Here is a 72,089-nt window from a genome sequence, read left to right on the forward strand (position 1 = left end):
CATATTGCAGAGACTTCAGCCTCTGTCAGTAGCTCCTGGGAACAGAGAAAACTAAAGTGCCTTCTTTTTTATGTTGATATTTCATGTATGCAGATGTCACAGTTTCTTTCCATTTCTGGGCAATAATTTTTGAAAAAAAGTTATGTTGGGGAAAGGGGTGTGAGAGAGTGTCCTTGGAAGGACTAGAAGAAGTCAAATTCCCTGGAGCTGGAGTTAGAGGCAGTTGTGAGCCTCCTGATGAGGGTTCTGGGAGCCTAAATAAAAATGTATTATACTAATTATGACTATGGAAAATGCTGGAAGGAAAAATGAATTATTTTAAATATGCATAGGAAAATACACAAAAAAAACCCACATTTCTATAATGTGGTGTTTTTTCCATTAAAAATTAAATTTCTATTTCTATGAAACAGAACAAAGCCCCACTAGAGACTTAAAAATCAATGTAAACCCTTTCCTAAAGAGATCACCTCTCATTACAAAGAAATATCAGGAGATTGTTATTATTTTACATGATTTATTTTGCAACCGACCTTCCACGCCCCCATCCTGGAGTTTTGGGGATTGAACCTAGGACCTTGTGTGTACTAGGGAAGTACTCTGCCACTGAGCTACACAATTCCCAATTCCAGGATATGTTTGCCATTTTAAGAACTGCCTAGTGTTTGAGTGTGCATCAAAGAATAGTTAAAAGTATTATGAATTGAATTGCTGTTTATATGTTCACTTCCTTGGTTTTTTATAAGCTTTATTTTGCTCATCGTTACTGTATGTGTTCATGTATTCACGTTCCACAGCGCCAGTGATGGAGGCCAGAGAGCAACTCTGCAATCAGGCCCCTCCTACCTGCAGGAGGAAGATGACCTTGAACTTCTGATCTCAGGGTTGTGTAGCAAGTGTTTCATCCATTGGGCCAGCTCCACGGCTTGATTTTCGTTCTATGTGGAGCATTCTCCTTTTCTTAAAGCTTAACAGCATCGGCATTAAGTAAACTTTAAGGCACTTCACGGGCGATCTTATAAAGCCACTCTTGACGCAGAACCCTAGTCTCAGTCAGAACTCTCATCCACTGGCCCCTGCAACAAGACCTGTGTCTATCTATTTCCTGCCTATGTAGAACTAACAGGACTTCCAGTCATCTGAACATCAATAGTTTTTGAGTAGCTGTGGCAATAGTCATTCATGTACACTACCCAGACAACCTGGGAGTCAGAAAATATTATCTTTGATCAATTTCCCCTCCTTTTTCCCTCCTCCAGTTCACGGCACACACACACGAAAGAAGGTGCTGAGGAGTGTCAGCATCTCTAGGCAATCACTGAAATAGTTGCTGATTCACTCTGACTAATCCAGGGAACACAGAGGGGCTGGGTACCACTTGTCCCTTTTTCTCCAATTAGAAACCCTGAGACAAAACCCGATTTCCTCTTTTTCCTTTTTGGTGGCTGACATAAACATCAGGCATCTCTCGTAACATGTCATTCGAAGCTTGCCATTGACCATTTTGTTGCTGAGCACTCCCTTCTAGTTTATCGAATGTGGGGAAGCAAAGTGTGTAGGTATTTGCAAGCAAGCTGGATATTTGCATCTCTGGCCTCCTTGCTCAGGCGGGTCTAGTGGGGAGCTCAGATGTTTGTTTCCCTGTGGTGAGAAATTCTTGGCTGTGATGTTGGGGAGGGGTTTGCTCTAATAAATATAAAACACTCTAGACACTACTTCATAAATACTAATTGTCTTTTTCTAAGTGGCACAAACTTAAGATCCTTTACTGAACTTCTTTATTTCTCTGCATGATACCATGTGCCTGAATCAGCAGATGGATATGCTGTGTTTCACAAAGACCGAAGTGTGTAGTGGAAGCAGAACTTGGAAACAACCATTATTGAAAATGGTCTCTTTCTGTACCATATTACACCAGCTAGCCCAACTACCATAGTACCCTCTGGGGAAGAAATTAACCGAGTAAATAAAAATATACAGGCTACAGAGAATGCATTAAAACCGCAGTGTCTCCAAACGACAGATAAAGAATGCTTTTTATCTCTAGCTTAATCTGCTCTGATGAATGACCTGAGAGTTTGTTCCCTCAAAAGCTTGTAACTGGTCTGACATCAGTTCTTTGCAGATGGAGGCAAAGGGGGCTGTTGTGAAGAAGAATCCTTTGTCCAAATATTCCTGATGATGTCCTGGAAGAAAAAAAAACCTCCCAAGGAAGATTTTTGTTCAGACAGCTCCGATTTTTCATGACAATATCTGATGTTTATATTATTAGCATTGTTGGCTTGGATAGCTTCTGGTTATAGAAACAACCAATAATTTCTTCAACACCATTTTTGTAACTATGGGTCTAAGCTGTTTCCCTTCCTCACGCTCTGTTTCTATCTCCAATCTTGAATCCCCCAAATTAAAACGATACAGTGTAAATACAACCTTATACGCAAAAATAGGAAATGTTGAGAAGTCCCAGTGTATCTAGAAATAGGAGCTGGAGAAATACCTCAGTGTTGAGTACTTGTTGCTCTTGCAGAGGACTGGGTTCAATTCTCAGCACCCACATCACGGCTTATAATCATCCCTAACTCCTGGGTACTCACATGGTACAAATTCATACACACAAAAAAAATCTTAAAAAAAAAAAAAAAGTCAGGATGCAACAGAAAATCCTCAAGATGGGATTTCATAATTCAATTTGCCAAAACTGGCTCATTTCTTTGTTATTCCACAGAGGAAGCTGCCACGGTTCCCATCTGTAGGAGGAGGTCTTATACTCATTGGAAGCCCTGTATGATATGGAGATATGTAACGTTCACCAAAACAAAAAACGTCAGCCTTGGGAATCAGTCACAGGACAAAAGCAACCCTGCAGGACTTCTTCAGCTACCCCAATATAGACCATTCCATGACAAGATCAAAATGAGTCCTGATTTGGAAATTCTAACCAAGGATTAGCATCTTCTCTCTAGACTTTAACATGGTATATTGATGAATCATGACAGTGAGCAAATTGGGTAGCCAGCAGGGAGGGAGAGGAGGGAGTGGGAGGGGGAGAAGGGGAGGAGGGAGGGGAGGAGGGTGGAGAGGAGGGGGCAGATATTCACTGAATGAAGGAAACTTGGTGGCTCACATGTGAGGCTCTGGTCTCGGAAAACAAACTGTTTGTGTAACCCAGCCTGGGGATGCGTGTGATGTTGTGGTGTTTATATTGATGTAGACAAAGATTTGCTAAACCCAAACTTACTATCTCAGAGCTGAGTGTCAACTGATAGCCAGGAGTTAGTTCCCTGGGAATCTCCACAGCCCTCCCCCTCTCACTCTTTCCCCTCCCCCACGGTTTTTTCTTTTTTTTTCAGCAGCCCCAAGATGCCTGCTGCATCTCTGCACTGTAGTGCAAACAGATCCCTGCAAAGAGAGAGGAAGATAAAATGAATTTAAATTCCAAAGGGGTTCCAGGCCCCGTTTCCTAGTCCCCAAGTCAGCAATGTATTTGTGAAAATTCAGCCTTTTTGTCTCCCAGTAAAAGGAGCTAAGTCTACAGCGGTGGCCCAGTCTCGCTTGCTATTCTTTGCATTTTCTATTCGAGTGAATGAGACTGAATGAAGTGGCCGGGACCCTTCATTTGATCTACTCAATTGCATAAAGTGACAGAATTCTAATATATTTGTTTAATGCTCTTCAATGGGCTTTCACTTTTTTTTTTTTGGCTTGCAAATGAAGCATCCGTGGGCAAAGTTTCGTCCCCCTTTTAGCACGGGGACATATTTCATAATTCAAGCCATGGTTTGAAGTGATCTGGAGAGGAGTTTTAGACTCAAAAAGTGGAAAATAAAGAGACAGATGTGCTGTTATTGTAAATTCCTGGAGTGGGCTCTGGGGCTATTGTGCCCCCACGGCAGGAGGTCCTGGGGCTGTCCCTTTCACACTGTAATTGAAACATATTAATTAGATAATTTGTTGTTAGTTTAGACGAAACAAATGCTTTCCCTTTGAGGCTTCACAGCCGGTGGGTGGGGCTGTTTTGGTTTAGGTTTTGTTTGGGTGTCTCTGCACTTACTTGGCTTTTAGAAGGAAAAGATATTAATTGGCATTTATATTAAGAATTTAGGAGGGGATCCCGCTCTATTCCGACTCTCAGCTGAATTCGCCTGACAAAGGCAGTTCCCATTTGTAAAAGTCTGACCCGGGCCTCAGCCCTGCAGTCTCATTGCAGCCGCAACCGGGTAAGACAGAGTCAAACCTACAGTTCAGAATTCCTGCATGGACCTTCTTTGCTCACACCAAGTAACTTTGCGTCCCGCTTCTAAGACACCCAGTATTCTTAACAATTGGAAGAAATGAAAGTCACTGGTTTAGAATTTACATCACTGGGGACTGTATCTTGGGGTTCCTTCAGTCTTCATCTTCCCAAAGTCCCCCTGTCAGTGAGGAACAGCAAGAAACTCTTGCAGCTTCCCTCCAGAGGAAGCAGAAGAAATCCATCTTTTGTGCAAACCGTGATGAAACCATGGGGAAAGCAGTTAAAAACTATAGCTAAATACAAAACCTGAAAGAACTTCAAAGAAACAAAATAGCTAAGTTTCCAAAGAAAGAAAACAGCTAAGTTTTCAAATAGAAAACCAATGTGAGAAAATCAACACTGCTTGGCGTTGGCACAGTAGAAAAGAATACAGCTTATCTTAGCACACACTTTGCACACACCTTTCCACTGCAGGCTGGGTGCTGTCCCATCCAACTCCATTTTAAAGCTATGGGTCTCCACTTTGGATGTCAGCCGAGTGAGTAACTCACGCGACAGAGAAGAGAACCATCTAAGCCAGCAGTCAAGGTGTTCCTTGTTTGTGAGGCACTTCGGCTAAATCCACACAAGTTTCCAAGCTGAGGTAATGGCTGGTGTAGACCTGGGTAAGGCATGCCTGTTTGAGTGGACTCTAAATTTCTGGTCAAAGTCAAAATATCATCAAAGTTGTGTACCTCTCTTTGCTTATTCGATTTTGACTTGCGGGGGGGGGGGGGGAATGCCTGCGACCTGAAAGGACTCATAATGGCCTAGTTATTTCATTCTTCTCAATACACTAAGACAAACTTATTAACTTATTAGCTGGGAATAATTGCATTTTCAGATACTGAGTTCAAAATCTCTCTTTTTGGCAGAGACGAGGTCTATACTATACCTCACTGCCTTCGGTATTGGATATGAGTATCCACATGCCACTTTTCTACAAGACCAGCCACCAGAGGCCCAACAGTCTACCTGGCTAAGTCTCTTAGATGTCACAGGCCTGTGTGAGCCCTTCATTAGCCTCATCCCCAGCCTCCAGATTTAACAGAGTGGATGAGATCTGATTCTTCCAGAGGCTGCTTTAATTTTATTTTTCAGGACACTGAAAATGTACTTAGCTTTCTTTTTAAAATGATTTCTTGTTGAGAACTAAGTTTCCTAACCGAGGGTGGCTACGTTTTCCAGGCTTGCTCTGGCTGATCTTGTTGATATAATTGTGAATTAGGTTTGATGAATGAGTTCAGTTGTCCGCTGTCTGACTGGCTTTAGAAGCTTCATGCATTTTAATCAGCCCAGTGATTCATTTATTTTCTACTTGTTTGTGTGTGTGTGTGTGTGTGTGTGTGTGTGTGTGTGTGTGTTCGTGTGTGCTGGGTGTGATCCTTCCCTTTCAAAAATAGAATAGTCACAACAGGATTCATTATGCTTTGCATTAATCCTAAATATTTTTCCAGGTAGCCCACTAATTAGGTGGTGACAGGTGTTGAGGGGTCTCCTTATGGAGCACTTCAGCATGGCTTCGATGTGTCTTTAGGGCCTTTCTCTGTGTTTCACAAGGCTCCCTTGTTTAATCATTTACACAGCAAAGTGTTAATCACCTTTTAAGTTTCCCTTTGTCTTGTAACTTCTTCAGTTGAATACACCTCTTACTCTGGAAATATTGTGACCCCCTGCAGCCGAGTGTCAATCAGCCTTGAACCATATATTCTTGGCAAGTTTTAATTCTTGGCAAAAAAAAAAAAAAAAAAAAAAAAAGAAAAGAAAAAAAGAAAGAAAGAAAGAAAGAAAACATGTAGAGGCAGGCATTTGAAGACACTTCATTCACAACTTGAAAATAAATGCATCCAGTTACCCCTCCCCCCCCCCCCTACACACAGGAAAGGCTAGAAGAAATCTACTCAATGCAAAGGTTTCTTGACCTGGACAGTGAACCTCAGGTGATTTCTGAAAGAAAGGGAATGTCAACAACTATAATGATTTAAAGGAATAAAGAAAGGGTTCCTCCGGGTGGGCCAGAAGCATCAGGTTAAGGGCTGGGTACCCTAGTCTGGGAGTACTTTGTAAATTCCACACCAGTCTTTGGTGTCTGTAAGATGATGCCACAGAAAGCGTGTTGAAGACAGATAAAAACACACAGGAAGTACTGCAGTTGTTCTGGGTCATCCCTTCAATGCTGTGCCTGGGCCGGGGCTTTGCATCTGAAATGCTTGGCCTCACTCTTCCCCCTGTGCGCAAATGTCTTCCACGACCCCCTTAGAATAATGTCCCCTCACCTGCAACTGTGTTTTCACGTGATTTGAAAATGACAACCCCCCCCCACAACGTGTTTGCAGAGGCTGATGCTACCATCCATCTATTGTCCCCCGTAGCACGTCTTCAAGAACACACAAAACTTAACAAAATTTGAATTTACATATTTTAATGAGAAAATATTATTTAGACTAGGTCATAATTTAATGTAGACACCTTTTTAAAACTCTGTCTTAAAATGGGCATGCTGGGAACAAGGACATCGATATTTAAAATGCCATGCGAATTCTGTGCAGGGAGGAAGAAAAATAAAGATGGGAATTTTTTTTTTTCACAGCTTGGACAACACTACAGTTTCTTTTTTTAAATTAAGCAGGTCACACCAGAACAAGTGTTGGGTTGTTTTTTGTTTTTGTTTTTCAGTCAATTACCTAAGAAGCTAAAAGGAACATACCAAACCAAAGTGCATTTTACACAGTGTAAATCATTCCTATTTACAACTCTTTGCGGCCCTTGACCTTCACGGAAAAGTTCTTCTAACAGAAAGATCTGTCCAGGCGACATCTCTGTTGACACCCCCCTTCACGTTCCCAGTCGGTTTATCTACATTCTCCCCCTCTTGCCCCAGGTGCTTTCTTAATTGGGCTTAGTTCACGTTTCATTTCTCTTTTTCTTTTCCTTTCTTTCTTCATCAAAATAAATAGCTAAAAAGGTCTCTAAATAGTAAGAAAGTTACCATCCCAATTAACTTCCCTATTCCCCCCTACACCCCCACCCCGCCCACCAAAAGCTGGCCAGAAGAGTAAACATTCACATTACAACAGGTAATTGTAAAGAGGACTCTGCCCCCTAGCCCGCCTAGCCAGGCAGATGCTCAAGTTCACTGTTTACATTTTTTTTTTTAAACCGCGCGCTTTGTAAACAATAACGGTGACTTCTAGCTGTGTTTTGCATTTGCGAAGGACAAGCGTCCTCCCTAGTTTAGCAGCCTTCTCTCCTCCCTCCAAGCTAAGAGAGCCTCTGGCCGGAAACAAAACCCAGAAGCAAAGAAAAATAATCTTCCTTAGAAGCCCGGGAGGCTGGGCCGCAGCCTGGGGAAGCAGCGTCCCGCCCATGCCGGCCTGATGGGCGGAGGCGAGCCTGTCGGAGGATTAGTGGGTCCGTGGCCACAGATTTTCAGGACCTAAGATCTGGCCCTCGCTGTGCGGCTGCAGCCTTGGCGGGCTTCACACCCGGGCAGTGTCTCTGGTCTTGAAATTGCGCAGAGTCCGGAAGATGCTTTTTTCCCCCCTTTCTGTTTGCGTTTTCTCCGAGCAGGAGGGAGTCGGGGTGTCCTGCCTATTGGATGGGAGTGCATTTCTGGGACTCTGGAGGGGTCGCTTGGCTTGGGTTAGTCCCTGTGTTCTCTGGTGCCCTGAAGGGGCGAAGACAACTTTCGCGCGCCTTCTAGCAAGTTTGTGGTTTGTCTTCCGGGTCCAAAACCAAAAGTTCTCCTAGGAGAGAGGACTGAAGGAAGAAGGTGGAATGGGCAAGTCAGGGTGATGGTTCTAGGTCGGAGAGGGCTGGACCCGGAGCCGGGGAAGTGGTGAGAGGGGTGATGTAGAAGTGACTAGAGGGAGCCCCAGCTTCTGTGGGTCAGTGCACCGCCACCGAGTGCAAGGCGGAGGCCGGGCTGGTGAGTGTCTCGCTAGGGGTAGCAGGGCTGCTTTGGCTGGTGGCTGTCTGCGAGGAAGTGGGGCTGAGCGAAGGCGGCGAGTTCGAGAGCAGGGTGGGGATGGGCGCGGGCAGCGCGGGCAGCGCGGGCACTGCGGCCGGCGTGGGCTTGATGGGCACCGGGATGGCGGGCAGCGTCTGGCCCGCGGCGTGGCACAGGGGCTTCAGCGGCACTCCATAGGCGCTGTAGTCGCCACTCGCCATGGAGATGGGGGTGGCCGAGTCGATCATACCCGCGGAACCGTACACATGTGGCCAGCCTGTGCCCAGAGAGCTGCCCATGGTAGTCAACTGGTTAGGGAGCGGGTAGGCAGCGGGAACTGGCTGCATGGCCGAGAAGGCCAGTCCCCCAGGCATCTTGTACTCCCTCGCGATGATGTTCTCGATGGCGAAGGGATGCTTGAAGCCGGAGGGCTGCGCCACACCGCCCAGGTTGTAGGCAGCGGCCGGCATCTGCGGCAGATGCGTGCCAGAGGCGGCCAGCGCGCTGAGCCGCAGCTTAGCCTGCTGCTGGAGGTACTGTGCCGCGTCCGCTGGCTTGCTAGGAGCCAGGTGGTCAGACTTGAGCACCTTGAAGCGCTTGCGGCGCCGCAGGAAGCTGCCGTTCTCGAACATGTCCCCGCAGCTGGGATGCAGAGCCCAGAAGCTGCCCTTCCCGGGCTGGTCCGGCCGCCGAGGGATCTTGATGAAGCAGTCGTTGAAGGAGAGGTTGTGGCGCAGGCTGTTCTGCCAGCGCTGCGTGTTCTCCCGGTAGTAGGGGAAGCGGTCCATGATGAACTTGTAGATCTCGCTGAGCGGCAGCATCTTCTCCGGAGAGCTCTGGATGGCCATGGCGGTCAGCGAGATGTAGGAGTAGGGAGGCTTCTGGTCGCTGTACGTGTTGCGGCCCGGCCGAGGCATCTTCTCGCTTACCCACTGGCTCGGAGTCCGCGCGGCGGGGAGGACTGGTCGGATCTGAGAAAGGAGGAGGTGGTGAAGGAGAAGGGCAGCATGGGTGCAGAGACACTCGCGAGGTCACTCAGGCCGAGTCATAGATATCGGGGGTTGGGGGCGGGGGATTCGGGTGCCAGCAACTTTGCGCACCAAACTGGATGGACCCAGCCAGCGGACGTGGAGAGGGGAGGACCGCGGGGGTGGGGTGGGGGTGGGGGGCGAGGGTTGCGGGAAAGTAAGTAGAACCTGGATTCAGGGGAAGGGACAGATAGATAGATGCTCACCTTAAAGTTGTTTCAAGTTGCGGGTCCGCATCCGGGACGGTGCAGCTGGTGGCCGAGTCCCTCCCCTCCGGCGATCAGAGCTCAGCGTCGGAGACCGGTGAGACTAGCTGCGAGCCTGGCTTGGGCTCAGCCTGGGAGGGAGAGCTCCGCGGCGCTTCTGGGTGGTGAGTCCTGCCCGGGAGACCGAGCTGGGCTGCCGGGTGCTGGAGCGGACCGAGGCAGCCTCCGCCGCCGCCTCGGGGATCCAGAGGACGCTGCTGTGTCGTACGCGGCTCCGCTGAGCTAGGTGGCTGCCTCCATGTCCACCCTCGAAACATCTGATAGTTTTAAGCGGTGACAGGAGCAGAAAAGACCCCTGTAGCGGCGCTTCATTAATGTGCCACTTCTTAGCTATCGTATGACAATCGCCTTGGGAGGAGGAAGAGGAGGGGGGCAGCGGGGGCTGCAGAGGGAGGGGACTGAGGAAGAGGGGAGAGAGCCTGGCCAGCGCTGGTTTCTTTCACACCTATTTACATGGACACCTTGGCCAATAGGAATCACTTCCAGCAGAAGACCGGGCGACCCGGGAAGAGCCTCTGCCGCCCGCGGGGAGCGGGCAGCGCCTGCCGGTGTGCGCGTTGGGAAGGTATGAGCGGACCGGCGCGCCGAGCCCGGGAACCAGGCGACCATTCACGCTCTGAGCTAGCTGCCGCGCCGACGGTGTTTGACATGGAAATGGCTCGGCTGGGGTGTTGTTTCCTCCGCATTGATCGGGTTTGTATTGTTAGCTAACTTCTAGCACAGGCTTTCTCTTGAAGGGCGACCCTTTTACTTTACTTGGCACTGCCCGGGGTTGGTTGGATGGGTTTTAGAATGGAAATATACACCTCCCCCTCCCCACACACCACCCCCGAGCCCTGCAAGAGGCAGGTCGAAGTTTGATTTGGCCTCTTGGAGGCTTCAAAGCTGCACACTAGAGTATGTCGCTTTAAAAAGGTGATAAGGTTAATAGACAGACACATAGGGACATAAATATTCGGACAGCTGGGTAGAAGAGTCTGTTTTGAATGTAGACGTGTTAGGTAAGTTTTTTATATTTTTGGTTGTGAGCCTAGCCTTTAACGGCCGAGCCATCTCTCCAGGCCAAGGTATCAGTTTGTTTTTTGTTTGTTTTAAAAGGAAAAGAAAAGAATGGACGAAGGTACTAGGTTTTTCCTTTATCAATCTTTTAGCAATTTGATGGGCACAAGGAGGCTCAGGGGACGTTGAGGCAGGCAGCGTTCAAACCTGGGGAGGGCCTGAGTTTGTCTAAGATACGTTATCGCCTGGGGATCTCCTCCTTTCTCCAGGTGCTTGGGAAGCCTGGCGGTTCCTGGGAGTTAGCGGGTCAGCATTTTATAGTCCTCTTTCCCTCCTTTAACGTGGGAATAGTTTCTTTAGAGTTTAGAACGCCCTGAAAAGACAGTGCCTGCTGAGACTTGTGAAGGACCGGCGAGTTTTTCGGGGTGGGGGTGGGGACGTGGCTCCGATCTTTGGGCCTGGTGAGGGTAGCGGGCTCCTTTGAGTTCGGATTTGCCTTGTGAGGATTCCATGAATCATGATTATCATTATCATCATCTTCGTCGTCATCATCATCAAACTGCTATGAAATAAACAGTGAGTCAGTCCGTAGGCATGCACGCAATGAGTACCAGCCATGAGCTGCCACGCTTTTCAGCGCTTTCCCTGGCCTTTGTGGTTTTAAAAAGAACCCCATGCCATCATGTTAAATACGAAATACCTACAGTTTACGTAGAACCATCTTTAAAGTTCGGAAGCCTCTTTCCTTTTTCTCCACCCCCCCCCCCACCGCGCCCCCTCTCCGGAACCCCAGGAGGAGATAGAGAGTTCTGGTGTGAAGTTTGTTACACATTGAGTGACAGCAGAGCATCAGTCTGTGGGTATCATTTTTAAGAAGACCTTTCAGCTTGCGAACGCGCGCGCGCGCGCACGCACCCGCCCACCCACTCACATAACTTCATTAACCACAGTTTCGAAGCTGGTCAATAACTCACCAAAACGTAACTTAAACACGACGAATTTAGGAGATTAAACAATTTCATTAATATTGAAATGGCTCTGGCGCCTGGGCTGCCGCGCTTTAGATGCAAGCGCACGTTTTTCAATATTAACAGAGTGCTTGAAGGAAAGACTCAAGTCACCTTCTTAATTCGGGGGAAAAAAATAACCAGGAGGAGGAGGTGGGAGCAGGGAGGTGGGGGTGGGGGCGTTGACCTATCTCTGGGGGCAAGGCTAGAGCAGGGCAGATATGTGGATTTCTTTTCTCCAAAGATTAAATCAGTCGGACCCTAGGCCCAGTTGGGCCAGAGGCAGTCCTGATGGCCTGAGCTGCGCGCGCGGCCGCGGCTAACAGACTGAGGTTTGGGGTTTTTCTGCGCGTGCCCGGGTTAGGATCTAGGGCCTGCGGTGGGAGGAGCTGGGAGCGCTAAGGGGTGGGGAACCCGAGGGATGTTTGGAGACAGGTGGAAGGCTGGTCCACGTCTTGCTTGCTCCAGCTCCAGCTGGCTTTGTAGGCACTAAAGCAAGAGTTGCTTTAAAGGAAGCAGGATTGCTCCGGGGTGGAAAAGTACCAGCGTGGAAGCCCCTGAGTGTTTTAAAGATCCTTTCTTGGCAAACATGTGCATGGGTTCATGCTGAAATGCAAACATAGGTGTTTATGGTGGTTGCATTCGATATGTTAAAAGACCGTCGCTCTTCCCCCAGTGACAACCAGCAAGATGCTTTCCAGTCTTGTAAGGTTGTGTGTTAATAGTGAGGAATGGGGAGCGAGCAATGTTTTCTTATTTTACAAACTGGCATGTCGTTGTCCCGCAAAGGGGGCCCTTGTGTGGCTGTCGAAATCACTGTTCAGAGCAAATGGAAGATAAACCAAATTCTAAAAGTGGAAACCTTCACGTAGAAAAAAAAACACAAAAAACAAAACTAACTTGGAATAAATCTTTGTTCATCTTCCTGGGGGAAACTGTCACCACCGAGTTCTTGCAATAATAATGTAGGAGCTGGTGTTTGAGGAACATTCAAAGTCTGGTTACAATCGAGAACGGAGCTGAGGCACATCGCCTATGTTCAGGGTTGGTCAAGTAAACAGAGCTTAATCTCCTAAATTTGTCTTGCGAGGGGAAAGGAGCTGTGAGAGGCGCATTTAACTCGTGGGCATTGCTACAAGTTCTACCTCAGTTGCTGTCGGAGGTCTTCAAAGCCTGGAGGGGGGTATGCGGGGGGGGGGGGAGAGCAGTTGCAAGCGGTTTACAGCATTTCAAGGCTGGTATTATAAAGAGAAGGAGTGCTTTCCAGAAATCTTGAAAAAGTGCGTCGGAGTCTATTGTACAGAACCCAAAGCCAACAGAAGCTGGGTGGAGGTGGGAGGGGGCAACATCCGACCCGGGGGCTTAAAGGGTTGTTGGGAAAACTGTATAAAACACACACAAGTCAATTATACCCCATGTGCCAACCAAATGGAAATCCCCTCCAGCTAGGACCGTTCATCACCTCGTCAAGCCCACCGCCCACCACCTTCCTCCACTGAAAGTTTGCTGGAGCCCTTTTTCCCACAAGCTGGACCACACACGGCTGCAGATTTTGCAATAATTTATGCTAATTTCCCTCCATAAATCCACAATTCGCTTCAGTGGCACCCGAGTTGCTGAGGGAGTAAAAAGGAGACCGAGGGGTGACAAAAACAATATTGATTTTTGATTCCTTGTGTTGTTAAGCAGGTGTGTGTGTGTGTGTGAGGTGGGGCTGGCTTGTGGGGGAGGAGAGGGCTCCAGGAGAGGAGGACCCTCCCCTAGCCATCTCCTCCCGCCAACCCACCAAACACACTCCAGAAAATAACCGCGCCCCAGTTTGTTAATATTTACCAAACCGGATGGGAGGTGGAAGGAACGTACTCAGCAGCTCTGAAGGTTTCCCGGGCGCTAAAAACAATACCCGCCGCCCCTACTGGGAACGCGAACTGTTCTGTTCTCAGCCGGCAGCGACGAGGCTGAGCCCGGCTTGGCCCTCGCGCTCCTCTTCCTGAGCTCCTGCGATCGGAGTTTCTTTCCACTCATCCCTTCGCTCTCCGTTCTCTCTCTTCTCTCTTGCACAACGCCCGCTCATCAGCGACCTGGGCTGGTGATAGTGGGGCAGCCGAGACGACTGAGGACTGGCTTGCAGCGGGTGCTGAAGTTTGAGGGTCTTATGGGTCTCCTGTGGCCCGCCCCACCATTCCTGGTCGCCTCGGGTAGTTGCTGCTGCAGCAGCCAGCGCTCTGAGAAACCCGCGCTAGCGCACCGCGCCTCTTTGTCCCATCAGTCATTCTTGACCAAATCTGCACTTTGGTGGCGTGAAACGACTTAGCTCTCCTTTCAAAAGGATTTTGTTCCTAGGGTATTCAGTACTAAACAAACTTCTTCAGCTTGTCAGTGGACAATTAAAAAAAAAATATGCCGTTCTGAGTGTCTCAGGCTGTTTGTCCTGGGCGTCTGTGACCACCCCCGCACCCCCAACACACCCCATCCCACCCCGGCGCGACTTTGCATTGCTTTCCTGTTCTGGACCGCAGGAACACAGTGGGCCGGCTTAGTTGCTTGTCGGGTCTCCAGAACACTAGCAGGTCCTAGGGCCTCAGAGACTCGCACCTAGCTGGGGCGTGATACAGGAAGCATCCACCCTCGCTTTTCGCTATGGACTTCCTCGGGATTTTGAGCCTGGGCTTTCCCAGCCATTCGGCCCTAGCCTGGCTGGAAATAAAACTGCCCCACGAAGGAAGCCTGGGGAGGAGACACACACATTTCGTTCTTGTGCCAACTGTCACTCTGGTATTAAATGCCAGTCTACCATCTCTGCCAGCGGCCCCGGGGCCCTGCTACCAAAGGAGCACACTTTTACCAAGTAGCGGGGGGAGGGGGGGGGAATGCCTGACAGGGAATTTGGGAACCATTTCATCGGTTAATGACTGCCACGTGGGTGTAGAACCTTAATTCAAAACAGGGAGGTTGAATTCAAACTTTTGATAAGTATTCTTATCCTAAATGCCTAAAATCACGCTCATCCCATCTGCCGGTTCAATCCCGCTAGTTCCTAGAATATACTTCCATCCCAACAGGGAAGGTCAACTTCAGGGTGTCTCTCCTGCCCCTTAGTGCTCACCAGGAAAACTTTCCTCTCGGGGAAACTGAGGCCTCTGGCTGTAGCACTTTTTCTATTTGGGCCAGGAGGGGGAAAATGAGCTGAGCAACCACGCCCTGGACATTTTACCCACTTATGCCCAGTAGCTGTTGCAAGGTGGAGGGTACCGGGGAGGCCTTCCTTTCAACTCTAAGCGTGAAACAATTGGTAGCTAAAGTTGGATGCTCCTCGTGCTCCGTCCCCACTCCCAGCGACAACCGCCCTTCACAGGGAGCAGGCAGCTTCAATGCCAGTGAAAACAGCTCTTTTCCCTGCTCAGTACAATACCCTCTCTTTCAGTCAGTTTACTAAATACCATTTGGTGTTTGCTCTGCTTGCGGCTTGCTCGGAGACCTCGTGGCTTAGAATCTTAAGTTTCCAAATCACATCTCTCCTTTGCACAAACAACTGCACAGAATTCGCCTGAGCTTTACCAAGCCTGACAGTGTGTGTCTAAGAAGCATTTGCCAAATACCCCTGGAAGAATTTCGGCTAACCCCCCCCCCCACCTTAAGTTTTGCTCCGCGCTGTGTGAAATTGAAGGCGGAACTCCAAGCTATTATTTTTATTGGAGGGAATATTGCTAAAGCTACCTTGGTATTGAAGGGATTAACTTGCTTTTTCTCCCAGCCCCTAACTCTGGGGTTAAGACAGCAGTAGATCAACTGTATAATGTGTGCACTGTTCGCTCATTTGTACAAGCAGAACAAAGGTTGGACTAAACCAAATTGCATTGCACTTGTGAACCGAGTCCCGATGTGAAGTATCTTTTACAGCGGGAGGAAAGAGAACAATTTCGTGTATGTCTAAAAGGGAGTAACAAAGCCACTTTCTCCCGCAGCTCAAAGTGAAGTATCGAGGCGTGACATTCCCAGGGTGAGGGGGGACAAAAGCAGGGTCAGGGGGATGAAAAAGAGAATCAAACAGGCACTTTCACATGCGTGCCCTCAACTGCTGCACCTCTCCATAATAGGAAACAAATGTTGTAAAAGCCGGGATTGCTTCCATTCATTCAAAATAGCAAATGATAGCTAAACAACATTGTCAAAACCGAATCAACTTCTGTGCAGTACCACCCAGAAAAAGGTATTGTGCTTTGTTTAATAGCGGGGTGGAGCGAACGGTCTTTTTCTTTTTCTTTTTTTTAAGAGGGAAGGGGAGAAAAATCACCCTCTTTTCAAATCAACTTCTTTGTTAGGAATTATTTGTTTGCTTAGATTTTTTTTTTTTAAAACCAGGCTGTCCGGGTAGGCACTTCATTCTTAAAATATTATGGGGGGGAGGGATTTGCAAAAGTAGATTTTGTTTTTACTTTCAGGAAATTCACCAGCTGTTAATAAACAGATAGATACTTTTCAACTTTCTTTGGCTGTGTTATGGGAGGGAGGGTTGGCTGCAATACTTTTAAAGTTGAATAAAATTGATTCAGGGAAGTGCAGACTTTTGAAATGAGGACTCTTTTGCACCCATCATATTTTATTTTGATCGAAACCCACCACGCCCACCTTCTTTAATTTGTTTTGAAAACTGGCAACCTGTGGGTCGGCAGCCTTAAACCCCAGCTTTGTTTTGTTTATTCAGGCTGGGGCGGGGGTGGGGGGTGGGGGGTGGGAGAGGCTTAGGCGGGGTGGCCGTGTGCGGTATGGGTTTTCTTAATAGCAGAAACGGGTTTCTCTGAAAACCCCCACAGCTTTCAGATGGAGTAACTCTCGGTGTTCCTGGGAAGGTTAAAACTATTTATTCTCTCTCTCTCTCTCTCTCTCTCTCTCTCTCTCTCTCTCTCTCTCTCTCTCTCTCTCTCTCTCTCTCTCTCCACCCCCTCTTTGTGTGTGTGTGTGTGTGTGTGTGTGTGTGTGTGTGTGTGTGTGTGCACGTATTCCCCACTGAGCTGCCACCCACAAAGAGAGTTGAAAAAGAAAAGGGGAGAATGGGAAGCCGCTGATCCTCCTCCCTCCAGCTAAGAATGGCTGGGGGCGGGGCTTGGAGAGGCCAGCCAAGCCTTTGGAGGCTGGCAACCCCGGGGGCAGCCCGAGTCCTTCCGCTCCGTTGAGGCTCACCTGGGAGCTGAAGGTCCGGGAGCGGCACCCTCTGGGATCCCATGGCCTTGCACCTCTTCTGGGCGCCCCAACCGCGCTAGGGCTCAGTGGTTGGTCACAGTGGGGGATCCAGCTACCCTGCGTGTGCGGGTCCTCTGCGTACTTCCCCTTTTTCTTTTTTCCTTTCTACCTTCCTCTCTTCCCCACCCCCCGACCCCCACCCCAGGCCAGCTTCCATTTCCCTACCAAACTGTCCTCCATTCCCAGGAACGCAGCCCTGGGGGCATTCTCTAAGGTACCTAGCAGGCCTAATACAAAAAAAAAAAAAAAAAAGAAAGAAAAAAGAAAAGAAAAGAAAAAAAGAAAAAGAAAGAAGGAAGGAAGGAAGGAAGGAAGGAAGGAAGGAAGGAAGGAAGGAAGGAAGGAAGGAAGGAAGGAAGGAAGGAAGGAAGGGGGATGACGGCAGGTAACAAAAAGTGCAAACCTCCCTCCCGGACTCTCTCACCTCAACACTAGCACACCTCAGCAGCAAGCTAAGCCGTAGGCCGCAGCAGGTAGGTGGGCAGTGCCATGTAAATCACCAGTCAGTTCGTTGTAGGAGACATCGGCCCTTCGATTTTGGCTGTCATCGGGCCCTGCAACTCAAGTAAGCAAACTGCCTAGACACACGTCTTTGTATTTAGTTTTATTTTCACCTAACTTTAAAAAAAAAAAATTGGGAAAGAATTTTGAAAATAAATATTAGTACCACGGCTGTCATTTTCCTCAACAAGTACCCTCTCCATTCTCTAGATAAATCTAGAACCACGGAGCGTTCTATAACCCCAAAGAGGTGATTTTCTTTGGAGCGACAACCATTTGTTTATGGAGGCCACCGCGATTTGATTGGTGGAGTGGATGGCGTCCCTTTGCTTAGGTAGGCTGACTCTTCGTCGCGTGCCTCTCGCTTCACCCTGAAAGCAGTTTGGGTCCCTCACCTTTAACAGACACTTCCGAATAACCAGAGCTTGGGGAGTTTACCCGACTCCTTTCTGGCCCCTGTCCTTTATGTACCGATTTTTTTTCTTAATTGCAAAGAAAAGGATAGGTACACACAAAGGGAGTAAAACAGACGAGCCAGGAGTTGTCCTTCATGTCCTACACCGTTCACTAAAAGGATCTCACCAGCTCCATACACCTCTGGCCACGGTTAGCAAACTGTTTTCCTTGGAGCAAGTCCGCTCGCGCGCGACCTGTTGATGACTCGGAGTAGCAGTGCGCGGAGCTCCGTGGAGAAGCCGGCTAAGTAAACTGCTTGTGTATTTCACATTATCATCGCGCTATCTGGAGGCAATGTAGATTTTCTAAAGATCTAATGAATAAACAACCAGCAACTGCTGGCGGTGTAATTTACATTGTTAATGCCTACATATGTATAATAAATACGCATTTGTATGCTCTCAAACAAACTCTTTAGTTTTAAACCTGTGGTGATTTTTTTTTTTCCAAAAAGAAGGGGTGGGGGTGGGGGGAGGCCCGTCTTTTCAAGAACGCTTTCCTTTTCACTTCGCTGATCTAAAAAAAAAAAAAATGGCTGTGATTTGGAGCCTAGAAACCGGTCAGCAATCTGGTTGTCCCTCCTACCCGACGAGGAAGCAAGATCTTCAGGAATGTGACTCTCGCTGGACTCAAGCAAGAAAAAGAGTACACCCAGTAGCTTGTAGCTTCGCGGTTAGTGGTGGCCAGAGCGCTTCCTCGCGGCGTGGAACCCGAGAGAGAGAGGCCGAAGACAATGCCATCCCTACCATCAGGACATCTTTTCCCCTAGCTGTCGCCTTCCCCCAAAGAGAAGTGCCGGCGACCCCATTCACATCCTAACCTGAATTGAGAGAATTGGGGTCGCTGACGCGTTGACAAACCCCTGGAAAATCAAGTTTCTCCCGGAATTTCCGGACTGCTGTTTCCCCGCGTGCCTCCAGAGAGCTTCTGGGACCAGCCTGGGAAAGGCAGGGGGAAAGCAGAGGGAACCGGGGACTGGGGTCCTAGACCACCGCATTGGGCTAGTCCTCCCCTAGAGGGCAATGGGCAGCAGGAGCAAGGACACACCTAGGAGCCACGCCTCCTCCTCCGCAGGTTCGGACCCAGCACTCAGCTCTTGCTTTCTGATGCTGCAGACCTTCCCTAAACGTCCCAAGCCACTTAGGTCAGGCCAGGCGTGGCCTTTTGATATCTCTCCCCTCCACCATCCAGGTGCCACTTCCTTAGCGCGCCCCAAGGCAAATGTCTTGTCTTGTCCTGGATCTGGAATACATTATTTTAATTAAGTCTTTGGCGGTTTACTTTCCTCTGAGATCTGTTCCACGGTGCAATTAGGAACGTATTGGTGCTAGCTCGTATGAATATTCAGGAGCGTGTCAATTAATTAGCAGACAGAGGAATCTCATTATGGTGCTCAAAACCCTTTTAGTGTTAAGCAGAATTAAGGGGTATTCGGCAATGCGCTGGATTAGTGAATATTTTACTGTGCACTCATTTAACTTCATTATCGCCGCACTTACACTACTCTCTGATTTTATTAATTAAATTGCTCATTAATTTGGCCAAAAAGGATAAAAGTTTTAATGCGCTACCCAATAACTTGGAAAGTAAACTTTGGCCCGGCCGGCCTGGACTCCGCTTCCAGGGAGGGCCCACGGCAACTTTCACGGACTTGCAGCTTGCTTCTTTCCACCCAGCAGCTTTGGGCGTTCAGGCTCACGGGCTCTGGACACCAGAGGTGTGTTAAGATGTCCGGGGATAAAAAGCCACGGCTGCCGCACTTCATTCACCCTCGGTCTCCCTGGATTGGCCAGGAAGTCTGTGTTGTCCTTAGATATTAAAATAAACGCGTTAGTAAATAAATAAGCCTCTTCCTCGGGGGGATTGACGAGGGGAGGCGTGATTTGACCAGATGTCCCCCTGAAAATGCCTGGGAAGCAGTGGTCAGTAGGCTCAGGAACCTCCGTGCCCCAAGCTAAGACCACTGATTTTGTCAAGGACAGCACAGAATGCATCTCTGCTTGAGATCAGAGACAGCAACGGCCCCTAAGAAGGGCAATCTTAGCCTCTGCTGTCTGCAGCTGCTCGGGGCTTCCACCAGAGCCCTGCCCCAAGTCCGGGGGCCACCTTCAGGCACCATCGGGATCCTCCAGGTGCTCCTCACATCACCTGCACCTCCCTCACCCTACCCCGAAAGGTTAGAAACACAAATATTAAAATTACTTGCACAAAGGGAACCGCTAAAGAGATCTCAAATTAATATGCATGTAAAATTAATTAGCTGCATTTCGTGACATCAAAATAAGTACCTGGGAAACAGAACACCTTCTGGGCATTGGGAACATATGCTGGAATTAGAGTTAATTGACTAATTACATAAATTAGGCATTAATTTTGCAACACATCAAGTATAAAAGATATCTCAATTAATTGTGCATAAATTACCAGGTGAAACCGGGCAATAGTCGGTCCATGGTCCGGTTCTCAGATCTCTTTGCTCCTTAGGGTGCCAAAGCCAGGCTGTGTGGCATGCGCATTGGCTGCGACAGGGTGGTGGGCTGTGGGAGCGAGATTAGCACCTGAAGCAGCCTCCTGCTCAGGCTGGTGACCTCGGGGCAAAGATCCCTCCCATACCTCATTAAAACCAATTACATGCTGTTAGATTGATCAGATTTTGTCATGAAGAGGGGCACTGAAGACCGCCCTACCAATTCACCTTCTTCTCCGTTTATGCATAGCACGAGTCCGGTCCTTTGGTCCCCTCCTGAAGGACATCAGTGTTTTCTGGTTTGACATTGGTCTTGGGTCACTGTAGCTCCATCTGGCCTCCTGCCAACGGATGCCTAACCCGGGGTTTCTCCCATGGAGTGTATCTCGGAGTCCCCATCAGTTTAATTCTTCACCCAGGAATCCATCCTCCCTGGAGGGATGCTAAGTGACCTGAGTCTCTTCAGTTTGGGAATGAGTGTAAATTAAAGCCGGAGAGGACATACCTTAGAAACCCATGTTTATTCCTTTGGGACTGGTTTGTAGATTCTCTTGGCGTCACACACACACACACACACACACACACACACACACACACACACACACCTATGTGCCATGTATAATCTCTTCCTTTCTTAGGGCTCAATGCATGGAACTGGTATAGCATGGATACTCAACTCGGTTTTCTATGGACTCCAAGAAGGCTTCAAGGAACAGACTAGTAAACCCTCCTACAACAAACCACTAAATGTAACCTTTATTTTGCCTCTACGACAATTATCTTGTTGAGAAAATATTAATGAACTTGGCATCCTCCATTTTAAATGGAGAAGAGTTATCCTAAGGGGAAAGGCCTTTGGGAGTGAGGAAAGTCAAGCAAGTTGAAACCTAGTGAAAGGAACGAAGTTTACTTTCGTAAGTAATAAAAGTTTCCAGTGGTCACCAACTGCACAGGGCTTGGTTCTCTTGATCTCATGGGATGGGGACATTACTAAAGGAAAGACAGATTTCTCAGTAACCTCTAGAATTGTCACCATGTCCTTGGTAGTTTACAAAAGCTAGTTTTATTTAGATGCTCCTCCCTCTACCTTGCTCGCCCTCAACTCCCTTCTCCAAAGGTCTCAGGTCGGAATCTGTTTTTATTCTGGTGCAAAGAGAGGGAGAAAGATACCTTGAGAGAGCTGTTTTCTCTCTCTAATGATGTAGGCTCACCAAGGTACTTAGGTAAGAGTCCTCAAAACGTAATCCCGACTGCTGATGAGCCAAAGAGAGGGATGAAACCCCGAGTTTACTGAACCACACATTCATCTTGATGGAGAGGGCTCCCTCGGAGCCAGATGAGCCAGATGCAGAAGGTACTTGAGGGAGATGTTGACAAGCGGTTAATTGTCAGCAGAACTAAAACAGACACTTTGTTTACAGTGGAGCGTGATTAATGGAGAGTAAATAAAACAACAGCACTCTTTATAAAGTCACCATCCATGTGAAGGGGGGAAAAGCTGGATGTCTCTAGGAATGAAAGAAGTGGGCATCCCGCTCAAGGGGGGATTTGTCAGACCCTTGAAGCAACAGCTGGTAGTAGTGTACATGGCAGGGAGGCAAGCTTTCCAGATGGCCTGCTTCTTTAAAAAAAAAAAAAAATCCCCACATTTATAGAGCTGGACTAGAAACATTTTTCTCCCAGTTATCTGAATTTCTCTTATTTAGGCATGACTCTTCCCCCACCCCATTATTTGTTTCTTAAGAGGTAACTCATTTAATGTGGAATGATTTTCAAAAGAAGCCAGACAATGCCGCTGGGGTGCTTTCATTTGCAGGAAGACGTTTCTGTCTCCTGGGACTCTAATAAATTGCAGAGCCTACACTCTAGTAAATAGCTTGTAAATAGCTTATGATGGGCTGCATTCCGCAAAACAGGAAATGTATCCTTAAATTTTTTTAATTTTAATAATTATTATCATGGTGTGTGTATGAGGAACATGAAGGGGCACACGCCACTGTGCAGGTCAGAGGACAATTTTCAGGAGGAATCAGTTCTTTTCTACCATACAGGCTAGGGATACCAGGGCTAGCACTCAAGTGGCCAGGCTTGGGCAGCAAGTGCTTTTATACACTGAGCTATTTCCCCAGCCTTCACTTTTCTTTCAAGGCATGGTGTGTGTGTGTGTGTGTGTGTGTGTGTGTGTGTGTGTGTGTGTGTGTGTGTGTGTGTGTTTCCCTGCCTCTATCCTGTTGGAATGGAGGTTGACCAGGCTAATACCTTCCTAGTAGATGCCAGTTACATCCATGCCAATGTGCCCATCCTCTGCCTTGGCTTCACTGTCACTAGAAAAATGTAGAGCAGCTTATGAAAAATGGACATTCTTGGTATTTAACACAAAGCCCAGTGAGGTTCAAAATGGTGATTCTAAGGCTCAAAGTTCAATCCCAGCCGTAGGGAGGCAGAGGCAGGAGGATTTCTGTGAGTTCCAAGTTAGCCTGGTCTACATAATGAGGAGACCCTGTCTCAACAAACAAACAAAAAGACAAAGAAAAAAGCAGGAAGAAAGAATGGAAGGAAGAATGAGCGAATGACAGACAGACTTTTGGGTCACCAATACTTCAATTAGATTTTGACCAACCGTGCTATCACATGGATACATACAGAAACGCAAAGCGGGAATAGTATGCAAGACTTGTCTAAGCTGCTGGAAAATTACCTTCCTTCCTCCCCCTCCCATCTCTCTCTTAAGACAAGTTAAGAGTTTATTGAGAAAGAATTTAAATATAGTTTCAACATGAGCATTAATAGAGGGAAAGAGAGACAGGGGGTGGGTGGGGGTGGGGGTGGTGTTAGCACCCCACCCCACCCCAAGGTGGGCACGGAGAGAAAGAGCCTCCTTTGGGGACTTCTGCTGTCTAGAACTGTTTCTAGGAGCATCTGAAACAAAGAAAATCAGAATCTATCCAGGGGAGAGGGAGAGAGAGGGGGGCCCGAGGAGAAGAGCAGGGCAAGAGGAAGAAGCAGAGGGAGAGAGGGGAAGCGGGGAGGGAAGAGAAGAAACTTATCTTTTAACATGTGAGACCTGGACTTTTCTACAAGCTGATATTTTTCTTTTGCCTTGAGCTTGTTTGGGCTAAGTCCTGAAGGGGTCATGCTAATGCCCCCTTTCTCCTTTGAGGCACCCAGTGTAACCTTCACAGGGAAGTTGGCCGAAGTCACTCATTCATGAAAAGTCAGCCATGCTGGGGCTCTGGGTTCCAAGACAAGGAACTGCCTTCTGAGACTGATGCTATACTTTGTTTTGATGGTTATCACCTCTGAGGGTATCTTTCAGGGAGCCCAAAGCCTGGAATTCACGGGATAAAGGCTTTCAGGAAACCTCAGGACTGGGGCAGCTTGCTAGTCCTCCACTCCTCCCCTTATTTTTCTCTTTCTTACAGAAGCATTTCTGGGGGCCAACTCAGCTCCACCGTTAAGTACTAAACATGTGCTCCAGTGAAATCATTTCAGGATTTTAAACCTCAATTGGTGAAAGAAAGGACCTAAGAATAGCTACCAGCTCCTTGGACTGGAATCTTTCATGCTGTTAAATTTTGAGATTAAAAAAGAAAAGATATATTTGCTTTTTATTTCATGTGTATAAGTGTTTTGCCTGTGTGTGCATAGGAACATCATGTGTGTGCAGTACACTCAGAGGCCAGAAGAGGGTATCAGATCCTCAGAAGTGGAGTTACAGATGGTTGGGAGACACTATGTAGGTGCTGGGAACGGAATCAAGTTCTCTGCCAGAGCAGCAAGTACCTTTAACAATTGAATCATCTCTCCAGTACAAGCTTTGAGATCTTAAAGACACCCTGGTTCCACACTCACAAATTCAAGCAATTCTGGATGGGATATATACAGAAAGGGGTTATCACTGTTCCCTAAACAATACAGAGTAAGGACTATTCATATCTTGTTTACATAATCGTAAGGAAGCTGGGACAACAAAGCACCCAGGAGGGTGTAAATAGGCTGTATGCAAGCATGTTTCCATTTTTTTCTTTTTAAAAAACATTAATTATTTTTAAAATTATGTGTATGCATGTATATCTTTCTGTGTGTATGCTCTCATGTGTATGGGTGCTACAGGAGGTTGAGGGGTGTCTAACATGGGTACTGGGAAACTACCCCAGGTTCTCTGCAAGAGTAGCATGCCCTTAACCATGGAGCCATCTCTCCAGCCCAACCTCACTTGACTTACTTATTTATAGACAGGGTCTCTACATAGTCCCGGCTGTCTCGGAGCTCACTGTGGAGACCAGGCTGGCCTCAAAGTCACTGAGATTCTCCTGACTCTGCCTCCCCACTGCTGATGTTAAAGGTGTGCTCCACCATGCTAGGATTGGATTTTATTTTAAACTTGAGCACCTGCAGATTCTGATGTCCTTGGGGATCTGGAGATCCAGTCTTCACCAAGAATACAGAGGGGTGACCAGTACAATAACCCATAGAGGGTGGAATCGATGAAGAAAAATGACTTCCAGCCATGGAGCTTTCTGGAAGTGCAGTTCTGGGACCTCGGTGTTCTCTGAGAGTCACCACAGGCTCTGTAAGGTCAAAGCTGTTCCCATCATATTTTCTTTTTAATATTGTTAGCTTTTTCTCTACTCATCTTTTACTCATGTTCAGTTGAGTGTTCCAGAAGTTTCATAATATAATTTAATACAAAAACAGATATGAGAATCCATTCTCCCCTGTTGGGCCATTTGCAGGGCTGTAAAATAGAGGCATTCTTCTCAGTAAAGGTTTTGTTCTGGAAAACGTTCATCTTTCATTAAGACAAATTATTTACAATGATGTTAGGTGAGATTATTATTATTATTTTAAAGTAAATTAAGGTGTATAAATTTAAAATATTTTTTGAGACAAGCTCTCACTATATAGCCCTAGGTGGCCTGGAATCCACCAAGTAAACCAGGCTAGCCTTGGACTTACAGAGAGCTGCCTACTTCTGCCTCCTGAGTGATAGAATTAAAGGTGGGCTACCACAGTGGCCCTATATTTAAGGTTTTTTTAAGGCCGGGGATGAGCTCAGTTGGCAAAGTGCTTACCTAGCATGACAAAGCCGCGGATATTTTATTCCATTTTATCTCTGCCATCCCCACCAGCTGTCCTGGTTTTCTTTCTTTTCCCCCATCTTTTATCCTTTTGTAGCACTAGGATTTGCAATAGCTGATTTTAGCTTATTGAAGCCAACTTCCAAACGACATTGAGTTACTTGTGTGTGTCTTTTGAAGTATTGTTAAAACATTGTAACTCTCCGCACACTCTGAACTCTTCAAGACTGTGCCATGATCTTTACTAAAAGTAGCCAATTATTTCAAAAGATTTACAGATGAAAACAAATGCCCTTCATTTACACCAGTGTATACAGTCTGTACTGCTCTTTGTTCCTTTGTGTGGATACAAATCTCTACCAGGAGCCATGTTCTTCGACCTTGGAGAAAAAAAAAATGCCTTTGAAATACCTTTAATACATCTAGCCAGGCAGTGGTGGCACATGCCTTTAATCCCAGCACTTGGGAGGCAGAGCCAGGCGGATCTCTGTGAGTTCAAGGCCAGCCTGGTCTACAGAGCGAGAGCCAGGACAGGCACCAAAACTACACAGAGAAACCCTGTCTTGAAAAAACAAAAACAAAAACAAAAACAAAAACAAAAACAAACAAACAAAAAGAAAGAAATACCTTTAACACATCTCTTAGTGCAGATCATCCAACCATGGAATCTCTCAACTTCTGCTTGTCTGAGAAAATGTTTCTGTTTACGTGAAGTTTGAGTGACCTTTTCCCTTAGTGTCGAATTCTAGATGGCCTTTTTCTCTCTCTCAGCACTTTGAAGTCCGTGCTCCATTGTCGTCCAGGTTGCATAGTTTCTTACGAGAAGTCCTCGTCATTCTTACTTTTGTTCCTTTCTACCCATGCACACCTTTCTTTTGGCTGTTTATAAGATTCTTCGGTTTAGATATTTTTGCATCTATAAATTACTCCCTCTCTCCCTTTCTTTCATCTATCTAACTATAATCTATCTGTCTGTCTGTCTGTCTGTGTGTACACATGCTATGGCTCATAAGTGGAGGTTGGAAGACAACTTGTGAAAGTCAGTTCTCTCTTTTCTCCATGTGGACTGGGGATTGAACTCAGCTCATCAGGCTTGGAGGCAAGTGCCTTTTCCTGCTGAGCCATATGGCCGCACCTAAGATTTCTCTTGACCTCTGTCTGCTTCAAGTAGTGTGGCTGTTGTGTGCTGAGTTTCATGCTTGTCCTGACTGAGGTCCACTGAGCTCCTTGACTCAATCTATGGACCACATTTTTCATAAAATTAGAAAAAAATGGCTATTATTAATTTTTCTGACTTCCCCTTCCTTTTGGAAATCCAGTTACTTATGTGTTAGGCTGATGTGTGTTGTCCACAGATTTTCTCATGTCATCAGCCATCTTTTCCATTCTCTTCCTACATCTCCACTTTTCTGGTCATTTCTTCTGCAGCTTTTAAAAATTATTTATTTATTTATTTTGTTATTTATTATCCTGCAGAGTTATTTACTCATTGCTAATTCTAGTATATCTTCCTAATATGTTTTCCATGTCCAGAAGCTTCATTTGGGTCTTTTGGTCTGATATATGTTAATTAATCACTTTTCATTTTCTAGACCTGTTCTATTGAGTGATTTTTTTTTTTCTCCCAATGGTAGGCCATATCTTTCTTTCTTTGCATGTTTTAATAGTTACTCTACTTGTTGTCATGACAACAGAATATCTGACAAAGCAACTTAAGGAAGGAAGGAAGGAAAAAGGGGGTTATCTCAATTCACAGTTGGGCTTTATTCTGACATGAAGTTAAGTTAGTTGAATTTTTATAGCTAGTTCACAGCACTATTTTAGCATTACTTTGAAGATGTGACTCTTCCAAAAACACAGCCCGATGCCCTGAGCATCAGAAGTCTCTCTTCTGGTTACAAAAAATGAAACTGTTCCTAACTGTGGATGCATTCCAGAACTCATTCTGCTGTCCCCTTCCCACTGGATCTTCCCCTGACCTCACTAGCAGAGGTCTGGCCTACCTCTTGGATATCCTCTGCAGATCTCCATCAATTTATCTGTGAATTATGGATGCCTAATTCTTCCTAAACTCCTGTCTGATCTCAGCTCCATGATACCACTGTACTTGGTTATGATTCTTTCTTCTTGCCTCTAATCGACCTCAAAGCAGTCCCCTAGAGCAATTGTAAGATGTGGCTCATTTGATGGCAGTGCTCAGGGACCACAATCCTCCTCTGCCTGGAAGAGTTTTAAAATGTATTTCACATGGATTTCTGGTAGTTTGTAGTGGAAAGGCAATTCCTACAGCAGGTAATTTTTCATGGGTATATTAGTCAGGGTTCCCAAAAAGAACAGAACTGATAGAATACACACACACACACACACACACACACACACACACACACACACACACAATTTAATGATTCAGTTGACACTGAAATAGTAATAACAGTTGAATCACACCTAAGAGGCTAAAACTCCAATAGTTGCTAAGTCCATGAGGCTGAGTGCCTGAGCATTGTCAATCATCTGGCAATTCCTGGCAAGCACTGTCACTCTGGCAGCTCCTGGCAAGCTCTGGTCCTCAGTCAGTGATGGAAACTTGGAAACTCTGGTTTTGATACCAGTCAAGGAACTGTCAGCAACAGTGTTAACTAACTCTGTGGCAAGAAGGAAGACCATGCCCCTTTGTATCTAGGCTACTACCTGAAGGTGTTGCCCACATTTAGAGTGGGTCTTACCACATCAATTAAAGCACTTTGGGATAATTCCTCTGTTGTGGCTCCCAACTGAGGCAATTCTAATTTATAGCAAGGTGACATTTGTTGGGTAGTATTATTTTAAGGTATAATACTTTTGTTTATGCTGCATTTGTTTAATTCTGTGAAGCTGTGTTATTTTGCCTCTCTAAAACACCTGATGGTTTAATAAAGAGCTGAATGGCCAATAGCAAGACAGGAGAAAGGATTAGCGGGGGCTGGCAGGCAGAAAGAATATATAGAAGGAGAAATCTGGGAGATGGAGAAGAAGGAACAAGGGAGAACGAGAGGAGGACTTCAGGGGCCAGCCACCCAGCTACACAGCAAGCCACAGAGTAAAAAACAAAGAAAGGTATATAGGAATAGAGAAGGATAAAAACCTGGAGGCAAACGGCAAAAGATGGGTTCATTTAAAGTTAAGGAAAGCTGGCTAGAGATAAGCCAAGCTAAGTCTGGGCATTTATAATTAAGAATAAACCTCCGTGTATGATTTATTTGGGAACTGAGTGGTGGGCCCCTCAAAAGAGTAAAAACAATCAAAATAATTTTGTCACCCAACATGGGGCTCAAACCCACGATGCTGAGATTCTCAAAAATTTCTTGGGGATTCTTAAAATTGGGGAGATGTCTTCACCCACAGACAGCAGGAAGCAGTATGCAGAAAACTATGTCCAAGAGTTGGGAGTTGTGGGTGGCTTTTGGTTGTTTGGTGAGATATGGATGTTTGTCATCATTTAGGGGAATATAAAATATTAATATAAATTTAAAGTTATTTTTGTTACTCTGTATGTATCTACTCTTATTTAAAGGATTTTTGTATATTGATAAATATTTAAGGTTATTTTTGTTACAACATATTGTATGTATGTTTCTATTTTTGTTTGAGGTATCATGCTTATGCAGTTCATTTGGAAATGTAGGGTGAAGTTCTAGTTTTTGAAAGTTATTATTATAAACTGTGTAGATAATTAGGAAACATAGGTTAGTGGTTAGTCATTTAAAACAATCAAAGTTGTAGATATGTTAGGTATGCTTTCCAGATCATATAGAGATATATTTTAGATAGAAAGATGGTCTTAAAACCTTTCAAAGACCTACAGAATATGGCATTTAAAATGTTTTGTTAACTTAGCACTTCTCATGACAATGAGACACATCTATTCCTGTTAGCACCAATTTACTTCAGAGATGATGGGCATGGGGTTTGCTTTCAATGTGGCAAGGCTAGCCATTTGGGCAAGAAACTGTTCTTGCCTGGACTAATTGACAGTATGTTGTATAAACTGGACATGCAGGACCCACAGGAAAGTGACTGGTGAACTTTGCCAATATAGGCAGGACAGTCTTTCAAATTTCCAGCTTCATTGAAAAAATCTGCCAGATACTATGGACCTGTAGGCTGAAGATGGATGCCCCAACATTGCAGAGGAACTTTGGGTGACTGTTCAGGCAGCCAAATGTCTCTGTCATTTCTAGAGTTTTTGGAAGTTGTTTACAATGCACCTTTTGTCTACTTAAATAATATTATATCTGTCTGGGGACTTTGATGGACTTGAAGACTAGACAGTTGCAGTTTTGTTTTCCCTAGTTATGATAGAAAGTAAGTTACATGTAAAACTTTGCATTCACTAAGATAGGATAGATGATGCATTATTTTCTCTGAATTTCCTAAATACAAATGGACTGAATATTATAAATTAATTCTTACTTGATAACTGTTTTTGTTGCATATAGGTTTACTATGTTAAAATTAAAACCTTGCATTTTTGTTTAGAAAAAAAGGGGAGAATGTTGGGAAATATGATTTTAAAGTGTGTTATTTTTATGTTGCATTTGTTAAACTCTGTGAAGCTGAGTTACTTTGCCTGTCTAAAACACCTGATGGTCTAATAGAGAAATGAATGGTCAATAGCGACACAGGAGAAAGGATAGGCAGGGCTGGCAGGCAGACAGAATAAATAGAGGGAGAAGAAGGAATAAGAGAGAATGAGAGGAGGACTTCAGAGGCCAGCCACCCAGCCACCCAGCTACATAGCCAGACATGGAGTAAGAAATAATGAAAGGTATATAGAACCAGAGAAAGGTAAAAGCCCAAAGGCAAAAACTAGATAGGATAATTTAAATAAAGCTGGCAAGAAACAAGTCAAGCTAAGGCCATACATTTATAATTAAGGATAGCCTCCATGTGTGATTTATTTGGGAGCTGGGTGGCGGTCCCGCCAAAAGAGCAAAAACAACCAACAACAGACATTACAACCAGACATTGCAATGGACAAAAGCCGAAGTCTATCTGTGAATCTAATTTATTTTGCAAGAGCATTTCTGGGCAAAATAATTGCTTTCTAGGCAGTTAATCCAAAAATCTTCATGTCTCTATTTTGATGTGGCACAGGCCTCTGCAAATTTAAGATGAATGAAGTGCTCAGTTCTTAACACTTGGAACAACAGGAAAGTTGTCACTATTTCCTTCCTCTCACGGGGGTCACTTTCCGCAGAGTAAACCATGTTTTTTAAGCAAGCAAACAAACAAAAAACTTATACATTGCTTGGACTGGAAAGACCAGTCATTAAGAGCATTGGCTGCTCTTTCAAAGGATTCAGGTTCATTTCCCAGCACCCACAGGACAGCTCACAGCTGTCTGTAACTCCAGTCCCAGGTGAGCCAACACCCTCCTCTGCCAGCCAATCTCTATCCCTGGAATCCTGGAAATGACCTTTTTGGCATTCCTCCACTGCTCTCCACTTAATGTACCAAGACAGGGTATCTTTCTGAAGCCAGAACTCACAACCTTGGATAGTGTAGCTCAGCAGCTTGCCCCAGAGAAATCTCCTGTCTGCTCCGGGAACAGAGGTTACAGGCAGGCCGTCATATCTGCCCAGCTTTTTAATGTGGGTCATGGGGCTCTGAACTCAGGTTCTCATGCTTGCTCGTCAAGTGTTTTATCCACTGAGCCATCTTGTAAAGTATGTGCAGCTCCTTTATAAGGATCAAAGCAGCAATCCTGAGAATAAGAAATACTTCCATGTGGCCAGTGTTAGAATGAACACCTCCCACTTCAGTGGAGAACATTCCGTACCTCTTAGAAATTACATTCTAGTCTCTTATTTCTCCCCAAACAGGTGGTAAATATTTGTGATTTTCCTTCTTTGAATTAGTCCAATCTGTTGTAATAAATTGAGTTTCAATGTTTTGTAGAGCTTTTGAAGACTAATTGGAGAGGTGAGGGTTTGCGGAATTAGAAACATATTAAGTTAAATGTACTCAAATATTTCTTTCCACTATAAGTACTTATTCAAAATAATTACTTTCATTCTCTGTTGCCAGGGAGAGAAACTTTTCCTTTATGCACTTCATTGTCCTTGAATAGAAATAGGCTTTCCTAGAATAGCTACCATGCCCTGCTATCATGTCTCTGTCTTTAGAGAAATATATATTTGGATATGTCATTACTGGGTAAAGCCTCCATTATGTTGTGTTTAAAAAATATCCTAATAATGAAGACTGATGCAACCAGTCCAGATTGGCCATGACTGTGAACTTGTAAGGCAGCTACAGGGAAGGGAAGTTAGGCTCCTTACATCTATATAATCCCTCACAGCTTTATTCTGTCTTCTGAAATTTTTTTTTCTGGTTGCCACCATGCTTGAGGCCACTAAAATGCCCATTGTGGAATCTGGTGAGATGGTTCAGTGACTAAAGGTACTTGCTGCCAAGCTTGACAACCTGAGTTCAATCCTGGGTCATACATGGTAGAAGGATCGAGCCAAGTCTGTCAGTTTTCCCTAACCTCCACACGTGTACCGTATGCATGCACAATGTGCTCCGTGCACTCGGGCACACACACACACACACACACACACACACACACACACACACAAATGCGAGCGCGATAAATGAAATATGGAAATAAATGGACCTTTTTTGTGTTCCCATTTTTCTTAATTGTCAAAATGAGACTGACTATCCACACAAGATACTGAACTTGAAAAAAATATCATAGCTTTCAGTTTTCTTTTTGTTTATATCCTATTTAGGCTATAGAAAGGTGTACTTTAGGTTTATAGACCACATAGGGTGGTAAGTGCAGAGTTTGTTCCTCTTGTTCGTATAATTAAGAACAAAAGGCAAATCATATATCATAGTTGCAGCCTCCTCCTGTTCTTTGTTAAGCATTAAAAAATAAAGTGGATTTCCAGTTTCCAGGTTCCTTAGTGATTTATTTTGAAAAGCAACCTAAATTTTTATATTTTATATATTATATTATTTATATGTTGCCTGAATGTAAGTCTGTGTACTCATGTGTGTGCCTGGTGCCTGAGGAGGCCAGAAGAGGGTGTCAGATCTCCTGGAACTGGAGTTACAGATGGTTGTGAGCTGCTCCTTGGGTACTTGGAGACAGATCCTGGTCCTCCGGAAGAGCAGCCAATGTTCTTAACCCTGGAGCCTTTTCTCTAGTTCCAAACACTCCACTTTGAGCTTCATGTCAAAGGCTCCCGATGTTCATAGGGTGGATATCAAGATGGTAAATGAAAATGAAAGCGATTTCCTTCGAGGTTCTCTGGAGAAGGATTGAGCCGTCCACCTTGGGACACAGGGAGGAGGAGTCTGTTTTCAGTAAGGTGCTTTGCTATTGATGCCTTCTGCTGGCTGAATTTGTGCTCTTTGTCAGCTTTCGATGGCGTGCATCTTTTTATCTGCAAATTCACCTCTAGAAACATCACCTTTCTGAGCTGACCGCAGGTGCCGCGTGGCACCGTCTCATCACAGGCCTGATGCTGAGCATTTATTGGCTCTTGCTTTAGGAGACGAAATGACTCCGAGCATATCTTTCTCAAAGAATTACTTGAAATGCAGTCCTTAAACGTGATCAGCTGCCGGCACAGCAGGACACTTGTAAAAAGATTACTCAGTATTGCTTTGCTCACAGTCTTCGCTGAGATGAATATGGTTGATGTAATTATTCATCTACCAGACAGCTCAGGATTCTAATCATCCCTATTAAAAATTGCCTTTTAAACCAATCTGCCACACCAAAGGCTTTGTTTCACTTTCTTAGGAATTGTGCTTTGTGTACATGTCTACAAATGAAATTGTATGGAGGTCTTATAACGATTAAGCCCATAAGTTTTATTGCACAGAAGAAATTTGACTCTTCCAACATTTCCAGAAAGGATGTAATTATGAAAGTAAAATTTGGAATTCTGTATGGGTATGGTCGTACACGCCTTTAATGCCTGTGCTCTCGAGGCAGAGGCAAGTGGATCTCTGTGAGTTCCAGGCCACCTCGTCTACATAATGAGTCATGGGCCAGTCAGAGTTAAATAATGAGACTCTGTCTCAAGAACTAAGCCAAATGAAATGACACAAAACAATATTTGAATCCCTTAATCAGGAATAAGACAATCTGGGGACACTTTATGAGTACCTCAGTTTTCTTTGTGTGTGTGTGTGTAATGTGGATGTGTGGTGTGTATGCATGTGTGTGTGTGCATGCATGTGCTCAACTGTGCCTGTGTGTGCATGAAGGCCAGAGACAGGACTCGGGTGTCCTGCTCCATTACTGTCTGCCCCATTCTTTGGAGACAGTGTCTCTCACTGGATCCATAGTGAGGTTGACAGCCAGGGAGTCCAGCTGCCTGCCTGTCTCCACTCCTCACCTCGCAGGGTTATAGGCACACAGTCAATATTCAGCTTTTTCTGTGGGTGCTGAGTTGAAATTTGGGTCCTCACACATGCACAAGTGCTCTTACCTAGTTAGCAACCATGCAGCGCCTCAGTTTACCTTTTAAACAGCGATGGAATCTCCGAGTGTTGTGGATTTAGTAAACTACATCAGAGAAGACTTAGAGATAAGTGGTGACCAAAGTGAATACCTGCTACTGTTGCAGAAAGTTACTCCACACCGGAAATGGACACAATACGTAAGTATAGCATCCTGAGTTTAAATACAGAGCCCATCGATGTCAAGGGAGCTGTGCATATCCGTGTGAGTAGAATTTGATGCTAAACCTCTCCAGTTGGCTCAGCAATTTAGGTTTTTAGCTATATTTATGTGCCACTCTCTCCACCAAATAGCTCCTAGAATGAAAGTGTTTTATGTCTTGAATCATCAGGCCTATTAAAACTGCTCTTTCATTTTTCTACATAAATATTCCTATGTAGCTGGCTGAGTACAAAAACTACTGGCTATCCAGAAAACCTCTAATCTGAAGCTTATTAATTTGTCTTGCCTCTGATAGATGACTTTAAACTGGGGAAGGTTCTTTTTAAAAGTCCATTGTTCCCCAAACATGAGTCTAAGGAAGAGAAGGTGAGAAGACCATATAGCAAGGTAGAGAGAGATTGAGGAAGACACCCAATGTCAACCTGGTTATAACACACACACACACACACACACACACACACACTCACAGAGACAGAGAGACAGAGAGAGACAGAGAAGTCTACTATCAACTTGTGCTCACTTCAACAACACATATACTAAAATTAGAGTAATACTGAAAAATATGAGCATAGCCCTGAGCAAGTATAAGACAAATTCATGATGTAATACAAACACTGTCATCAAAATAGGAGTTAAGCTGAGCTTCAGGCTTAGAAGACAGTTGAAAAGGAAGTCATAATGCTTCAGGTTAACCATTTCGTGTGTGTGTGTGTGTGTGTGTGTGTGTGTGTGTGTGTGTGTGTGTGTGTGTGTTCATGCAAGCATTTGAGACAGGGTCTCATATAGCCCCTAGCTAGCCTCCAACTTGCTGTATAGTCTGTACTGGCCTGGACTTCTATATTGTCCATGTTACTGAACCTAGAGTTTGAGGCTATAGAGCAAGGCCTCTTTCCACAGAGAAATTGTTTAGTGCAACAATTCACTATCATTATTTATCTTCTAAGTTATAAGTCAGAGGTTACTCATTTTTACTCACAATAAATTCCAAGTCTAGCAGAATGTTCATAGTTGGTGCCCAGCACTATTTGACTAGATGAACATTGGCTGCCTCTGCCATCTTCTGTGGCCAGGCCTTTGTGAGATCCAGACATCCTGTGGTTGTACCTACCTTCTGTTCTGAAAGAAACACCCGTAGGGATCTACAGGGCAAAGGAAATACTCTACCTAATCAGAGGAAGTAGTGCAGACAGCTGGCCGTGCACGAGTCACAGATGAGAAAGGCCCAAGGAAAAGGGGGCAGCTCTGAGATTGGGAGCAGTAGGAAGACACCCCCAGACAGAAGGGGCCAAAGGAAGGAGAGGCTGGCAGTCCCGATGGAATCTGACACCATGGAAGAGCTGGATGGTAGACACCAATGCCCGGGAGATTGTGGGGAAGGGGCGGTGGTAAGGCAGAGAAGGAAGGGAAGGATGCTCAGGCTTCTCTCTCCCTTCTGCCTCCTGGCCTTCTGCTGACTGAACCCTGATGACACGAAGGCATAGGGAGGGCAGCCTGTGTCCCTCCTCTGCTCCTCCGCTCCACCCAAGACCCAGCAGAGTGGAGAAGATCTGAGAGCAAAGGAGTGTCGGACAGGCTGAATCAGTGCTCAAAGCAGACACCTTGGGACGTGGTAGGTTCTTTTCTTTCTCATACGTCCCTGACATTTACCCCCAGTAACTCCTTCCCCAGTGTGGACACTTTATCAGCATCCCTTGATACTAGAGAACCTTTCCTGGGGCACCTGATACCTTAGGGTTGGGCTGCCCTGTGTTTTACATGTTGTTTGTCCAGCTCAGTACACACGGCACAGCCAATGGGACCTGCTCAACCACCAGCCTCAAAGATGATTATAATCCCAAGAGCCCACAAATGATCCACTCGGGTTCTAGATGGAGGCAGGCATAGGATCTTGTAACCCAGGGTACTTCCCAAGCATTTGTTTTTTCAATTTTTGTGTGGGTTCAGGTATGTATGGTTTTGTGTGTGTGTGTGTGTGTGTGTGTGTGTGTGTGTGTGTGTGTAAGTGTGTGTAAGATATGTGCACACATACATTTGTGTGTGCAAGCATAGGTACACAGGTGCCGTGGTGCGTGGGTGAAGGTCAGAGGATAGCTTGGGTGTTGGTACCTGCCTTCTATCTTGAGACAGCGTTTCTTCTTCACAGATGCCTATGTCAGGCTAACTTTCCAGCATGCTCCTGGGGATTTTTCTGTCTCTGACTTTCACTTTCCCATATGAATGGTGGGATTACAGACTCCCTGCTACCGTACATGACTTTACGTGGCTTCTGGGGATCTGAATTCAGGTCTTCATGCTTGCTTGGCAAGTGTGTTCCCCATTGGGCCATCTTCCCTGTCCCACATCTGAGCTTTCGTTGGTGTGGTTTGGAGTGCATCTCCATCCACACAGTTCCAGGCTTACTCTTTCCACTGAGGGGTTCTCCCCACCCCTCCACTGCTGTTTCATATTCATTGGTGAGAGTTTCATTTGTGTTGAAAAATCAACACAACCTACAACTCAACACATGCTATTGCTCCTGTTCCTAGACTCTTTCGCTGGGGTATTTGCTTTGATCTTGACAGTAACTCAAAGCCATTGAGGCAAGGGCGCAGTGCTATCGTCATTGGTCCAGTCATATTAGAAATTGCAGTGAGAATGTTGACTTTCATGACTTGGAAGTTACAGAATGTTTTCCTAGGACTAGATGTTTGGAGCAGTCTCAGGGCTGGCTGTGAACTTGGCTTCTCAAGGAAAACAACACTCACTCTTGGTTCTCTATCTGGCTTCGATGAATAATGGAGTGCTTTTCATTCCTCCCCTACATTTTAAACCTTTGGTTTCTTCAGGATAACAACACCTGAGTTTCCCTCACCACATCTGTCTGCTTGCTAATGTGCATGTTTTCCCTTCCATCAGCACTTGGATGCCAGATGAAGTTTAGATAAATGGACGCCAGACTACTTCCAGTTGCTGCCTGGTGGGCTTTGGACGGCACAGTGCAGCAGACACCCCCAACGAGGAGAGGCCCGAGCTCTCTGCAGTTCATTGGTCCCATATGGATCCGAGCAGCTGGGAGGATGGATGTGCTACCTGAGGCCAGCTACTGTGTCGCCAACCGTGACTCTCACTTGCTGACCCTCGTATAATGCATTGCACCGGAAGGGATGTTGGTCGCGCCTTCCCATTTGTGATGGATGGTGGTGTTTAAAACTGATGGTCTTGTAAACCATCGTTGAGTTTCCGTGGCTCACAGATGTGAGCAAGGTAGATAGTCAATAAATAATGCCGTGTTCTTCGGGGATGCACGCTGCTCTCCACCTTGTGAACCAGATTGTCCTGCCAACAGACAGGTGTGTGATTTGCTTGGACTGGGAAAGAAATGGCTTCCAGAAAAACAATGTTTCTGACTAGGAATATTTCAGGCAAAAATATTTCTTTTTACATTTTATTACTTATTTATCATTAATGAATGTGTGTGTGGGGGGAGGGGAGTGTGGTATGCAGATGCATGGGTGTGCATGCCTTAGCACATATGTGGAAGTCAGGACACTTTTCAGGAATCAGTTCTTACCTTTGGCCTTGTTTTTGAGGCAGCGTCCCTCTTCTGTTTCTGCCCCGTTGCACTGCATACTCCAGGTGGTCTGGTCCGTGAGGATTCCCAGCTGTTGTCCTAGCTCTCCTCCCATCCCACTGGAGGGGTGGAAGAGTGCCCGCGTTACAGAGGTACACCATTGCGTCTGGGTTTCTACGTGGGCTCCAGGCATCATGCTCAGGTCATCAGACTTGGGCAGCAGCAAGTGCTTCCTTGCTGAGCCATTTCACCAGCTCCACAGATGTGTTGCTTAGTGGTGATGTGGTTAGAAATGGTTTTGCATGGAATGTGTGATATCCCAGGTGGGCTCTTGGAAGAAGCATCGGCACTCCTTACCTGCTAACCTGTCAGTAGCAGGGTGATGGTGAGGCTTGGGGGGGGGTGATAGATGCTCTACTGATTTGGATGCAGTACTCAGACTCTGCTGGGGGGCGGTCTACTTTACAAAAGGTGAGGTTTCTTCTTGTGCAAGATTAGGTGGACCATCGTACAGTTGCATAGAATGACCGTCATGACTGACACTATCCAACTCCTAGACCAACCACGTAAACTCTCAAGCCCTGAATCTGTGCTGCCTGAGCAACCTCTGACTTCAACTTGACTTTCACTCTGGAGTAGCTATCCCATCCTTTTTTTCCCCCCTAAGATTTATTTATTTATTATGTATACAGTGTTCTGTCTGCATGTATCTATCCCTGCACGCCAGAAGAGGGCACTAGATCTCATTACCCATGGTCGTGAGCCACCATGTGGTAGCTGGGAATTGAACTCAGGACCTCTAGAAGAACAGCCAGTGCTCTGAACTGCTGAGGCATCTCTCCAGCCCACTATTCCATCTTTTAAGGCAGGAGAAAATGTATATCTTAGTCACACCCTGGGCGGTTCATAGGAAGGATATTCTCTGGTCTCCTCTCCTCAAATAAATGTCAACTTTCCTGTGGGTGGAGCCACATTTTTCCTGAATATTTTTAAATATTCTGAAGTACAGTGTTAGAGATATATTTAACACTATTTCTTTCCAGGTGACTCCAGGACACTGATTCACTCAATTACAGAAGCACCTAGAAAGCCATGGAGCAGTGCGTTTTGAGTACAGTGGATCACGTGTGTAAACAGTTGGCCCCCAGCTGGTGGCTCTGTTTTAGAAGATTGTGGGTCCTTTAGGAGGTAGAGCTCACTAGGGGTGAGCCTTGGGGTTCTATAGTCCCACACCACTTCCTGTTCATTTTCTGCCTGCTTCCTAACTGTGGATACATTTATGGTTGGCTATCTTCAGCTGCTGGCCTTCCCTTCCATGATAGACTGTCATCCATCAGACTGTGAATAAGCATAAACCTTCAACTAGTACAATGATTAAATCGTAACTTTCTCCAGGATGTGTTCATGTGTTACAGTTTCCCCATCTCCAATGTATCTGAGGGTAGGCATTAGGCACGTTCTCCATATTAGGGAAATACACGCTTGCCTGTATCGACTTCTTCTGATCCCTCTCCTTCCCACACTATGATTAGCTGGATCTTGTATTTTGCTGTGATATTTGACTCAGAGCTGTTACCTATGGTGACTGGTTTGTCTTTAAAATTTTTGTCCATTGTCACTTTGTATTGGTTTTGGGGGAAATGCCTCAATTCAGCCAGCCGGCTTTGGTCACCAGGATTTGGCATTTCTGATTTCTGATATAGCCTTCTCTGTACAGGTGTCTTATTTTGGTTTTTATATTCTTAATTTCCAGGAACTCCAAACACTTCTATTTTTTCTTCATTGATGTTTGTTTGTTTGTTCGAGACAGAGGCCAACCTGACTTTGAACTTGCAATCCTCCTGTCTCAGTCTTCTGAGCACTGGGATAACAGCACGCACCACTACGCCCATAGTTTTATGTCTCTGATGTCTTGAATCTCCCTGAAGTTGTAAACTATTTTTTAAATTTTTTCTCCTTCCTTTTTATGCATTAATCTTTTCCTCTGACTGGAGCATTATACAGAAATAAATTGGGTTCACGCTGCACTATTACCAAGCCATATGATAAGAACCTCTCTGTGAGTCCCACTCTTAATTACACTAAGCGCCACCCCTGGGGAGACATGTTCACCTCAGGTGAATGTAGCTGTCCAATTGCTCTGAAATATAATGACTCCGAGATTACTCACTGTTTTTTAATAGAAAAAAAAGAACATCGAAATGGGCAATTTTGAACCTACTGAGAGCTGATCTATCCCTGTAGGATGTAAGTTTTTTGAAGGTTGACAGTCATGTTTTCTCCCATGATGTATCTGCAGCACTTGGCCCATAATTGCTACCTAACTAATAATATTCATTAAATAAAAGAATGAACTGAGGTTTGCAATTCCAGATTTGGCGTAGATTGCCACTTGATTTGTATCGAAGGCAGAATCCAAAGGAAACTATAATGTTCCAGTCGAGAAAGAACATTTTTATCCTATTTTTCATTATTTATTACCTCATATAGAGATGAATTTGAGGGAAAGAGCCAGAGGACATGTCTGACACAGTGGGATCCTGGGTACTTTAGATGGCCAGAGACAGCAGAGCCCTTTTCTCTGTCTATTCTGGAGATGGGGGGGGGTGCTTCAGTGCCTCGGTATGAACTACTTTCCTTGTTAATGCAATTACACACATGGCTAAAGCAACTTCACGGAGGAAGGGATTTATCTAGGTTCGTGGCTTAAGGGCATGCAGTCCTTCATGGAAGAGGAAACGTGGACAGGTGGCTCCATGGCAGCAGGAAGCGTGAAGCCAGGGCTCCCTAAGCCGAGAGAAGGGAATGTCAGTGCTCAGTTCAGCCTTCACCTTTTACCTTTTGTGTTTGCTCAGTCTGGAACCCCAGCTCATGGATGGTGCCACCCACACTCAGGGTGGGTCCCCCTTTTCAGTTAATTCACTTGTGAAACCCTCCAGAAGTTTTTGTTTCGTTTTGTTTTTGTTTTTGTTTTTCCAGACAGGGTTTCTCTGTGTAGCCCTGGCTGTCCTGGAACTCGCTCTGTAGACCAGGCTGGCCTCAAACTCAGAGATCCTCCTGCCTCTGCCTCTCAAGTGCTGGGATTAAAGGCGTGGGTCACCACCACCATCTGCACCATCTGGCTCCTCCAGGATTTTCCCCAAAGGTGTGCCTCATTAATGCCCTTGGTATTTCTTTGAGTTGTTTTTTGTTTTTTTTTTTTTTTTTTTAGTGATTTGTTATTTGTGTGTATGTGTGTATGTTTGTATCTGGGAGTATGCCACATGTGTGTAGCACCTGCAGAGACCAGAAGAGAGTGTTGGTCTCCTTGAATTGGGGTCAGGAGCAGCTGTGAGCTGCTGGTGGCTATGGGTGCTGGGGACCAAACTCAGGTCCTCTTGAAGAGTAGTCTGTGCTCTTAACTGCTGAGCCATCTCTCCAGCCCCAAGGCTTTTGTTTTGTTTTGTTTTGAGTGGTGGGGCTCAAAATTTCATACATGCTGTGTAAGCACCCTACCACTGAATTACATTCCCATCTCCATGTCCTTAAGATTTCATCACACATCTTGAAGTTGAAAGACAATGAATAGCCTAACTACCTTTATAAATAATACAAGAATGCCACAACAAGATTGTTACCTTTTAACTTAACAGAATGTTGCTCAGAGGTTTAGATGTGCTTTTAAACCCCACTAAGTAGACATTGTTATTTGTAAGTGAGTAAATAACCGTATAGTTTACTCATTTATTTGATTTTTTTTCTTCTTGCATCTAAGACCTTTTCTCTGAGACATTTTTTTTTCATACAGAACATCTTTTAGAAATTCCAGCAGTGAGGAGAGAGGCACTGAAGGCATGGCTCAGCACGTAAACATGACTGCTGATTTTGAAGAGGACCTGAGTTCAGTCCCAGCCCCCGCATGGCAGCTCACAACTGTCTGTAACTCCAGTTTCAGGAGTTCTGATGTCCTCTTCTGGCCTTGGTGGGCAGTGCATCCACACAGCATCCACACAGACAAGTAGGCACACACTCATACACATAACACTAAAAAATTAATTAGAAAGAAAATTAATTCCAATAATGTGTTGATTGTAAAGTCTATTTGTTTCTATTTTTTTATGTATATATTTGTGTTGTTTTTTCCCCTCCAAATGACCTTTTATGGCTCTGTATGGTTATGAACATTGTTTTTTAATTTTATTTTTAGTTATCGGGGGCATGTGATGTGAATGCATTTTACCCACAGAAGCAAGAGATCCTCTGGAGCTGGTCACAGGTGGTTGTGAGCCATCTGATGTGGGTACTGGGGATCGAACTCAGATTCTCTGGAAGAGCAGTATGTGCTGCTCACCACTGAGCCACATCTTCAGCCCCTGGGTCTGTATTTGTTAATTTAAGGTTCTGAGAATTGAATTTGTTTATCAATAGTTCTAGACCATTTATATGGAGGTTTTAGGGTTTTCTGTATATAAGATTGGATCAACTACAAAAATTAACCCTGTTTGTAGAAGCTATCACCCCCACATTGTATCTATAGACCTCTTTGGGCAAAACTGATATTTTAATAATATTGAGGCTTATATAAACTCCTTTCTTGTTTTATTTAGGCATTTAATTTCTTTCTCCAATGATTTATGGTTTTCAACCAATTAATTTTAAACATGATATTTTGCAAAATTTATCTGATAAATAAAAATTTGTGTCAGAGAAAATAGTATGTATATATTTCAATTTCTGATTGCTTATGGCTATTTAAAAAAATAGAACCAATTTTCCTATCTCATGTGAACCTGGTCAACTCAGTGGTTAGTTCTAACAACATTCTGTAGACTCTAGTGTTACTATGCACCTAATGCTGTATAGAAAGTCAGCCTGAAACTTGAATGTCTTGACTAACCTTCTTATCAAAGTTCCTATGCATCCGGGGTCTGTGTTTGGCCCAGTGTATCCTTTGGTTTAGGGTCTCTCATAGGCTAACATTCAGGAGCTGTGTAGAACCACCCCCATCTGGAGGCGTCACTGAAGAACCTGCTAGTGTCAGAGCAGTGAGCATTTTCCCTCAACTCCACCTTAGCTTGGGTGAGAGAATTCAGTCTGTTACTCTTGGTATAACAGTAGCAGTAGGAGTTCATTTTTTTTTTTTGACAATTTTATGCATGTATACAATGTATCTTGGTCATATCCACCCCAGTGATCCCTTTCTTCTCAACTATTCTCCCTTCTATTTTTGTATTTGCCCCCCACTCTGTGTGTGTGTGTGTGTGTGTGTGTGTGTGTGTGTGTGTGCAGATACTGTACAGGTGTGACTCCCCGATCCTCTCCCATCCTCCTCCCCTTCCTGATGACCTTTTTCTGTCGTAGCTGCAGTGTGTTCATGATGACAACAGCCACGCCATATTCAGAAGACAGCATCACGGCACTCCTCCCGCTCTCTCTGTCTTTCCACCCCCTCTTCCGTGACGTCGCCTGGGCCTTAAGGGTCTCCTTTAGGGCTGAGCACTGAACAATCACTTATTCTCAGTTCTCTGACCAGTTGTAAGTCTCTGCTTTAGCTGACACCCACTGCGAAGAGGCTTCCTGACCAAGGCTGAGTCATTTTTTTTTTTATGGGATTCTAGATCAGCTTAAAGTGTGGTTAAACATGTTGGAAAGCTAAGCATTAAGAGTAAAGTTTTAGACAAGTGTCTTTTCATATGACCTGAAATAAAGAGTCACAATCTGTTTTGAAAGACGTATGGGTCTTGTTAGATTTATGAACCGGCAATCTTCAGACTTTGGGACGATGACTCAGTTCGTATGCATACGTCACTCTTGTTCTTCCCACTGCAGTTCAGTTAGCGGAAGACTGTTCTGCCCAGTTGGATGGCAGTCATTCACTTTATCTACGAGATTTCCTCCTCCTCATCTCGTCTGAGTCTCTCAATAGTTTGCTCAAGGAGACAGCATATTTAATCTGCTTGAGTATGTCATGTTTCTTTTCTAAACTCTTTGGCTCTTGAGTTCTCAGCCCACTTATGACCCTTCCCCACGTCTCTCTCTTCTCACCATTCCTCAACCAAACACACTTGTCATAGCATCTAGAGTTTTGCTTCCAGATCACTTTCCAGAAAGGCCTCTCACTTGAGATGCACAAGGGTTCTTGGGTACCCTTATCACCACTGACATCAGGCAATACCTAATTCTACAGCTTGCCTACATGAAGGGAATAAGCATCCTATCATTGTGGTTTGTCCTACCAGTGACTTTTAGTCTTTCTTCTCAATACGATCCCTTTTAAGCCTAAATCTAAATAATTTAGAACTTGTAGATCAGCAGATTTACCTTCTGATCAGTACCAATGTCTTAATGTATCATCTGTTACTGTGATAAACACCATGGCCAAAGGCATCTTAGGGAGAAAGGGGTTTACTTGGCTTATAGGTTACAATTCCTTACCTTGGGGAAGCTGGGCAGTAGCTCAAGGCAGGAATCTGAAGCAGAGGTGATGGGGGAACAGTGCTTACTGGCTTTTCTTAGACTCATGTTCAGCTACCTTTCCTATACATACCATGCCTCCCTGCCTGCGGGGAATGCTACCCACTGTAGGCTGAGCCTTCCTACATCAAATAGCAATCAAGAGGCTCCCTCTCCCCAGATTTGTAACAACCAAGGTCGCCACCACAACCACCCAGCACTCCTAAGCCAGGCTTTCCACTGCGTGCTCGACATTCTACATACTGGGTGGCCTTTTAGGGGAAGGATGGAGGAAGGAACTGAACAGCAACCCATCTTCCTCACATCCTCTCTAGTTTTCACACAGAGATGGTTTCATAGCCCATGTATCAAATCTATTTCAATACATCATTGCTCCCCAACATTTAAAACAGATACCTCAGTCACCATTGTTTTTAACAACTGTGGACCATGGATCAGGGACTGTAAAGATTTTAATTTAACTAGAATCAAGTTGCAATAATCTCTGTCTCAGAACACAATTCTATTCTTAAGTTGTCTGTTATGCTGGAGAGGGCATCTCCAAAGAAAGATCTTGGCCATTTCTTATTTCTGGAGAGCATATTTTAGTCGACAATGGATAATCTTTTGTTCTCTTTCATCGTTAGTACATCCTGTCTCTTGGTATTTATTACTTAAAAATTCCTTCAGGACTTGGAAACACTCCACAATCGGAGACATAATTATTTCTGTAGCAAAATACGAAGAGGGAGGGATGGGATGTTCTCACATCCGTTCAGGTCAAGCTTTCCCATATAATGAGCTCCAAGCAAATCAAATTTCTTTGCTAAAGGAATGTTGAAAAGAAAAAAGAACTGTGCATATCTTGTTTTGGATTTTGGAATTGCAGATGAGGGGTTGAGGACCCATAACAGACAGTAATGGTAGAGAGATAGGAAAGTCTGGCTGGAAGTCAAAGCAAGCTAAAAGGCTTGCCTTAGGAAAAAACTTTGCTGGAGAAGACTTGGAAACATCCAGCGTGAGAGGGCGTGTGACAGAAATATCTCAACTGAAACAGGCGCTTGTCTTACATGATCGAAGTTTCAATATTCTGTTTTAGTGAGTTTGCCAAACACTTCTGACTCCATGAAGACGTTACTGAGGCCCCTCCCAAGGCCTTGAGAGAAGTGCATTCTAGTGAGAGGCCCTGGAGCTTGGAATCATTAGCTCCATGGTGAGTCTGGTTCTGGGTGGAAGCAAAGAAAGTAAAGCTGAGGCTCAGAGGCTGTTCCGCCTGCCCTCCCCTCAGCAGTGAGCACGTCCTTCATCAAGGCTTTCTGACGTGCCGCACATAGCCACGTAGAAGCAAGATTGGGCACTTCGTCTCTGCTCAAATTATCTCGAGTACACGTGTTCCTTTTGCCGTGCTATGGACCGCTGCACGGAGTTTTGTGCGTGAGTGTAGATATAAAAATGCATAATTTAGCCTTTTACTTGGCAGACACTTAAAGTTTCTAACATTTTGCTCTTACTAACAGCACTGCCATAAAATTTTTTAAAAAGGTTTATTTTTGTGTGCGTATGAGTGTTTGCCTGGATATATATATGTGCCTCACATATGTTTTGTGCCTGTGAAGGCCAGAAGAGGGGCATCAGGTGATGCTCTGGAACTGGAGTTACAGATGGCTGTGAGCCACCATGTGCATAATGGAAACCAAACCAGGTCCTCTGCAAGAACCACCAGTGTTCTTACCACTGAGCAGCGTCTCCAGCCCCTCATCATTTTTCAAACTGATTTGTAAAACATTTACTATTTTGTTTTTTACCGTTTACTGTATACTATTAATGGTTTTTCTTCTCTCTGTGTATTGAAAATATTTGTCCTAGTTTATCAGACAAGGCCTGTTTATTTTCAGACATCGCTGGCATAAGGTTGAACTATATACTATGTTAGCTGCGTAATTCTGGTAAACCCATTTAATTCTGTTTCCTCACAGGTTAAGAGTAGCAATGTGGGGATTGGAGAGATGGCTCAGCGGTTAAGAGCACTGGCTGCTCTTCCAGAGGTCCTGAGTTCAATTCCCAGTAACCACATGGTGACTCACAACCATCTATAATGAGATCTGGTGCCCTCTTCTGGCATGTAGGCGTACATGCTGGCAGAATAATAAATAAAGAAATCTTTTTTTTTTTTTTTTAAAGAGTATCAGTGTGGTAGTTAATTGTACTCATCCATGACATATCCAGACATCTGGTCATATCTTCTTCTGCACGTGTTTCTGGGAGGCATCTCTGGGTGAGATTAACCCTTTTCATCAATAAACTGAGTAATATGCACTGCACACTATATTCTGGGTGAGATTCACCTGGTCAGATGAAAGTCTTGTGTCATAGTTGACATCTGCAATGTCCTCCCCAGGCTCACATACTTGAATATTTGGTCCCTGTCCTAATTAGCTTGAACTATCAACTTAATATGGCCTTGAGTCATCAGAGAAGGGAGCCTCAGTTGAAGGCTTGCCGGGATAGGACATGTCTATGGGGGATTGTCTTGCTTGTTAATCGCCATTCGAGGGCTCAGACCAGTGATATTATTGTCTAAACAGGTGGCCCTTGGCCAGCCTGGAAACCATCAAGCAGCATCCCTCCATGGTTTCTGTCCACTTCTTTGACTGTGAGGTGAGTTCCTTGGTTAGATGTTATTGTGTGGAGCAAGCAGATCTTCCTTCAGGTTCCTCCTTGAGTTCTTGGCCTGACTTTCCTTAATGATGGACCGTGACCTGGAAGTGTAAGCCAAATAAATCCTTTCTTCCCCTAAGTGGTTTATGGTCTGTGTGTCCTAGTACAGCAATAAAAGGAAATTAGGGACAGTCTTCTCTTCAGGTTGCTTCCTGTTTGGGGTGGCTGTGAAGCCACCAGGACATAGCCCGGCAAGGGGGGTGGACTGCAGGGGGGGGCATGCAGAACATGAAGATAAATGAAGATAATATCTACTTTCCATTCCGGTCTGAGTTCTCTGCTTTCTGACCTACTGCCATGGAACTGTCCTTTCTGCTGTGCCGCCCCCTCCACCAGAGACCAAACTTCTCCCTGAAACCTTGCACCCCAAAAAATCTTCCCTCCCTTAAATTGCTTCTGCTGGGTACTTTGTCAAAAACGACACGAAACATAACCAATAGCCCAGATAGAGCAACAAGGCTGCATAGGAGGGAATCCCTGCCTGCCCGCCCACCTGCCTGCCCGCCCGCCCACCTGCCTGCCTGCCCACCTGCCTGCCTCTTGCCTACCTGCCTGCCCGCCCGCCTGCCTGCCTGCCCACCTGCCTGCCCACCTGCCTGCCTCTTGCCTACCTGCTTGCCCGCCTGCCTGCCTGCCTGCCCACCCGCCTGCCCACCTGCCTGCCTCTTGCCTACCTGCCTGCCCGCCTGCCCACCTGCCTGCCTCTTGCCCACCTGCCTGCCTACCTGCCTGCCTCTTGCCTGAGCTGGGGTATTGGTCTTTTCCCAGCATTAGGACCCAGACTGAAGCATCAGGTCTTCTTGGATCTTGAGCCTCTGGCTTTGAGTCTAACTTTATACCATAGGCTCTTCTGGCCCTCAGCTCTCCAGGCTCAAGACTTAACTGTACACACAGACTTTCCTTCATCTCTGGCTCACTGACTGCAGGTCTTGGGACCTCTTGGCCTCGGTAATCACGTGAGGTATTTCCTCATTCTCTCTCTCTCTCTCTCTCTCTCTCTCTCTCTCTCTCTCTCTCTCTCTCTCTCTCCTTCCCTCCATAAATATATGTGAGTGCACAATTTGATCAGTGCTTATTATACTTGTGATTGCCTGTGGAGACCAGAAGAGGCCATCAGATCCCCTAGAGCCAGAGCTACAAGTAGTTGTGAGTTGCCTGATGTGGGTGCTGGGAACTGAACTCAGGTTCTGTGAGAGCAGCAAGCCTTCTTAAGCACTGGGCCATCTCTCCAGCCCTAGCACTTACTTTATGAAACAACCTAAGCTAAAGTGAGACTTTATTATTTATTTATTTAGCCTCTCATATGTCTATCTCTGTGTCTGTCTATCTATCTCTATTTTTTGTGTGGATACATACACACACACATATTTTATTGGTTCTGAGTCTCTGATAAACATTAACACAATCAGCTACCTTACTTAACTAGTGGAAAGAAAGAAATCCATATGTGTGACAACTTCGCTCAGCCATTAACCATGAAATATTTCCCAAAGGTGCGTGTGTTGAAGGTTTGGACCCCAATACAGTGTTCAGAGGTGGAGAATATTTACATAAATCTATGTAAACATATGTTGGGATTTAAAATTTTCTCTCAAACGATTGCTAATCACCTCCATGTTATTATTGAATGACACACTCTTTCACTGTTCCCTAAAAGTAACATTCTAAAAAAAAATTAGCGTAAGGGAGGGAAATAATTTCTGCTCTAAAAGCTACAACTTGTGCATCTGCATACTGATATAAGCATGATCAAACAAGGAAACAAAGATGCACCCCTGTTCTTATTCACACACCTGCCCACATAAAATGCAGGACAGTAAATCTGAATGATGTCCTGAGAGCCCTTTAGTAGTTAAACATAATCCAGGCAAACAAAGGCAGGCGAAAGGTATCGATTTTATGTCACATAAATGTGTGTGTCACAAGCCTTAAATAATGCTCCTAGGGCCCTTTTTGGTGTGACGGGCAAGCCTGTCTTTAACAACGTGAGAGCTCCTTTCTCTAAGGTCAATCGTATGTGTTTAACCTCTAGGCTCCCGAGTGGCTGACTGCCCCACTGGTTTATGGAGTGGAAGCCAAGGAGATTGGGGATTTAGGGCGCCGATGACTTGATCTTGCAGACTCTCGCTGTGTTACCCATGGATGGTAACAAATCTATTGCAGGCCGGCAGCCTCAGCCCTTCTGGGAGGCACAGTTGGCTGGTTCGCATTTCAGAGTTACTCCCGGAGGTGCAAAGCCCAGGGTCACCTTTAGAAATGGACTTGATCTCAAATCTGTGAGAGAAAATGGTCTGCCTTAATTGAGGTTCACACACACACACACACACACTCACCCAGCAAACAGCTATAAAGGCAAACCCGAGGTCTTGGGGTCTCTTCAGTTTTTGTTTCCTATCTGGAAAATTTCCACTCTGTGTATTTTCTGAAATCATTTTTTTTTAAATGCTAGGCCTAAGGCAGGGAAGATAACTCATCAGTTTCTGAAGCCTGATGACCTGTGTTTGATCCCCTGAACCCACACAAATGTGGACAGAGAGAACGGACTCTCGGTAATGTCCTCTGACCACTACACATGCATTCTCTGGCATGCGTGTGCCCTCTCCAACACACACACACACACACACACACACACACACACACACACACACACACACACACACTAGTAATACATAAATAAAAGTGTTAGGTCTTTGAGACATGCTGTTAGGAAAGGAGGATAGGAAGGAGGAAGAAGGAATAGACAGTGGCAGAGGTATATCGGAGATACAGGATGCTCCCACTTTGAGACTCCCAGGATGCAGCAGAAATGAAGACTCAGGTCTGCCAGCAGAGAAGGGCATTTCATTTGAGGCTAGCGCTGTCCCACAAATGTCTGTGTCCTCTGCCGATCCCTGCCTTGAAATGCTCACTCCCAAGGTGACGGTGTTAGGAGGTGGGCCTCTGGGAAGTTGTTAGGTCATGGGGGCTTGCCCTTGTGAGATTAGTGACCTTATAAAAGAGGCCCCGAAGAGACCCAGCTCCTTCCCTCAAGGGAGACAAGTCCACGGGGTATAGCTGAGGATAGAGTTAGAGTAGGATAGCTTGTCTGAGAACGCAGACTCTGTCCAGCCACTACGTCTGTCAACACCGGGATCCTGAACCTTCGGCCTCCAAAACCAGGGGGAGGAAACTTGCATGTTTATGTGTCACCCAGCCTGTGGGGCTTTGTTACAGGAGCCCAAACAGACTCGGACATCCAGGATTTTTAACTCACACTTCACCTCCTTTCCCACTTGCTTTTCGTTTGTTAGCACAATTGACTTTCGAAATAGAATCTTGCTGTGTAGACCAGGCTGGCCTCAGACTTGCTTCCCTGCTGCCTCAGCCTCCCAAGTCATGGGAGTCCAGGTCTTCAGCACCGCAACGGGCTCCTAACCCAGTTTGAAAAACAGCTAAGGTTTATTCTGCCCTTTGGTAAACTCCGATTTAAGTGTGTGCCCTCAAATTGCACATAAAACAAGACTTGGCCTCTTACGAAGGACAAAATTTAACCATGAGACATAACCGAAATATCAGGGGGAAAATACAGCCTGGTTGCCAAGAGTTCATCATTTCCACTTTGTCAGCACGGAATTAATTCCGCCCTGCCCTGACTTCTCGCGGAGAAGTTAGTCGAGCAGAGAAAATTGACAGTTCTAGGGCAGACATGGTTGTAATCAAAACCGTGGAATGGCTCCACAGCTCACAGGTGAGCAGACAGAGAAGATGAGGCCTAGAAAATCTGGAGAAGTGGACAGGGCACCAACATGGACCTCTCTAAGCACAGGGACCCTGGCTCAGAACTGTACTGGACTCCTACACTCTGGTTCCCCCTCTGCCAAGTGTCACTCACGTGCTGGCTGGAGTTTTCTAGAAGTGAGCCTCATATCTACGCACCACAATGTCCACCTCACTTAGAGACACTTTTCCTGAAGACCTAGGGCAAAGGAACCCTACTGTTCCCAGAAGCCTTGCACTATGACAGATTGTGGTGACATCTTCAGACCTGACCTGGTCAGCCAGCATCACGGGCAGAGTGGTCCATACCCAGGTGTAATGGGCAGGATTCTCTAGAGAAACAGAATAGATAGGATGAACAGGTGTATGCATAAAACTTTGAGATAGTAATAATGGCCGAACCACACCTGAGAGGCCAAGAGCTCACTAGTTGCTCGGCCCTTGAGGCTGGGTGCTCAGAAGTCCCAACCTGTCACAGAAAACCCAAAGGGTTCCTGGGAGCTTCTGGTCCTCAGTCAATGATGGAAGCCTGGAAACACAGGTTCTGGTATCAGTGAAGGAATTATCAGCAGCAACAACAGGATGAATTAACTCAGAGGTGAGAGCCAAGGCCAACTCAAGAAAAGGCAAGCAACCTTCCTTCCTCCGGTCCACTTGGATCTGGGCGGCCACCAGAAGGTGCTGCCCATGTGTGGGGTGGATTGTCCCACATCAGTTAAGACCAGTAAGACAATTCCTCAAATGAGGCTCCCCACTCAGGTGACTAATTTGTGGCAAGTTGACATTAAAACCAACCAACCCACTAAGGAATGGACTCATATCTGAGGACTACAACTATTTCTGAGGAAATTAAAAGATTTCTGCCATTAAGTGACACAATCGCATTAGTTACTTTCTCTTTATAGTTGTGGATGTCATTGGTTACACCAGGGCCACTTCTAGAATAGACTCCACTCGGTCCTGGAATATAGCTTTGATACACTACAGGATTGGCTTTGCTGAAAATGTGCTTCACATTTTTACATTTAAATCCCTGACTGAGGGAGGGATGTGGCTTTCTATGTTAGGGTCATTTTTGTTTGATTGAAGTATTAAAATTGTGTTGGAACCTAAATGAGTCGATGTGGCATGTTGAAATATGGAACAATTATCTGTTCCTCCAGAGGGACACGGAGCTCAGCTATGCCACACTCCAGTCTGGCTAACTACAAGATCTTCAGTCCACATTGCTTCATCTTCTGTGGCAACTGCTCCATCTGAGTTCTTTGTAAACCAGTTTCTTCTACTCACTTTAAAAACTCAGCTTCATCAAGCATAATTTCCACATCACAAAATCCAGTCACTTTTAACCATGTACAATTTAGGGTATAATTCCATGACTTTTAGTAACTGTAGGTCAATTTCGATCAGTTTTTAAAAATAACTATTTATTCTTTGAACACTTCGTACATGTATACAATGTATTTTGATGATCTCTATCCCCTACTACCTACCTCAGCTCTGCCCTAAGAGTCCTATTAATGCATCTCCCTCCAATTTTTGTTTGTTTGGAAACAGGGTCTCCCTACATAGCTGTGGCTGTCCTGGAACTATCTCTGGAGACCAGGCTGGCCTCGAACTCACACAGATCACTTCTGCCTGGGATTAAAGGTGTTGAAACCATCACACCCAGTTCCATTTTTTTACTTTTTACTTTTTAATTTTAATTATTATTATTATTTTGGTTTTTCAAGACAGGGTTTCTTCTGTGTAGCTTTGTGCCTTTCCTGGAACTGGCTTTGTAGACCAGGCTGGCCTCAAACTCACAGAGATCCACCTGCCTCTGCCTCCCTAGTGCTGGGATTAAAGGCGTGCGCCGCCGCTGCCGCTGCTGCCGCCGCCGCCGCTGCCGCCACCACCTGGCCATCAGTTCCATTTTTTAAAAAATTAATAACCCACTGAGTCCAATTAGGGCTGTCCATATACACATGGGCATGGGGCTATCATCTGCATTGTACTCTTAAGAAAAACAAAATTTTCACCCCGGTAGCCATCAACTGCTGATAGCTTTCCAGCTAGGGGTAGGACCTTGGGCGTCCCTCTCCTCCACCCATGGTGAAACGTTGTCAGTTTTTGGAACAATACACCCATTTCCCTCAGGTTGTGAGCCACTTTCACAGACTCCCCATGGTTTCTTGTCTTTCAGGATGTACAGGAGAGCTGGGGACCTTGTAAAGGTGGGAAAGGCAGTGTTACGGGCGCGTTTAGAGAAACAGCTGATCAAGGACAACGCTCAATATAGAAGTCGGGAGCCTGGCGCATCCTTCCTTTATTGCCCTGACCAGCAGCGTTTCCTGTTTGACAGTCAAGTCAGATGTTCTGCTTTATGTAAAAAAAACAACAACAAAAAACAAACAAACAAACCCTACGATCAGCCTCTGAGTGATGGGATTACAGGCTTGTGTCATCATACTTAGTTACACAGAGCTGCACATAAGTAACTCGGTATGTAACTTTTTGTGTCTGGCGTCTTTCAGTTAGAGGTATTCTCAGATTTGTCCATTCTGTGGCATATTTCAGTACATTCCTTGTTATCATTGAACACTATTCTATTGTATAAAGGTGCCACAATTTACTGAACTAGTCACTCTTTAAAAGGGATTTCCAGCTAATAATAATTATACATGAAATTGCTAATGCCTATAGATTTATGTATATAAGTTTATATTTCTTTTGAGTTAAGTACCTTGGAATAAAATTTCTTGGCTAAGTAGTAAATGTGTTTAACAAAGTAAGACATTGCAGATTTGGAGAAAAGGCTCAGTGGTTAAGAGCACTTGTTGCTCTTGCAGAGAACCCTGGTTCAATTTCCAGCACCCACATAACGACTCACAGCATGCCGCAACTGCAGCCCCAGGGAATCTGACACCCTCTTTTCTTTCTGCAAAAGGCCAGCCATGGAATAAGAGTTCCCCACACTTATTCCACGACAGCATCCTGAGAATTACGGGCACAGCTGTGTAGGAAGCTGTGGAAGGCCAAGCAAAATGAGGCTAGCAGTCAGACACCAGCATGAACTTCATAGGAGCCTAGGGCTGGCCACACGCCACCAAACGTATGAGGGTGCTGGGCTGGTCACGACTGTGCACACGTGTGTTCCACTGACTTGCTTCTGCCATGCCCAACTCCCAGTGAGGGACAGCCGGAGCTCGCCCAGGCCTTGCCTGGCGTTTTTCCTCAGACCTCACAGCATCATCATGGGCTTTCCTGTTCTCTGCCAGCCTGCTGGCCTCTTGGATTTTGCACCACTTGCCAAACATGATCTTTTGGTAGAAATACTTCTTTCACTTTCTCATCATTGCGATGGCCAGGCGCTTAGCCTCACTTTTTTCTTCCTCCTGGGCCAGCCGCTGCTTGTCCTCCATTTTCACAGTGCCAGCCACCACCTGGGGCTTCTTCCCTTCCAGCCTTCGCTGCTCCAAGGCCAACAGGTGCTCTTCCTCCTCCTTCTCTGAATCACCTTCCACATCTTCCTCCTCCTCATTCCCCGCCCCCAACATCACCATCCCCTTGATTGTCATCATCTTCATCCTCCTCTTCCTCTTTCAAGTCTCCTGGGTCTTCTCCCCGCTGCAGAGCCCTAGCTTCCACTTCTGGGGGATGGGGGGGATGTAATCTCCTTCCTTCTCAAATACAAATGGTGAAAGGTGTGGGGGCAGCTGTACCCCAGGGAAGTCCTCTGCCCCGGGGAGGAGGAGGCGGGCATTCACACAGTCAGACACGCACTGGGGCTGTACATGGTGCCGGCCAATGATGGGGGTTTGCTGCCCAGGCAGGTCAACAGTCTGGTGGGTGAAGCAGGCAGGAGTCTGTAATGTCATAGGTGGCTCCGATGCACAAAGATGTCCCAGGATGCATCCCCATCAAAACTCCTGAGGATGAAGGACAATGCTTCACGGGGCACCTCTCAGTTCAGGAAGAACTTCAGGCCTTCAAAGAGTTTCTTGTGTTTTTCCTGGGTCTTCAGCTCTTTCCTGGGCCCTTCCTCCTGTGTGGCCATCTCCCCATCAGTAGGAAACTCAATGGCCTCAGCCTCCTCTATGGTAGGCACCTCCACTTGAGCCAAGCTGGCACTGAGGGCTGCTAGTTTCTCCATAGAGCTCTCAGGGTCCAGTGCATATGTGTCCTCACTGATCTTTGTCTCTGCTTGGGCTTGACCTTCACGTTTGGGTGGGTAGTGAAGACTGAGAGACTGGTAAAGGCGGAAGTTGACAAAGCCCAGGAGAGTGGTCTAGAACTCAGTGAAGGTGGCCATGGCCCTGTAGTCCACATCTGTTGGATGATCATGGGAGAAAGTATAGGGTGCAATTCATATGATGGGCTGCCCTGGTGATAAATGCCTTTGATGGACGGGAAGACCTTGCGCGGGGCTCGGGCAGCAATGACGTAGTGCAGGAACTCCACAGTCAGCGGGTAACGCCTCTGAATGGTCTGCACATGGCACTTACCCATCTATGGGAAGGTGGAGAAGAGGAAGCACATTGGCAGGGCATCATCAAGATCCCTTAGAGCATCGATAAATGTGGGGTACCGCTCCTCGACAATGTGCTCAAGTTTGTACTGGGTTTATTGTCCTTCAAGCTCCACAGCATTCCACTCACTCTTCCCGTAGGCTTTGTGGAGCTTCCAAATAAACCATCTTGTACTCTTGGAACTTGTTGACACGTTGACATGCTCATGGAGGAGGACTTTAATAACTTTGATAAGGTAGTATGTTCGGGCTGCTGTGGAACCCTTGTTCATTTTCTTCTTATGCTTGGGCTCAGAGGGATAAATGCCTTTCAGGGTACACAGCCGCCGGAAATCAGGCAGGCTCAGCTGCAGCTTCTTCCGGGCTTTGTTTCGGGTGATGTAATTGGTGGTGGAGCCTCCTTCATACTTCTTCTCCAGACCTCCCATGACTCCACGCTGAGAAACCCTGACGCCCTCTTTTGGCCTCCTTGTGTACTGCATGAATGTAGTGTATACACATAGATTCGGGCAAACACTCAGACACATAAAACATGTAAACCTTAAACAAAATAGATAATACAGATTCATTTCTATTTTTGTTTTGTTTTGTTTTTTGTTTGTTGAACAGGGTTTCTCTGTGTAGCTTTGGTGCCTGTCCTGGATCTTGCTCTGCAGACCAGGCTGTCCTTGAACTCAAAGAGATCCACCTGGCTCTGCCTCCCGAGTGCTGGAATTAAAGGTGTGCACCACCACTGCCCGGCAGAATTCCTCTCTTTAAAAAAAAAAAAGAAGAAGAAGAAGAAGAAGAGAAGAGAAATTAGTGACTAGAGCAGGACTACATTAATGTTTGTTGTGAGGCTGGTCTACGGCTGACAGATTCTCTTAGTTCCTGTTTCTCTGGGAAACACTATTTCATCTTTATTTTGAGGAATAGTTTTTCTGAGTATAATATTCTTGTTAACGTTTTTCTTTCAGTACTTTGAACACAGCATTTCACTCTCCTCTAGCCTGTAAGCTTTCTGCTGAGTAGTCTGCTGGAGGCCTAATGGGCAGTCCTATGTGTGACTTGGTGTTCTTTCCTGTTTTTGAGAATTTTTCTCTTTATCTTGTACTTTTTGACTATTCTCTAGCTTGGTAATGGTCTATTTTGGTTAAATCTAGTTGGAAGCCCCTGAGCTATTTTAAAATCTGGGAAGTTTTCTAAAGTAGGTTTTCAGCATCCTTCCCCATTTCTTTACCTTCTGGGACTTTCATTATGAAACCCACCAGATAGTGTGAGAGAGCTAGAGTTGCCCACCTCCACCCCACCTCTGCTCCACAGTTTGGGGTTTTCAGATTCCTTAGCAACCATTCTGGTGAGGATGTATGGTACCTCGTGCTTTCCATTTGGATGGATGGATGGACGGATGGATGCATGGATGGATGCATGGATGGATGGATGGTGTGTATGCATGTGTATGTATGAGTGTGTGCGGCCTTACTCCTACATGTGAAAGCCAGAAGTTGATGTTGGGATGTTTCTCCTTAACCACTCTCCACCTTGTGGCTTTTTTGTTTGTTTGGTTTTTGTTCTTTTTTTGAATCCAGCTCTTACCATTTGGGCTAGACTGCCAGCAATCTCCAGGGTTGCCCGTCTCCCTTCCCAGTGTTGAGGTTATAAGCACTCATCATTGAGCCTGGCTCATAAGTGGCTTCCGGGGATCCAGTCCTAGGCTTGTGCGGCCCCATCTTAATCACTGAGCCATGTCCCCCCTCATTTCTATTTTCTAACGACTCTTGTCTGCCTTCGCTATGATTTCTCTTCTTTTATTATTTGATCGGTTCAAAATTTTACCCATTTAAAACATGACACCACTTTTACTACAGAGTTATAAAAATGGGTCCAGAATATTTGCTTTGTAAATATTTTTCCCAATTTTATTTTATTACTAAGTCTTTGTAAAAACACACATGTTCAATATTATTAAGGTATATTGATTTTTTTCTGCTATACTTAGTGCATTTGATGTTAAAACTAAGACTCTTTGTCTAGCCCAAGGTCATATGTTTCTTCTAGAAATTTTATAGTTGTGGTTTTTGCATTTATACCTATGACTCATTGAAAATTAAGTTTTATATCTAGATCAAGGTTAATTTTTTGGCATTCAATCAAATCTATTGTTTGAACAGACAGTTCTTTCTCTTTGAATTACCCTGGCACTTGTGACGGTTACAGATTGACTGTATCTATCTACATGGGCCTTTTTCTAGACTTCCTGTTGTTTCATTAATCAGTGTGTCTATTGTCTTAGTAGGTCTATTTTTCTCTCCTGTGGCTGTGATGAAATGCCCTGACAAAAGGAACTTAAAGGAGAAAGGTTTATGTCAGCTCACAGTTCAAGGGGAAAGTCCATCATGGCAGTGAAGTCAAAGCAGGTAGGTGAGTGCGGGGAGTGTGTGTGTGTGTGTGTGTGTGTGTGTGTGTGTGTGTGTGTGTGTGTGTGTGTTGAAGCTGACTGAAAATCCCTGAAGCAGAGGGGCGGAGCTTCTAGTGATAACAGTAGGTACGGTTAGAGACTTGGCAGCACGCAGAGACCCTCCAGAAAGACTCACGTTTCCTGTGTGGTTACTGGGGGATGTTGGGCCTGACACGGGTGTGTTCTGGAGTCAGTGGCCTTTTGTTCTCAGTAAAATTCCACGAGGGACACTGGAGAGACAGTGCAGCGGCCAAACACCTGCCCTGCAAGTGTGAGGACCAAAGTTCTTGCCCCAGAACCCAAGTGGATGAGCTGCTCTGCCTGTGACGTCAGCCTGGAAAGGTGGAGGGAGACAAGGGATGCCCGAGCAAGCTAGCTGGTGAGACCGGCAGAGCTGCAGGCTCTGGGTTCGATTGGGAGACCTTATTTCGTTGAATAAGGTGCAAGAGCAATCCAGGATGACTGCTGACCTCAACCTCAGACCTCCACGTGCACACAGACACACAGACACACACACACACACACACACAGACACACACACACAGACATACACACCACACAATACTACACATAAAGACACACACTACACACATACAGACACATACACACCACACAATACTACACATAAAGACACACACACACCACACACACACACTACACACAAAGACACACACACACCACACACACATACACATACACACCACATACATACTACACACAGACACATACACCACACACACACTACACAAACAGACACACACACACTATACACACAGACACAGACACACACACCATTCACACAGGCACACAGACACACACACAGACACACAGACACACAAATAGAACAAGAAAAAAAATTCACAATAAAGTCAACACAGGGAGTCCTTCACATCATGTTTTCCCCGTGGTGGTTCGTGCTCTCCCTGAGAACAACAGCAACAAGAGGCCTGAGGTAGAGCATCATGCTACACAGCCTGCCCCAATCTCAAACTCATTTGACCTTGGACCCTCTTGAAGACAAAACCTCCCGATAGCCAAGTGTTACCCTTTGCTGTGAAAAAAAAAAAAAGCACCTGTGAAAATATCGCCACAGATAATTCTATGATCTCCCTCGTCTTTCAATATCAGAACAATATTCAAATGAGACAATTATGTCAGAGCTGGCTGGTTGCTACATGATGCTGTGAGCAATGCCTGTGCTTCATCTTTGAAAGAGGGAGAAGCTGGGGTTTTTTAGTGCCTGATTTCCTTGTGTTCTGCCTCAGAAATGATGAACAAAATATTCTCCCAACACAAAGTACCGAACTAAGCAGGGAGGGTGAGTGTTCCCACACACTTTCTCCCCATCTCCTTACTTCAGACTCCCGCTTTGCCCTGATTCATTGCATAACTGGTCCTGAAATCATCTATATCCATATCCATATCTATATCTATACCTATCTATCAAGAGATACTATTCCATGTGTATGTGTTCCTTGTAGTGATCAGTGTGATGCGGTAAATATAAATTAGGCAATACTCTCCTTACCAAGAAAGAAGAAACTTTCTAATGATTGACAACACACGATTCAGTGAGCAACACCCTAAACAACACGGCAGTTTGCAGCAGGAGGCAGCTGCTATGGTTGATTGTTTTGTTTTTGTTTCTGTTTTCTGAGACAACAGCATTGCTGTTGGGCCGGGAGGCCAAGGTGTAGCGTTCAGGGGATATGCGGCCAGAAAGTAGCTCCTCAGCCTGCCTCTGTAATTAAAAGTATAAATGTTTCAAGTCGAATACATCCTATTAGTAAGATTTTAGGAAACAAAAATTTAATTTATTCACATTCGATATGGTCTGTAAATGCCACCATTATGGGCCTTCCGCTGGCCTTTGATTAGCTATGGATTAATAAAACTTTTATACCTCCTTTGTCAGCCTCGTTGCGAACACTGTTTTTGCATACTGTTACTATTAAATAAATGAATTAGTGTCCAGAAATGTGTCATGCATATTACCTAGCAGCAGGAAGCATGATACAGTGGTCAGCTCCCCAGGAGCCTCATAAATCCAGTGTGCTCGGTAACCTGCTCACGTGGACCTATTAAAAGCGTGGTGATTTACTGGAGCCGTATTTGTGCTTAACAATGGAATTTTAGTTAATTCAAAACAATGTAAATCACCTCCAATTACAGTATTTGAATATTCACCATTGCTTCACAGAGCAGGAACTGTTACTAAGACAGGGTTGGGTAACTTGTGTGCAATGTAACCCCATCCTGGAGAGCCCGGTTTATCTGAAGCAGCTAGTTAACTCTCTGCCGGAGTAATTTAGGGAAATATCTGGAAAGAGAGGAAAGCAGGAGCAAGGCCTTGGGTTCCCTTCCTGGCTACAGTGCTCAGGTGAGTGTGGTAGTTGCCACGGTGTGGCTGTTCACTGTGAGGGGGCAGCATTACTAGAAGCTTGGGACTCTCTGTTGCTGTGGTTATTAAATCTCAGCTCTTTGATACCACATAACGGATCCGTCCCTGAGGGGACAGCGCTGACCAGATTGCATCCTCAGGTTTGAAACAGGCTCTTATTCCTGAGGTCTCAGAGGGCCTTCCCGGGGACTAAAGGATGATGAGCTGTCGTCAGCAGGCTGCAGAGATTGTGTGCAGCAGTGCTGGGCCTTGAAACTGGATGGGATCTGCCGGTTCCCATCCTCCCCAGGTGAAACAGGAGCAGAATTAATCCTGGTTAAGGTAAACTTCCTCGGAGTGCCTTCTGTCTGTTGGGGATGTTTAGTTTTCTTGATCTTGACCCTAGTCTGAAATGGGTGGGCTTGCATTTAGTGAAATGCACAGCCTGGGAGAAATACCGACTTTGGGCAAAGTCAGCTGAGTGTGTGTGTGTGTGTGTGTGTGTGTGTGTGTGTGTGTGTGTGTGTGTGTGTGTGTACATGTACCAGGTTCTATTTAGGTCAGACAGCAGTCTGGGGTGGGTCCTCCAGCTTGTTTGAGACAGGGTCTCCTGTCATCACTGTCTAAGCCAGGACAGGCAGGCTGTCCTGCCCTCACCTTCCTGCTTGCCATGGGGTGCTGGCCACTGACATTTACTCTGCCATATCTAGCTTCTACTGGGTTCTGGGGCTCTGAGCTCAGGCCGTTAGGCTTGCATGTAAATTTTTTACCCACCGAGTCTCCAACCTGGAAAGTCAACTTGTATAATTTTTGTTCAGTATCATCATTGGCTTTAGTCGGTGATCAACATGATCAGTGGCTCTGTGTGTGATGCTACATCTTGTACATTCTGTGCCCCGAGGTGAGTGACATCCCCTAACTGAACCCAAATGTACACACCTTGCTAGGGAACAACAGGTTTTTATGCAGTTTGTTGTCCTGTGACGAAAATGAAATCAGGCACACAAGACACAGGGTGGTCGCTGCTGTGGCTCCTCTTCTCTCCGGGTACACACAGATGGTATGAGGAAATGTTCTTTCCACTAGTAATGGTGGGTTCAGGCTCAGCCAGTTGCTCCTTGCTCTGGGTTCATGTAGCAGCATGATTCTCTGCTGACTTCCTTCGATCTCTCTCTATCACTCACCCACTCTCCTTTCATCCAAGGAGTGATACATGGGTATATTTAAAAAATATTAAACTACTGCTTTTAGTATTCTGACCCACCCCCTGGAAACCCGCCCCTTGGGGCCCACCCTGGATCCTGACATAAAAACCTCATTTTAAGGAAAAACCCCTCCCCTTCTCTCTCTCTCTCTCTCTCTCTCTCTCTCTCTCTCTCTCTCTCTCTCTCTCTCTCTCTCTCTCTCTCTCTCTCTCCCTCTCTCCATTCCCATGAGGTGTGCACACCTCCACTTTCTCTCCCTTCTCTTTCTTCCTGTCCCCCTCTTTCTCTCCATCTCTCTATTATAATAAACTCTCTCCATGTGGACGCAGCGCCTGGGAATGAGAGATTGTTCCACGTGCAGTGGCTGCTGCATCTTCCTGCCATGCTTCCCTGCATGTGTGGGATACCCCAGCCTGGCCAGCTAGGGTCCCCCAGTATCATAACAACTACCAGTCTCTCTCCCAGCTTCTTTATCCAGATGGATGGCATTCATAGGCAAGCATGCACCGTGTACCCCACAGGCAGCAGAATACCATCCACATTTCTGCATCTCAGAAGTCAATGAGGGCTTTGAGAGATTGGACCTGCCTCAATTGAACGCACCAGGTTCTGCTGACTCCCCATGGGAGGCCTTGCCTTGGAGGAGATGGGAATGGGGGGTAGGTTGGGGGGAAGGCTGGGGGGTGGGAGGAGGGAGGACAGAAGAATCTGAGGTTGATATGTAAAATGAATAGAAAATCTCTTAATAAAAAAACACTATAGCACCCCCCCCCCAAAAAAAGAGTGCTTATTGCTTTTGCAGAGGACTTGGGTTCAGTTCCCAGCACCCACATGACAGCTCACAACCTCCATGACTCCAGCTCCAAGGAATCCATTTAATTTCTCTGGGTTCCTGCATACAGGTAGTCCATATATATATGCTCAGGGGCGCGCACACACGCGCACGCATGCGCGCGCGCGCACACACACACACACACACACACACACACACACACACTAAATACATTTTTAAAAATAAACAAGAAGTTAATGAGCTGGGCACAGAAGCACATACCTATAGTCCAGTGGTTTTCAACCTGTAGGGCAAAACTCCTTGTGGGCAGGGGAGGAAGGTTGTTGAACGACCCTTCCACGGGGATCACCTGAGACCATCGGAAAACACAGATATTTACATTATGATTCATAACAGAAGCAAATTTACAGTTATGAAGTAGAAACAAAGCTAATTTTATGGCTGGGGCTCACCACAGCATGAGGGACTGTATTAGTGCCTGCATAGAGCGTTATGCATCGTGTGTGTGCCTCCCATCACTTAACCAGTCTCCAGTCTCCTGTTGCTCCGAGTCCTCTGCAATCCTATCCAGTGTCGCACAGAACACCCCTCTTCAGCCTCCTCGGTGCGCACGGATCAGCGTAGCTGCAGGCTATCTGCCAGGTGGAGGCTAAATTCCTACAACTAGATTCCCTGGGTCAAATTGTTATAGAAATTACAGGACTATCCTTTGAAAAAAAAATTGCACTAATTCACCTGCCTTCCAATAATCTGAAAATGCTGTTTACCCCATACCCTCAGCGTTTTGTGTGGAGGCTTTCAAACGAATATGTGTTAATTATACGAAGTGAGGGGCTTCTATCTAAGAGTTACATACACATAGTCAATGCTCTTTGGTCATTAGCACACTTTCGCCTCCCTCTTTCTTATGATCCCTCCGTGTTGACTTTTAATTTAGAGTCATAAAGATGTTTTAAAGCTTCGTGTAATATCCTAAACAAATGAAGTCACTTCTGTCCAAGATACTTACCCCTTGTAGAGTCTGCTTCAGAACCTACAGGCCTGCACAATGGCATATACTGATAAGATGCTGAATTTATTTGTCAGTTTTTGAGACAGGGTCTCACTATGTAGCACTGACTGACTTGAGACTCACTATGTAGACCAGGCTGTCCTTGAATTCACAGAGATCCACCTGCCTCTGCCTCCCGAGAGCTGAGATTAAAGGTGTGCACTACCACACCCAGCTCAATGTTAAATTTAAATACAAACCTAACCATATCACTTTAGAAATGAAGGAGCTTCTGAGATGGCTTAGTTGAGCAGAAGAGAAGCATGCCTTCAGGTGACTCGGAAGGTTAGCCTCTAAAGAAGGGGACCTGGTTTTCCTGAATCACTTCTATAATGGTTGGCTTTAATATCAAACTTACACAACTAAAATCGCCTTGCAAGAGAATCTCAGTGAGGGATTGCCTACATGGTATTGTCCTGTGAGCATGTCTCAGGGGCACTGTATTCATTAATATGGAAAGATTGAGTTCCATTGTGGGTGGAATCATTCCCGAGGCAGGATGTCCTGAACTGTATATAAGTGGAGAAACTGAGATGAACACAAGCAAGTAAGCATGCATGCATTCATTTCTCTCTGCCTTGACTGTGGTTGTGATATGATTAGCTCTTTGAAGTTCCTGACTTGACATCCTGGCAAAATGATGGACTGTAATCTCAAACTGTAATCGAAAATAAAACTCTTTCTCCCCTAAGTTGCTTTTGGTCAGGGTATTTTTATCACAGCAACCAAAATGAAACTAAAACAGGCCCCAACTCTTGTTTTCCTCACACCTGGTTTGTGAATATCTATACACAGAGCAGACCACACATGCAACACTAACCCCCCATCTGTTCACAAGGAAGCTTCAATTAAATGAGATGAGCATCAAATTCAAGTTCAACCTGCTTGGGTTCAACTCCTAGTTCTATGATGTATTGTCTTTTGGCAATTTGGTGGATGTCTTAGTGTCTCAACATTCTCATCTATAAAGCAGCGATGGCCATATGCATTCCACAGTACTTACATGGGTACCTTGTAGAGTGTAGAAGCCACCAGATGTGGGGCTGGAGAGATGGATCAGTGGTTAAGATCACTTGCAAAGACCTGAGTTTGGTTCCCAGCACCCACATCTGGTGGCTTCACAATCACCTGTAACTCCAGCTCCAGAGCATCCGACATCCTCTTTTGACCTCTGTGGGCAACCAACCATACATATACACAAGTAAATAATCAAATAGATCTTTTTTTAAAAAAGTAGTAAGGAATTATACTGGTAAATTATAGTGGTAATTTACCACTATAAGAGGAAAAGAATTAAAAAATGAACCCGCCTTCTATGTCTAGAAACATCTCATTCACTGAACAAAGGTATTCCTAGGTTTAATAAAACTGAATTCTAGTTGGTGATTATAACCCTGTTTTTTTTCTAATCAGAGTATAAATTAGAAAGATTCTTAATGCTTTAAAGTGATATTGTAAAATTAATATGTGTTTTTCCCAAACACTTGGAAATTTAAGAAATGAATATTAAAGTTATCAGCTCACTAATCCTCTACTGAGAGCTAAAGCTATCTATTTATTTATGCAATCTAAGCTGGCATAGAACTCACTGTGTAACCTAGCTGGCCTCAAACTTGTGGCAATCCTCCTGCCTCAGCCTCCCTGGTACCAGAAGCTTCTATAGTCAGCAATGTTATTTTCCCCACTTTTTTCTCTCTCCGAGTACTCAGGAGCATCTATCTCAGGAGGATCGAAGCTCAGTTTGATCCGAGAGTGTGTTGTTGATAGAACACCCCCTCTGGGGTAAATAAAAGCATTTCATTCTGTTTAAAGACTTATATTGTAATTGGAAGAACCGTACATGCGACACTGTGAAGCCAATCCCACTTATAACAGCTGAACACCATCATTTTCTGTAAGAATTCTTTGTTGCTAGGAACCTGGAGCATCCCGCCATTCCTGTAATACCAATAAATAATAAATGGAAACATAAAACAGCCGAAAGTATCCTAGTGGGCGCATCTGAGCTCTTTCCTGACTTCTCTGCTGAGCCCCGGGTCATTTACGGCTCTGTAATGAGACATGCCAACTTGTCATCTCACACATCTCAAACTTAACACGTCCAAACAGAACCCTTCCTCTCCATCCTCCGGCTCCCCCTCCCATCTCAATGATTGACATCTCTACCCTGTAGGTGCCTCAACCAGAAATCCAGGAATCGTCCCCACATTCTTCCTCTTTCTCCTTTAGAAACCTAACAAGTTTGATCATTTCTGTACCACAAATCTCCCAGAGTTCTATGTAGCTCCATCCCCTTGATACCAAATCTAGGATTGGCCACAGGACAGGATTCGATAATAGGTCACTCACTCAGGGACCTCCCTGTTTCCTGTCAAGCTCACCTTCCAGCCAAATACCTGGTCAAGGACACAATACTTCCTCTGTGGTGTTTCACTGCTCTTAAGACAGTTTTCAAAATCTTCAGTTTAACCTCCTGGACTATTTCCTATCCTCCTTTAATTTCATCTTTGACACACTTTTAGTCCCCTACGCAGCCTCCCTGGCCTTGGTGAGCTCTTCGCTCTGTGGAGTCTCAGCATACACTGTCCCGTACACCTTCAAAGCCCTTCCCTCTCATTCTGTCCCATCTGTCCTTGTTTTAGCTCTGTGTTCATGTCACCTCAGAGTTCTCCCCTCAGCCCTAGGTCAGCCCTAGGTCAAAAACAGCCTCCTTATCCTTTTTTTTTTTTTTTTAAAAAGAAAGCTTTAATTGTGCTACATGATCCTTATAAGAATTTCCTGCCATCTACTGTTTACATGACTCTTTGTTCCATGTCTATCTCCTCACCAGAATATAAGCTCCCCAAGGGCAAAGATTGTGTCTGTTTTGCTTATTATTGCAATCTCGGGAGCATATGCCTGGTACAGAACACTTTCAGATATTTGATGATTGATTGACTGATGGGTGAGTGGATGGATGGATGGATGGATGGATGGATGGGTATTTCCTTCCCTTACCGCTTCCCAGAGCACATTGGCACAAACACAGGAAGCTGAGGAAAGAAACTTCTAGCAATCTTAGCTAGCATTTTCTTCTCAATAGGCCTTGCTCATCTTCAGGAAGGCACTGTCACTGCGTGTGCCCACTGGCTGATAGGATTCTGGGGGAAGCTCCCACTTTCCCATCCACTTGTCCAGCTTCAGCTTTAGCTTAGAGCCCACTCCCAGGCCATCTTCTGAGGTCACAAAAACTTATGAGTCTCTGTTTTACACTCTTGCATTCCTTAAAACCCATTCCACTCAGATGGCTTGGAATACTTCAAAAGCTCAGCCCCACAGACCAGCCAATCCCAAATCATTCTAGCATAGTGTACACACTTCACTCCAGAGCAATAATAGCATGCTAGGGTGGACAGGACCAGCCAGCCCAAAGTCAGGAAGAAATAATGTGCATGCTTCAAATAATCCTTGCTTTAACAGTCCTATTACTGAATCTCCTACCAAACATTTACTCAACAGATCCTGTGTGTGAAGAACTGTGTTCCTGCTCTCACAAAGTCCTGTGGTCTCAAGAATAAACGCACAGTCACACAGCTCATGGGAACAATCCAGAGATGGACCGTGAAACCTGAACTGGACCAAAAGTACATTGCCAGTGGCCCATACCTCTGACAATACCATTTTGCTTGTTGGATTCCTGAGTTTTAAGTATTGTTAGGCACACTGACAATTTGTAGCTGATGCCATCCACTGCACGTCTTCTGGTTTGTCCAGTTTCACAGAGCTGTGGTGGGCTCTTCCATTCTAGAGTTTCTGCTCTGTTTTGTCTAATGTACCAAAGAACATCCAGTCATGCAGAGAAGTAATCCAAAATATTAGATATCTGACATAGTATCGGTTGAATAAATATTTGTTGAATGGATCCAATGGTAAAATTTTTTAAGGAAGTATTTCTGAATGGCTTTGAGTTGGCTAGTCGTCAATACTCTGGGTCTGGGTTTTTAGGCTTATGCTTTAGAAACATTCTATGCCATCTGAATGTGTGTGTGTGTGTGTGTGTGTGTGTGTGTGTGTGTGTGTGTGTGTGTGTGTGTTGGGGAATAGAGAATTAGTGTTGGGAAATGGACCCTTGGGTGGTACATTTCTGAGGCTCACGCTGTGTGGTTCCCAGAAGGTCTGCAGTGGCACTGAGCCCAGCCGCCCGTGGCTATGACTAGTATGGAACACACTCTGTTGGTGCCTCTCTTTCTAATCTCTACTTCCAAGCAAGCTCTGTACTCAAGTCCTAGTGATAGAATTTGCTCTCAAAGCTCACTTTGAGACACTCCTCCAAATTCTGGGTTCCTGTCACGTAGAAGAAAGTCGGCAAAAAGAAATCAATGTGCCGTAATGAATTGTCCATTCATGTCTGTCTTAGTTGCAGTTTCTATTGCAGCAACAAAACACTATCACCAAAAAGGAAGTTCTGAGAAGGAAGTGTTTATTTGCCTTATGCTTCCCTATCACTATTCATCACTGAAGGAGGTCAGGACAGGAACTCAAACAGGGCAGGAATCTGGAGGCAGGAGCTGATGCTGTGGCCATGGAGGAGTGCTGATTACTAGCTTGCTTCCCATGGCTCACACAGCCTGCTTTCTTATAGAACCCAGGACCATCTGCCCAAGGGTGGCCCCTCTCACAGTGGGCTGAGCCCACCCACATCAATCACTAATTCAGAAAACGTCCCACAGGCTTGCCTACAGCCTGATCTTACAGAGGCATTTCCTCAACTGAGACTTCCTGATGACTCTAGCTTGTATCAAGTTGATATAAAACCAGCATGGCAATGTCTACTAACAGCTTAGTATCAGTTGTCACAAGGGACACAAACTCAGCCAAATTTCTGAGCATCTTCCCAGTTCTAGGAAAACTAAGCGCACAAGACAAACGCAGTTTCTGATATCAAGGGACACACAGGCTGTCTGGAGAGCCACTTTTCCAAAGTTCACATTTCCAAACAAGACAATTTGGTTAAGGGTCTTCATCTCACATCTCCTCCAACTGACATGTGGCTCAATGGGTTGTATAATGATACAAATTGGACCTGAAGCAAAATCTAATGTGGACCTCATAATCCTGTTGCTTTGAGCATATAGCCTCGGTGTTATAAAGGACAGAAGTCGGATTCAAACTAGGTTTGAGTCCAAAAGGAAGAGGGAGCCATGGGATGGCTTTACCAGCAGCAAGACCCTTCTTTATTCTTGGGTAAACTGCCAAAGTTGGAAGTGTCCATTCTTCTCTGCCACTGAGTCAGGAGCAAGGGCAGCCCCCTCACCCTTGTGGGAACACGGAGTAAGGAACTAACCTTGAACCTGAGCTGGAGAGGTTCACTCGAAGGCCATCTGCTTCTGTCTGGAGGAACATCGTCACCTATGTGACACTTGTGAGTTTCCAAAGCTGGGAGCACCCAGCAGCACACTGTGTGTTCCAAAGGGCCAGCTTCCCAGTGGCTCGGCCTATACAGGTCTGTGGGCTTTCTCAGCTCCAGAATAGGCAAGTCCAATCTTCTCCCCAAGCCTTGCCACAGCCCCTTACCCAGAGTCTAAGTACTTTCTAGGCTGGTGGTAGCTACAATCTCAGGTCCATGAGGTCCATGTCCATCTCTATCCAGAGCCTTTTCCACGATAGGTAGACGCTGGGAAGGGCTCTGTCTAGCCCTGGCACCAGCCTCCATCTGTATCCGCTCTCTACACAGCTCTCCTGCTGCTGTGTGATCTCATCACCTCCACGTCCCCATTTTAAGGGATCTGCAGGCAAATCCCACAGATCCCTTTATTCTCTCTCCCCACCTTCCTTTACTCTTTAGCTTGTAATTAGCCATTTTTTTTCCCCCTCGCAGGTTTAAAGGCTGCTTATTTGAAATTCATCAGTGAGTGACTCCCATGAGAGTTACCCTCAATTACAAATTGAAGACTAATTGTATTGTGATGGCTGTGGCTGGAAGATGCCTCGGCAGTAATCACGTCTAAATTAACTCTTGCTTCTGACTAAACACTAAGTTAAGGCTTTAAAACGGGCCATGATTTGCAGCAGTTAGTGCACTGGGAAGCCACACTTACATAATAATTTTTAAATTCTTTTTTCTTTTCTTTTGAACTCTGGACTACTTTTAAAATTCACTTAATGGAAAAAAATCATAGATAGTTACTTTTACCATAAAAGTTTGTCACATAAAAGTATTATTATTATTATTATTGTTGTTGTTGTTGTTGTATTTTTTTGAGACAGGGTTTCTCTAATAGCCCTGGCTACCCTGGAACTCACTCTTTAGATCAGGCTGGCCTCAAACTCAGAGACCTGGCTATCTCTGTCCCTCTGCATCTCTGCCACTGCCTCTGCCTCCCCAGTGCTGGGATTAAAAGTGTGTGCCACCACCATCCAGTGTAAAATTATTATTTTCTGTGATTATTGCCATATTTTGTTCTTAAAATGAATTCTCTGAAAAACTTAACACTCAAGTCTCATATGGATGTGCAGTATTTTTAAATGATTTTTTACTAATTTTTTGAGAATTAACATATCATATTCACTTCCCAAGCCTGCCTTGTAACTCCTGCTGGGTCTACCCTCCACTCCCCCTTCCAACCTGATGCCCACATGTGTACCCACATGTGTATACATGTGTACGGATGTGGATGTGGATGTCTATATGCCACAGAGTCAGTTTTGCTGCCCATATACCCAGGTCCTCATGCCAGCAAGGCAAGCCCTTAACCAACTGAGTCCTCTTCCCCAGCCTGCTCTCCTATATTTTGCATTTCTACCCAGCCATGGCCACGGTAAGCACTTGTTGTAGGCAACAAGCTTTGGAGAGCCATTTAGAAGTTAACTGGGATGGGAAGACACAGCCACTATGTTCACAGAGGGGAGGCCCAGCATGGATGAAGGCCAGGGTGGAGTATACAGGGACTGTTAGAATGCATGGCATGCCCAGACAACAACCAAGGATCTTTGCAGCTGCTATCTTTGGGACACCCCACAAAAGATTTGAAACAGAGATTTCTATATTTGACAAATATTTAAGCACGAATTCAGACTTGGCATTGGGAATCCACTTTTTCTTTTCTAGCAAGACAAGCTTCCCTTGAGATGTGTATGATGGCACGCACCTAGTCCCAGCACTAGGGAGGCAGAGGAGCTCTGTGAAGTTGAAGCCAGCCTGGTCTACCTAGCAAGCTCCAGGATAGCCCAGACTACATAGAGAGAGACTCTGTCTCAAAAAAAAAAAAAAAAAAGGAGCAGGAAGACAGAGACAGAGACAGAGAGAGAAATACAGAAAGACATACTCCTGAGATTTTAGTATAAATAAAAAAGCGACTTTAAAGGTGTTTTAACAAAAAAAAAAGTGTTTTAACAACTTCTTTTGACCTTATCCAAGTGCTGATAAAGGGAGCCATGAATGGATCTTCTCCAGAAAGACAAGTGGGGACTGAATTCATTCGGTTTGCCGTTTCTGTCACTGTGCTGGAAGGCAAGGACATGTTTGCCTTGTCTCAACCTTCTGGTTACAGCACACAGTGACTTATGACAGGCTGGCCTTAAAGACAGATCTGGTGCCAAGGGCAAATGAAAAGGAGATAGACAAGAGACATAACAAAATGCTCCTCCAACTTGTCCAGTTCAGATTTAGGTCTGGAAACAGCTTCCCCACCCAAGGGCTCTTTCTGGTCCCTGCTTGTCCTCTCTCCTTGCCCCACCCTCAGGAGCACCTTCCTGGGTCCTGCCACTGCAGGGTGACCCCTGAGGGTTAGAAAAGGAAGGGGGAGTTTGCAGAGGCCAAAGTGGAGGTCCAACCCCAGCCTTGAAAGGTCTGTGACCCATTCAGAGCTGGCAAATAGTAAGCCAGAACCTCGCCTGTCTGGGACCTGAGCACCTCTGCCCCAGTGTCAAACACCTTTGAATATTTCTTGCCCAAATGGGGCGGCAATTGAATATTTTAACTGCTGTTCATTGTGTACAGATGATTTGAAACATGCAGGAGAGAAGGAGAGTCGCCCAGAATCCAGAGACAAAGACCGTTTAAATATTGACGTATCGGTTTCCTATCTGTCCTTTTCCCCTTTTCTATTCATTTTGCACATAGCCCAGGCTTGACTCAAACTGTCTCCGTAGCCTAGGATGGGTTTGAAGTACTGTTCCTTCTGTCTCCAGCTCCAAGGTGCAGGAATTATAGGCATGAGTCACCACATCTAGCTTCTGACTTCCCTTTTCATGAACTGTATTTTTCTCATAGCATACTGGAGACTAGAGATGTGGTTTAAACTTAACAGTATCATATATATTTTCTTGCATTCACGTAAATTTATAGATGTATAACGTAACAACATAATTTCATGTAATGATTTCAGTAATTATGTCTATACATATTTGTATTTTTATAAATACATTAAGTGGCTGCATGATAAAAATCTCTTGATACATGAAGTTTCAATGAGTGTAACTCATGTTACTACTAATGTTACAATGGCTACTTCATCCATAAATACTTTTTAAGTGTTTAAGATGATTTCTGTACAGTAAACTCCCAGCAATGGGGACAACTGTGGCAAAGAGTAAAAATCTTTTGCCAATGGGTGAGCATATGTATACATATGTGTGTTCATGAGTATGCGCGCATGCGCGCACTCCTGTGTGTGTGTGTGTGTGTGTGTGTGTGTGTGTGTCTGCCTCAGGTGTTACTCCTCAGTTTCTCAGGTACTATCCACATTGTTTTTTGAGACAAGGTCTTTTTTTTATTGTTTATTTATTTTACATATATTGGTGCTTTGCATGTATGTATGTCTGTGTGAGGGTGCCAGATCCCCTGGAACTGGAGTTACAGACAGTTGTGAGCTGTCATGTGAGGGCGGGGCATTGAACCCAGGTCCTCTGGAAGAGTAGCCAGTGCTCTTAAGCACTGAGCCATCTCTCCAGCTCCCAAACAAGGTCTTTCATGGGCTGGAGACAGCTGATGAGGCTGGCTGGATAGGAGTCCTTCAGATCCTCAGGCCTTTTCATCCCCAGCAGTGGGATTATACATCCTGCCACATCAGTTGTTTTTTGTTTATTTTACAGTGGGTTCTGGGGATTCAAACTCGAGTTCTTATACTTGTATGGCAAGCACTTTCCCAACTGAGTTTCCTCCGGAGCTCCCAGTCTAAACCTAAGGCTTCTTGTGCCCATTGCTAAGGTTCCCCACAGAGTTCAAGGCCAGCTGGGTGTGGCCAGAGCATCCCCCTCTACAAAGTGATCTCCTGGGAGACAGAAAACCTTGCTGTGACTCACAAGGTTCTTGCTGATTTCAAG

General features: G+C 45.3%; 1 protein-coding gene, 1 long non-coding RNA gene and 1 pseudogene across 2 annotated transcripts; 1 reads left to right on the forward strand and 2 right to left on the reverse strand.

Annotated features, from left to right (window-relative positions):
* Positions 1 to 6,478: 6,478 nt before the first annotated feature.
* Foxb1 (forkhead box B1) lies at positions 6,479 to 9,959 on the reverse strand. The gene is made up of 2 exons (XM_006979288.4): positions 9,457 to 9,959; positions 6,479 to 9,193 (listed from the first exon to the last, which is right to left on the reverse strand). The coding sequence occupies exon 2, from the start codon at positions 9,137 to 9,139 to the stop codon at positions 8,162 to 8,164; it is 978 nt and encodes a 325-aa protein (XP_006979350.3). The 5' UTR covers positions 9,140 to 9,193; positions 9,457 to 9,959; the 3' UTR covers positions 6,479 to 8,161.
* On the forward strand, positions 9,409 to 40,477 carry LOC143274270 (uncharacterized). The gene is made up of 3 exons (XR_013052808.1): positions 9,409 to 9,553; positions 9,990 to 10,209; positions 36,850 to 40,477. It is a non-coding gene; the product is annotated as an uncharacterized LOC143274270 (long non-coding RNA).
* A 13,001-nt stretch (positions 40,478 to 53,478) lies between these two features.
* On the reverse strand, positions 53,479 to 55,375 carry LOC102908460 (pescadillo homolog pseudogene; annotated as a pseudogene).
* Positions 55,376 to 72,089: the final 16,714 nt, after the last annotated feature.

This window comes from Peromyscus maniculatus, chromosome 7 (assembly GCF_049852395.1).
Source record: "Peromyscus maniculatus bairdii isolate BWxNUB_F1_BW_parent chromosome 7, HU_Pman_BW_mat_3.1, whole genome shotgun sequence".
In the NCBI taxonomy this organism is placed as follows: domain Eukaryota; kingdom Metazoa; phylum Chordata; class Mammalia; order Rodentia; family Cricetidae; genus Peromyscus; species Peromyscus maniculatus.

Coding starts and splice junctions, on each gene's coding strand:
- Foxb1 (XM_006979288.4), bottom strand. CDS start 9,139: ATGCCTCGGCCGGGCCGCAACACGTACAGCGACCAGAAGCCTCCCTAC.